The sequence below is a fragment of the Oncorhynchus masou genome, chromosome 28 (genome assembly GCF_036934945.1).
Source record: "Oncorhynchus masou masou isolate Uvic2021 chromosome 28, UVic_Omas_1.1, whole genome shotgun sequence".
NCBI classification, from domain to species: Eukaryota; Metazoa; Chordata; class Actinopteri; order Salmoniformes; family Salmonidae; genus Oncorhynchus; species Oncorhynchus masou.
In genome coordinates this window covers 23,041,940-23,104,569 of record NC_088239.1, presented here as the reverse complement: position 1 = coordinate 23,104,569, position 62,630 = coordinate 23,041,940, and the positions used below count along the sequence as shown (strand labels likewise).

Here is a 62,630-nt window from a genome sequence, read left to right as displayed (position 1 = left end):
AAGGCCTGAATTATGTTCAAATTTACAGTAGTTTACAGTAGTGTCTTTATCCTTGCCCTGGGGTCCCAAAGGGGTGCAGTTTTTATTTTTTTTATTTTTTTGCCCTAGCACTACACAGCTGATTCAGGTGATCAACTCATCATCAAGCCTTGGTTATTGATTGTAGTGCTAAGGTAAAAACAATAATGTGCACCCATTTGGGTTCCCAGGACCAGGATCAACAACAACACTGCTTTACAGTAGACCACTGTATGTGAAATATACTGAACAAAGACAAATGCAACATGTAACAATTTTAATGATTTTACTGAGTTTTACTGAGTTACAGAAATCAGTCAATTTAAAGAAATTCATTAGGCCCTAATCTTTGGATTTCACAAGACTGGGCAGGGGCATAGCCAGTGGTGGAAAAAGTACCTAATTGTCATACTTGAGTAAAAGTAAAGATACCTTAACAGGAAATGACTCAAGTAAAAGTGAAAGTCATCCACTTACTTGAATTTAAATATACTTGAGTATCAAAAGTAAATGTAATTTCAAAAATATACTTAAGTATCAAAAGTAGAAATCATTTCAAAGTCCTTATGTATGGCAAACCAGACGGCACAATTTTTCTTGTTTTTTAATTTACGGATAGTCAGGGGCACACTCCAACACTCAAATCAGAGGCAGTAGGGATGTTCTCCTAATAAGTGTGTGAATTTGAAAATGTTCCTGTCCTGTTAAGAATGAAAAATGTAACGACTGCTTTTGGATTGTAGTGGAGTAAAAGTTATTGTCAAAAATTATTGTCAAAAATATAAATACCCTTAACAATAGATACCCTAAAAAAACTACTTCAGTAGTACTTTAAAGTATTTTTTTCACAAGTTCTTTACACTTGCTGTACATTCCTGCAATCAGCATGCTCAATTGCATGCTCCCTCAAAACTTGAGACAATTGTGGCATTGTGTTGTGTGACAAAACTGTACATTTTAGAGTGGCCTTTTATTTATTTTTATTTAACCTTTATTTAACCAGGTAGGCTAGTTCTCATTTGCAACTGTGACCTGGCCACGATAAAGCATAGCAATTCAACACAACACAGAGTTACACATGGAATAAACAAAACCTAGTCAATAATACAGTAGAACAAAAGAGAACAAAAAGTCTATATACAGTGAGTGCAAATGAGGTAAGATAAGGGAGTTAAGGCAATAAATAGGCCATAGTGGCGAAGTAATTACAATATAGCAATTAATCACTGGAATGGTAGATGTGCAGAAGATGAATGTGCAAGTAGAGATACTGGGGTGCAAAGGAGCAAGATAAATAAAGTATGGGGATGAGGTAGGTAGGTGGGCTGTTTACAGATGGGCTATGTGCAGTGATCTGTGAGCTGCTCTGGTGCTTAAAGCTAGTGAGGGAGATATGAGTCTCCAGCTTCAGAGATTTTTGTAGATTGTTCTAGTCATTGGCAGCAGAGAACTGGAAGGAAAGACGACCAAAGGTAGGGGTAGCCAGGTGGAAGGCATGGCCGGCCGTAGAGAAATGCTTATTGAAATTCTCAATTATAGTGTATTTATCGGTGGTGACAGTGTGTCCTAGCCTCAGAGCAGAGGGAAGCTGGGAGGAGGTGCTCTTATTCTCCATGGACTTTACAGTGTCCCAGAACTTTTTTGAGTTAGTACTACAGGATGCAAATTACTGTTTGAAAAATCTAGCCATAGTTTTCCTAACTGCCTGTGTATAATTTGTTCCTAACTTCCCTGAAAAGTTGCATATCACAGGGGCTATTTGATGCTAGAACGCCACAGGATGTTTTTGTGCTGGTCAAGGGCAGACAGGTCTGGAGTGAACCAAGGACTATATCTATTCCTAGTTCTAAATTTTTTGAACGGAGCATGCTTATTTAAGATGGTGAGGAAGGCACTTTTAAAGAATAGCCAGGCATCATCTACTGACGGGATGAGGTCAATGTCATTCTAGGATACCCCGGCCAGGTCAATTAGAAAGGCCTGCTAGCAGAAGTGTTTTAAGGAGCATTTGACAGTGATGAGTGGAGGCCGTTTGACCGCTGACCCATAACGGATGCAGGCAATGAGGCAGTGATTGCTGAGATCTTGATTGAAAACAGCAGAGGTGTATTGGAGGGTGAGTTAGTTAGGATGACATCTATGAGGGTGCCCGTGTTTATGGATTTGGAAGTTGTACCTGGTAGGTTCATTGATAATTTGCGTGAGATTAAGGGCATCAAGCTTGGATTGTAGGATGGCCGGGGTGTTAAGCATGTCCCAGTTTAGGTCACCTAGTAGCACGAGCTCAGAAGATAGATGGGGGGCAATCAATTCACATATGGTATCGAGGGCACAGCTGGGGGCAGAGGGAGGTCTATAGCAAGCGGCAACAGTGAGAGACTTGTTTCTGGAAAGGTGAATTTTTAGAAGTAGAAGCTCGAATTGTTTGGGTACAGACTTGGATAGTAATACAGAACTCTGCAGGCTATCTTTGCAGTAGATTGCAACACCGCCCCCTTTGGCAGTTCTATCTTGACGGAAAATGCTATAGTTAGCAATGGAGATTTCAAGGTTTTTGGTGGTTTTCCTAAGCCAGGATTCAGACACGACTAAGACATCCGGGTTGGCAGAGTGTGCTAAAGCAGTGAGTAAAACAAACTTAGGGAGGAGGCTTCTAATGTTAATAACATGCATGAAACCAAGGCTTTTACGGTTACAGAAGTCAACAAATGAGAGCACCTGGGGCCTGGATTAACCTCTACATCACCAGAAGAACAGAGGAGAAGTAGGATAATGGTACGGCTAAATGCTATACGAACTGGCCGTCTAGCACGTTCGGAATAGAGAGTAAAAGGATGCAGGTTTCTGGGCACGATAGCATAGATTCAAGGCATAGTCTACAGACAAAGGTAAGATAGGATGTGAGTACATTGGAGGTAAACCTAGGCATTGAGTAATGATGAGAGGGATATAGTCTCTAGAGACGTTTAAACCAGGTGATGTCATCGCATATGTAGGAGGTGGAACAACATGGTTGGTTAAGGCATATTGAGCAGGGCTAGAGGCTCTACAGTGAAATAAGACAGTAATCACTAACCAGGACAGTAATGGACGAGGCATATTAATATTAGAGAGAGGCATGCATAGCCAAGTGAACATATTGTCCCCAGCACAAGTGGCACCTGTGTTATGATCATGCTGTTTAATCAGATTCTTGATATGCCACACCTGTCATGTGGATGGATTATCTTGACAAAAGAGAAATTTCACTAACAGGTATGAAAACAAATTTGTGCACAGAATTTGAGAGAAACAAGCTTTTTGTGTGTATGGAACATTTCTGGGATCATTTATTTCAGCTCATGAAACATGGTATTGTGTTGTGTTTATATTTTTGTTCAGTATACAGTCGTATACTTTGCACAAAAAAGGGCTTCAGAGGCAAGGATATTGCTGCCAGTAAGATTGCACCTAAGTCAACCATTTATCAGATCATCCAGAACTTCAAGGAGAGCGGTTCAATTGTTGTGAAGAAGGCTTCAGGGCGCCCAAGAATGTCCAACAAACGCCAGGACCGTCTCCTAAAGTTGATTCAGCTGCGGGATCGGGGCACCACCAGTATAGAGCTTGCTCAGGAATGGCAGCAGGCAGTTGTGAGTGCATCTTCACGCACAGTGAGGCAAAGACTTTTGGAGGATGGCCTGGTGTCAAGAAGGGCAGCAAAGAAGCCACTTCTCTCCAGGAAAAACATCAGGGACAGACTGATATTCTGCAAAAGGTACAGGGATTGGACTGCTGAGGACTGGGCTAAAGTCATTTTCTCTGATGAATCCCCTATCTGAATGTTTTGGGCATCTGGAAAAAAAGCTTGTCCAGAGAAGACAAGTTGAGCGCTACCATCAGTCCTGTGTCATGCCAACAGTAAAGCATCCTGAGACCATTCATGTGTGGGGTTGCGTCTCAGCCAAGGGAGTGGGCTCACTCACAATTTTGCCAAAGAACACAGCCATGAATAAAGAACGGTACCAACACATCCTCTGAGAGCAACTTCTCCCAACCATCCAGGAACAGTTTGGTGACAAACAATGCCTTTTCCAGCATGATGCAGCACCTTGCCATAAGGCAAAGTGATAACAAAGTGGCTCTGGGAACAAAACATTGATATGTTGGGTCCATGGCAAGGAAACTCCCCAGACCTTAATCCCATTGAGAACTTGTGGTCAATCCTCAAGAGGCGGGTGGACAAGCAAAAACACACAAATTCTGACAAACTCCAAGCATTGATTATACAAGAATGTGCTGCCATCAGTCAGGATGTGGCCCAGAAGTTAATTGATAGCACGCCAGGGCGGATTGCAGAGGTCTTGAAAAAGAAGGGTCAACACTGCAAATATTGACTCTTTGCATCAACTTCATGTAATTGTCAATGAAAGCCGTTGACACTTATGAAATGCTTGTAATTATACTTCAGTATTCCATAGTAACATCTGAAAAAAATATCTAAAGACACCGAAGCAGCAAACTTTGTGGAAATTAATATCTGTGTCATTCTCAAAATGTTTGGCCACGACTGTATGTCAGATTAATCATATATCCTTGATAATCCCTGTATACATGAACAGGGCTACCGAGTGGCGCAGTGGTCTAAGGCACTGCATCTCAGTGCCAGAGGCGTCACATGGGACCAACACTTCACATGTTGCGTTTCAGCCTGGTTCGAATCCAGGCTATATCACATCTGGCTGTGATTGGGAGTCCCATAGGGCGGCGCACAATTGATCCAGGTTTGGCCGTCATTGTAAATAATAATTTGTTCTTAACTGACTTGCCTAGTTAAATACATTAAAAAAAATACATGATACAAATAAAAAGAATGGAATGGTATTTTGACATGACATTTTAACCATCCACATAGCTTTTGTAGCTGGTGTTTTTCAAAACAGCTTGAAGCCTTGCATTATGTTGAGCAGTAATCGAAGGCAAGCAACAGGGGGCAACATTTGATCAGGGTTCATCATCCATCCCTTTTGGTAGTCCTAAAGGTTAAAATGCTGAAATGTGTGATGTATAAGCATTATGCAGCTATGGCATGTATCTAGGCTATTACTGTAATGAAGTGAAATGAATGTAGCTCTTCCACTTTATATGAACACTATAGAAAAAAATAAAAGCTGTTATTTGAAATCCTTTGCATACGATACAGCAACATTTACAGTATTTTCAATTGTACTAATATAGTCTCACTGATAATGGATCCAGTGACATTTACTTTGGTTTGTTTATTGATAAAATGAGCTGGTTAAGTATGTCCTTTCAACTGACATTTAAAGAGGTTAGACAACCAACAAAACCCAAATCCACAAAGATATGTGCAGCATAACATTTAACTTAATCAAATTAGAAGAAAACGTTTGGGTGGCCGAAATGCTTTTGAGATGTTGTTTTTAGAATCTCAAAAATGACGCCATTAGAAGACACAGCATTTATGCAAATGGAACATTCTCCAGCCACTAGAAACATTTAAATATTACACTACAATTACTACGACACCTCCCACCCACTGACAAATGCCAAACTCATCCAGTGACCTCTGACAGATCATTTTGTCTTCATCACCTTCCACATAGTCAAAGTCTGAGTCTGAAGGGTTAAACATTTCTTGTCGTTGTTTTGAACGAAAATAGTTAATTTAGGGGGCTGAATGTAGGGTGGAGTCTATGGTATTTCAACAGCATGGCTCTGGATCTATGGATTTGGTCTGCTTCAAACACTGTAATGGGTATCTATTTGGTAAAGCGTAACCTACATTAAAACTCAAAAAAAATAATTCATGCACAGTGTAGTTGGTAGATTTTAAGGGTCAACTTGATGCCACTTTCTCTCATGAAGGTTTTCAGTCACTAATGAGCGTTTTTGAGACACATTTAGGTTGAAACTGTGCAGGGGACAAATATTTTACCTACTGTTACATTTTCCATTCACATTTGGGCTAGTAAAGGTAAATGTGTGCTTGTTCTGTATCCAACCATTTACGTAACAACAAAGAACTATCTACAGTTAGACAAGTTAAAATAGGCTACTACTGAATATAGGAGCCTACACAGACATTTTCAATCAAAGATGTCATAAAGTGAGGTTATAAGTGTGAGTGTATCTTTCAACCAACAAATCACCAATGAAGATCTGTGTGTGTGTGTGTGTGTGTGTGTCAGTCTCTCTGCCTGTGTGTCGGTCTAATGAATGAATTTAAAGGTTATCCCACTCATTTCACAAAGTCTGCAGTCGGGAGTGACAGCAGCAACATGTGGAGCGTTCCATGAGACGTCACAGGCTCCCCGCGTATAAAGACCTGCGAGTGCGACACTTGTGGACCAATGGCGAAGTCTCCCTCTAGTGACGATACAGAGAATTTGTACAATAAATCATTTTGTCTTAAGTTTGTCTCTGGGGAGGGACAGTTTTTACTGTACAAGTCTCCTGGAATTGAAAAGGTAAGCTTTTCTTTTCAGATCTTTTTCATACTGAAATTATTAATGGCTATTCCAAAAACGACTTTGATTACTTAACATTATAGTTAATTACTAATAAAGTAATGAACTATTGTCTTGATTGATTATTATTTGTAATTGAATTGAAGTATTGATACTTTGAAACTTAACACTACTTAGACATAGACAGTGCAGATAACAGTGAATTGTCAATGGCTTGGAACCCCATTTCAGCTAATCAGATTGCAGATTCCTAGGAACCCATTTTACAGATCTCTATTTGCGTTTTCAGACATTATAACTGATGCAAAGATAGGCTACATGCTTTTGAGGAATGTGGTGATGGGAATGTAGCCTGATATCCCACAGGCACGTTTTCATTTGGTTTAATGTCTTTTCTGATGCAAGGTTCATGCGGCCTACAATGTATCATCTGATTCAGGTGACGGGTTGAATTGCAATGGTAGTCTACTACAACAGTAGCCTATCTGAGTAGCTGATGACTGGAGCTACTTTTCTTTACATTGTTCCTATTCTGGAGCAAGTATTGTCAGTGCATGGGCTACATTTAATGGGGAAGCCACAAAGTATGTAATCCCCTGTTGGGTGCAGGAAATTATAGGCTATGTACTGTAACAACAGCCTATTCTTGACTTTTAGTTAGCCTGATACTGACTTGCTTGCTACTCAGTATTACATCATGGCTTGCCTCAAGGAGATTGGTGGCTCCGCACTGAAAGGGTAACATATGCTTGCCCAGTGGCAATGGCAATGATGAACTGTCCTCATATCGGGGCAAAGGGGAGACACCTGAGACAGTTAAAGAAAATAAAAGTCACATTTGGTGGTGTATTGGTTTATTGCTTATCACGTACAGTACTTTGGCCTTCATGGTGATCTCTCGTGGACAGATTCTGTAGCTGACCAAATTCTGTGAGATTTTACTTCTGGGTTAACCATGATTATCCTCATGGTAATGATATTAAGTTGTCCTTAAAGTGGGCCTTTCAGAATAAGCATGTCTTGTACCCCCAGAATCTGTATTCTGCAACTGTTGGTGAGGCAGAAAATAAACATTGCAAATTCAACTGTCGCTGAGCAGAAAAGGGCAGACATGCTGCAAATATAAATGCCATATATCTGATTATGCCTGTGTGGCCTTGCATCCAAACACTGGTTTTGATAAGACGCACATTACACATTGCTAAGGAGAATATACAGTAGTATGCCTTCCTCCAACCATGGCCAATGTGTGTTGCAACTGAAATGATTACATATCTGAAATCTGAAGAAGGCTGTTCTGTAAACTGAAGAAGCCACATTTTCTGGCAGTGTAGGGACTAAATATGACGTTAGGAGTCGAGTGGATACAGATGGACAAATATAGCACCTAAAACGCAAGATATTCCTGCATGATATTTCAGGGACCAAATGAACATGGATATGTTCTTCAAAAGCTGACAACAACCTACCTATTTATTTAACCTTTATTTAATGAGGCAAGTGAGTTAAGAATAAATTCTTGTTTACAAAGACAGCCTACCCCGGCCAAACCCTCCCCTAACCCGGACGATGCTGGGCCAATTGTGCGCCGCCATATGGAATTCCCGATCACGGCCATTTGTGATACAGCCCGGGATCGAACGCTGGTCTATGGTGATGCCTCTAGCACGGTGATGCAGTGCCTTAGACCACTGCGCCAGTCAAGGAACCCCTTCATGAAGTGTATTGTCATTCCTAGTGAATTCACTCAACAACAATGAACAGTGCATCACAAGAATATATATGAAGTCATGGGGAAAATCGGTTTGAATTATAAACACGGCAAACTCGGTTTATCAGTATTTTTAATGTAGGTCCTCCATGTAGCCCATTGTACTGTGCCAAGTCCCTGAGGAATTGCAGCAATCTGCAATCATTTTAGTAGGACTAAAAGCCAGCTCTCCCCTAGAACTCCCTTGTTCAATTGACAATGGGTTTTGATGCATCAATTCCCAGAGATCTCTTTATGCACTCAGTCACTCTCTCTCTCTCTCCCTCACACACACACACACACACACACACACACACACACACACACACACACACACACACACACACACATCATTAATGTAGTTCATTACATCCTTGATAGATTCAATTAGCATTTTTGTATTCACAATGGTGCCTCAGTGCGGTTTAGCTACCTTCATGTTTATTCATCCACATTGAGATGAGTGGAAGGAGAACGCTGAATAAAGACATACTGTACCTGTTAATAAGATGATGTAATTGATTGTAATGGGAGTGGTTGCACTGACCGCACCAGTGATTCCCAAATGTTCCGCGAGGCTCCAAGCAATTCAGGTTCGAGGCTTGCCGCTATGCCATGCGTGTGTAAATCATCTGTGTAATGACTGATGTGTTTCACTAGGAGTGGCCCATGGGGAATTTATAGCTGCTGATGTTGTTGTGCCCGCCTGGATGGACGCAGCAAGGAAAGAAAAAGAGTGCTCTAATGCTTCGGCCTGTCTTAGAGGGACGCTTTTTATGCATAGCTCATAAGGCATTATAAACACACGTTTAATGTATTATGAAAAGGGCGTTCATAGGAAATGTTCCAGTTAGTTCTCATTGAATGGTGAGCATGTCAATGGGAGTATCTCAGCTTCTTCTTCTCATTTCCTCTCCATGTTATGGGTGCCTACAAGGAATGCAATTTGACCAGTTCAGTTCTTTCACATCAGTGTAAATGGAGAGAAGAAGACAAGAAGAGCTATTGAGTTTGACTGGTTACAACATCACTCAAACTGAACATTATTTCTTAAACCATAATGGAGGCCAATCCATAACTGTGAACATCTTGAGGTCATCTTGCCACATTCAACCAATGTTATGGAGCCTGAACAGAATGCATCTTTTTTCACAACAGACGAATGCTGAGATGTTAACGCGTTTACCCTTGACCTGTCTAGCTCACTTTTACTGATCGCTTTTGGCACAAAATGTGTAAGCTCAGAGGAAACAGGAAACCTCAGTCGATGGACAGATTCTTTCATTTTCATGTGTGATGAGGAATTTCCACAAGCTATGGAAGGGAACTTGTGGATTTGGTACATAAGAAAACACACAGATGGCCTTCGGTTGAAAAGTACCATTATGCCACAACCGTTACACATCTGGAGGAAAATCTCAGGGTTCCCCACTATTTAGCCAGCCAAATACCCAACACCCTCACACTCAATGGAGAAACATATCAGCTGCTCCCACCATTGAAACCGGATGGTTATTTGGATCTTATTACATCATGCAATGCAAGCAAACAGACACATGTGGCTGTGGAGAGAGAGAGGTGGCATGGCAGTATGTCATGTATACTGTGCCAGTGAAGTGAGGATGGATCAACAGCGAGTGTGCATAATCCCTAGCATTGTTCATTGTCCTTGCAAAACAGGACTAATGTGGAAAGTTTTATAATCAAGTGTAAAGATTAGGATGTCAGTTAGAAGATATTGGGTTAAGACAGGAGACACATCTACAAAGCAAATTTGCGATCAGAATTTTAACACCCACAGTGTTAAATGTAACACTTTCTTTGAAATTATAGGTGACCATCTCAAATAGGGGGGTCGTTTTAACACTGTAGGGTGTAAAGCCTTATCTGCATATTTCCCAGGGTACATTTCGAGTGAACTTACGAGTTACCCACCCATGACTGTGTTTGTTAGTTACAGAGACATGGTTGTTGCATTCATTAATGTTCATTACTGAAGCCTTCCACAAGCTACAGCCCAAGTCAATGTTTTTGAGTATAAAGTAAACCATTCATGACCTTACATCATACATTTCATAAGGCCCTTAGTTATACCCCCTGCAGGTCACTATGCTGGTATTCCTATTGGAATCCAGCCATAGGGAAGATTTTCAACAATTAGGGAAGGGAAAGGGGGATACCTAGTCATGCATTCAACTGAAATGTGTCTTCTGTATTTAACCCAACCCCTCTGAATCAGAGAGGTGCCTTAATCGACAGCATCGGCACCTGGGGAAAAGTGGGTTAATTGCCTTGCTCAGGGGCAGAATGACAGATTTTTAGTTTGTTAGCTCGGGGTTTGATCCAGCAACCTTTCGGTTATGATTATTATAATGCGGCAGCAGTCAGCCTGGCGGGTAGGAGCATTGGGCCAGTAATTAACGCTCCTAACTGCCGCCGCATTATAATCATTTGAACTTTTATCAGCCACAATTTAAATTCAGAATGAGTGCTATGGTGATGAACTTGTCATAAAAGACTACCTAAACCATCTAAATTGGAACAACCATTTCAGTAATGGGAGCAATAATTCCAAACACTTATATTGTATTAGATTGCATTGCAAAGCTGTCATCAGGGCAAAGGGTGGCTACTTTGAAGTATCTAAAATATAAACTATGTTTTGATTTGTTGAAAACTTGTTTGGTTACTACATGATTCTATATGTGTTACTTCATAGTTGTGATGTCTTCACTATTATTCTACAATGTAGAAAATAGTTAAAATAAAGAAAAATCCTCGAATTAGTTGGTGTGTCCAAACTTTTGACTGGTACTGTATATTAAAGCAAACTTTTCTCAAAATAAACCTACAACAAAACATGCTGCGAAATATGATAGAGGCCCCTCACAGGTCTTTTTCACTCTCAAGAGGATTAACATAAATTAACTCAACACAGTTGAGTAACAACAACACCATGCGGTGTCGATTCCACTGTGAAACACTTCATTTTTTTCACTGCAGGTGGCGTCAATTTAAATCCCACTGGTGTTAACACCACTATAATCGACACTCGGGTAGACATAACACTCACAACCTTTTTTACCTCAACCCAACAGCCACAAATTTGTTGTGTAGGACATAAAGCCAGGGAAATGATTAAATGTTCTTGGTGATGGATGTAACGTCGCTTCTCAGTGATTCATTCATAAACGAGCCACAATGTGTATATATATATTTTTGGTTTTGTTTTAATGCCTGATTCACAGTTCTGGTGCTCTGTTTACCACTGATGGATGATTTTCAGGTTTAGTGGAACCATCACTGTAGTGAGATGGAGGGAAACGCTGCACACAGATGATTTACGAGGGAATTGATTTCCCATGTCCCTAGGAATGTCCTGAGTGCCCTCTCCTAGGACCTGCAGTTACAGCCAGGCTGTAACATTTTACTACCTGTACTACCATTTTACAAGACCGCTTGGAGAAGTAGTGAATGGAGGCCAGCATTGGACACATTTGTCTCTTTTCTCTCTCTTAACCCCTGTGTCTGATACTTGAACTCAGGCCACTCCTTTACCTCAAAAGAACTTACCGTCTTGACAGCCTGAGAGTTACATATCCCTGTGACTCAGAACCCCCATGTTAACAAACATGTTATTCACTTGGTCTCAAGGCTGTTTGATGAAATTCATGGCTCTCTATCCATGACTTGAAGCAGAACAACTCGATGCTTGTTTGATCAGACTTAAAAAAAGAAAAGAATGTCTATTGACATTCAAATGACATGGTAGTGGAGAAGGATTTGAAGTGGAGGGAGGAAGCAGTCTGGCCACGACTGACATCCGCCGCATAGAGAGATGTGTGTCTGTGTGCCGTCCCACCCCTGTCTTCAGCCTGCCTGCCAACACACTGCAGCATGCCATGTTTATTTTCGTGTTGTGTTCTCTAACGTTCTGCCTACATTGTTATTTACTTTGGCTGAGGCCTGTGGTCGGTGGGGCAATGTTTCTAAGCTAAATGAAAGTGGGCTGGCCCCCACAAAAAAACAGACCACACGTCTTATGGCATAATGCAAAATGTCTCCCTTACCAAGATATTTTTTAAGGGGTGGGGGAAGAAAAAAAACAGCTTTTAGGGGGAGAGGGAGAGAGGTTCTTGTTTTCAGCCCATGGACGTACAAGTACAGTTTCCTGACATATGCTGTTTTATTCATGCCCTTTTTATGTACATTATTTAGAGTTTGCCTGGTTGCTCATCTGACGCATCTGTCCCATTTACATTGCATGAAACAAAACAGAGCTGATTAGCATAACATTCTCTCTTGTAAAAAGAGACAGCAGACTCTCGGAAGAACAGGCATATGAATGAGTGGGTGTACCACAGGCCCGTTCTAAACAGGAATGGTGTTAGGCATTTCAGTGACAGTTCAATTAAATTCACAGTACGTGGTGAATGCTGTTTTGTATTTTGATAGCGTATAGAGGGTTTTTACATGTGATTACATTTGGAAAATGTGACATTCAGGTCTGAAATGAGAGTTGACATGAAATCTCAGAACAGCTTACTTCAACATCTGCACATATCAAACTGCTGTTTGTTCTTGACGTTTTATATCTCCTTGACATTCTCTGATCCGAAATCCAATCTGTTGATTTACATACTGTAAATTATAAACATGCATTTTTCAACTGTGAAAGTATTAATTTCAGACTGTGAAGACTGGACCGGGACACCTCTTAAAGAACAATGGCATGGACATTAAGGTCACTGACTATGCTGCTGTTTCTGGCATATCTACAGGCAATAGAGGAGGAGGATATCAGAGCTGGTATGTACAGTGTATCTACATTTGGTATGGTATATCTAATCTGTTCTGTAGAAAACATGCAGGTTAAACCTTGCATCTCAAAATACGAACAGGGCCGGTCCTGGACGTTCTGCCGCCCCCCCATAGGTTTGGCCTTGGGCCAATTTATTTTCTCAGCTAAAAGTTGGAGGAACAGAACATAATAGCAGACCAATTAATAGGCATATGCTACGAATAAACACCACTTTTTAACACACCTGGTTAGTAGGCTATATAATCAGTTCAATGTCAATAACATAGTCTAATATTTTCAATCTGATTACGCTGATAAAATCAGCAATGCCCTGGACGTTCTGCGCCGTAGGCGAGACAAAAATAATGACATCGTAGACATGCCTGGGTTTAAACAAACACGTTTTCTTTTCAGAAAGAGAAAGCTTAATTAGTAGGGACACAATAGCAAAGTCAAGTGTTTTCATCTCCTTGAATATTATAGGCTGCAGCTCAGCTTGAGATTGTCATAGAGAGGAATCAATATATCATCATATGCATTGGAGTTGAGTCTTTCCCAAGCATTTTAGAGCTTGTTTCTACCATAAGGCATCACCGAGTTAAGCATTGTTATTGAACGCTTGATATAATCTGGATACATTTATGTATTTATTTCAAAATATAAAGCAAACAATATATATCCTTTTTGCCCTCTCTTTTTGCCCTCTCTTTAACTGCTTCAATTTGAGCCCCGGTAGTCAAACACACCACGCCCTTCCCAGACACAAAGGTATTTAATCAGTGCACGCGACAGTATTGGAGTAGTTGGCTATACCGACATATATGGATAGGATAATTGTGTCTGTCAAACAGGTAGGTTTACCACTTATTTATTGGAAGATGAAGAAATAAGCTCCAATTATCTTTAACCCCTGCATCGTAGAGTTACAATGTTGCTATCACTATGCAACCTACTACCTATAGTAGGAAAACACGTTTCTTGTATATAACACCTGTTATCACACATAGCACGGCTCCATAATTGTTACAATTAAAATAAAAATATCACTTTTATATAACACATTTAACATATATTTTAATATTTCTGTAGGACTGTAAAACAGAGTAAGATCATTTGAACTTTGGAAACAACTGCTTTCATAAATGCAGGGCGGGCCTCGTTTCACTGGAGCAGTGTAAAATAAGCTTTATGTCAATGACCCAGCCTTAACAAATGTAGTTTATTTACATATTGAATTTGATTGTCCGACATCAGTTTCAACAATTTATTTATTTTGTCTCCACCTAGTGGCTTCTATCATCTGCTGTGGTGCTGCATTGCAGTCAGCGATGTTTTCTCTCGGTAGCTGTCTATGGTCCTGAAATCAAACCATCTGAGTTTGCTTGGACACCAGCTTTGTAACGTTCTTCGTTTGTCGAAAGAGAGTCGGACCGAAATGCAGCGTGTTGGTTACTCATGTTTTTTAATGAAACAAATGACGAATACATGAAAATAACTGAGACAAATACAAAACAACAAAACGGAACGTGAAACCTAATTACAGCCTATCTGGTGAAACTACACAGAGACAGGAACAATCACCCACGAAATATACAGTGAAACCCAGGCTACCTAAATACGGTTCCCTATCAGATACAACAAGAATCACCTGACTCAGCCAAACTTAAACTAAACACACCCCTAATCAACCACAATCCCAATGCCTACAAAAACCCCAATACGACAACACAATAACATAAACCCATGTCACACCCTGGCCTGACCAACTAATTAACTAAAACACAAAATACTAAGACCAAGGCGTGACAGAACCCCCCCTAAGGTGCGGACTCCCGGACGCACCTCAAAACCATAGGGAGGGTCCGGGTGGGCGTCTGTCCATGGTGGCGGTTCCGGCTCGGGACGTGGACCCCACTCCATAAATGTCATAGTTCCTCCCCTTCGCGTCCTGGGATAATCCACCCTCGCCGCCGACCATGGCCTAATAGTCCTCACCCAGAACCCCACTGAACTGAGGAGTAGCTCGTGACTGAGGGGCAGCTCGGGACTGAGGGGCAGCTCGGGACTGAGGGGCAGCTCGGGACTGAGGGGCAGCTCGGGACTGAAGCAGCTCGGGACTGAGGGGAAGCTCGGGACTGAGGGGAAGCTTGGGACTGAGGGGCAGCTCGGGACTGAGGGGCAGCCCAGCACTGAGAGGAAGCCCAGCCAGGCAGTTGAATCCGGCAGATCCTGGCTGGCTGGCAGTTCTGGCAGATCCTGGCTGACTGGCGGATCTGGAAGAGTCTGGTTGACTAGCAGATCTGGAAGAGTCTGGTTGACTAGCAGATCTGGAAGAGTCTGGTTGACTGGCAGATCTGGAAGATTCTGGTTGACTGGCAGATCTGAAAGAGTCTGGTTGACTGGCAGATCTGGAAGAGTCTGGCTGACTGGCAGATCTGGAAGAGTCTGACTGACTGGCAGATCTGGAAGAGTCTGGCTGACTGGCGGATCTGGAAGAGTCTGGCTGACTGGCAGATCTGGAAGAGTCTGGCTGACTGGCGGATCTGGAAGAGTCTGGCTGACTGGCGGATCTGGAAGAGTCTGGCTGACTGGCAGATCTGGAAGAGTCTGGCTGACTGGCAGATCTGGAAGAGTCTGGCTGACTGGCAGATCTGGAAGAGTCTGGTTGACTGGCAGATCTGGAAGAGTCTGGCTGACTGGCGGATCCTGGCAGACTGACGGCTCTGGCTGCCTCATGCTGACTGACGGCTCTGGCTGCTCCATGCTGATTGACAGCTCTGGCGGCTTCTTGCAGACTGACAGCTCTGACTGTTCCATGCAGGCTAACAGCTTTGGCAGCTCCTTTCCGACTGGCAGCTCCTTTCCGACTGGCAGCTCCTTGCAGACTGGCAGCTCTGGCTGCTCCAAGCAGACTGACAGCTCTGGCTGCTCCATGCAGACTGACAGCTCTAGCTGCTCCATGCAGACTGGCAGCTCTAGCTGCTCCATGCAGACTGGCAGCTCCTTGCAGACTGGCAGCTCCTTGCAGACTGGCAGCTCCATGCAGACTGGCAACTCCATGCAGACTGGCAGCTCTGGCTGCTCCATGCAGACTGGCAGCTCTAGCTGCTCCATGCAGACTGGCAGCTCTAGCTGCTCCATGCAGACTGGCAGCTCTGGCTGCTCCATGCAGATTGACAGCTTTGGCGGCTTCTTGCAGACTGACAGCTCTGACTGCTCCAAGCAGACTGACAGCTCTGGCTGCTCCATGCAGACTGGCAGCTCTAGCTGCTCCATGCAGACTGGCATCTCTGGCTGCTCCATGCAGACTGGCAGCTCAGGCTGCTCCAAACAGGCAGGAGGCTCCGGCAGCGCTGTAGAGGAGGAAGGCTCTAGAAGCGCTGAACAGGCGGGAGGCTCCGACAGCGCAGGAGAGGAGAAAGGCTCCGACAGCGCAGGAGAGGCGAGGCGCACTGTAGGCCTGATGCGTGGTGCTGGCACTGGTGGTATTGGGCCGAGGAAACGCACAGGAAGCCTGGTGCGGGGAGCTGCTACCGGAGGGCTGGGGTGTGGAGGTGGTACTGGATAGACCGGACCGTGCAGGCGCACTGGAGCTCTTGAGCACCGAGCCTGCCCAACCTTACCCGGTTGAATACTCTCGGTCGCCCTGCCAGTGCGGCGAGGTGGAATAGCCCGCACTGGGCTATGTAGGTGAACCGGAGACACCGAGCGCAAGGCTGGTGCCATGTAAGCCGGCCCAAGGAGACGCACTGGTGACCAGATGCGTAGAGCCGGCTTCATGGCATTTGGCTCGACGCTCAATCTAGCCCGGCCGATACGCTGAGCTGAAATATACCGCACCGGGCTATGCACCCGCACTGGGGACACCGTACGCACCACTGCATAACACGGTGCCTGCCCGGTCTCTCTAGCCCCCCGGTAAGCACAGGGAGTTTGCGCAGGTCTCCTACCTGGCGTAGCCATACTCCCTGTAAGCTTCCCCCCAAGAAATTTTTGGGGCTGATTCCCGGGCTTCCATCCACGTCGCCTTGCTGCCTCCTCATACCAGCGCCTCTCCGCTTTATCCGCCTCTAGTTCCTCCTTGGGGCGGCGATATTCACCAGGCTGAGCCCAGGGTCCTTTTCCGTCCAGTTCCCACTGAAGCTGCTTCTGTTGCCTCTTCTGTGGCTCCTGCCTGTTAACACGCTGCTCGGTCCGTGTGTGGTGGGTGATTCTGTAACGGCGTTCTTCGTTTGTCGAAAGAGAGTCGGACCGAAATGCAGCGTGTTGATTACTCATGTTTTTTAATGAAACAAATGACGAATACATGAAAATAACTGAGGCAAATACAAAACAACAAAACGGAACGTGAAACCTAATTACAGCCTATCTGGTGAAACTACACAGAGACAGGAACAATCACCCACGAAATATACAGTGAAACCCAGGCTACCTAAATACGGTTCCCTATCAGATACAACAAGAATCACCTGACTCTGATTGAGAACCGCTTCAGGCAGCCAAACCTAAACTAAACACACCCCTAATCAACCACAATCCCAATGCCTACAAAAACCCCAATATGACAACACAATAACATAAACCCATGTCACACCCTGGCCTGACCAACTAATTAACTAAAACACAAAATACTAAGACCAAGGCGTGACAAGCTTGATCTCCAGCTCCTTCCATCTCTGGAAGCTATCTAGGTGGTCATGCGACTTCTCATGCGAGCTGAGGAGGTGGCACATATTCTTCCAATCCCTTGTTCCATCCCTGACCAGCGCATATTTGCACTCGTGTGCAGCAAAAAGTTTGCAGCAAAACTTGGAATAGGCAAATAGGCTTGGAATAGTCTAACCTTGTTCTCTCCACTATCTCCCTGTTCGCCTTCCTCCTATTGTAGTGGGCCAACAAAAACTCTTCATTCTCCACATGGCTGATGGACTTTGCTGCACGCTGATACATTTCACCAGCGAATTTCTTTGGTTAGAGATTGTGCTTCTTTTCTCATTGATTTTTTAAATGTTCACTTCAAATCTCTATAGATTACTTTTAGCTAAAATGATATCCACTAGTAGTAGCTAGCTAATGTTAACAGGCTAGGTTAGGCCACTGCCTTAATCACTAATAGTTTTCGTTACACACAAACATAAAAAAATACAATAATCTAATTGGCAGAGTCATTTTTATTAATGTTTCACAATTGGATACTCCCATATAAACACACACATCACCAGAGCTACCAAGGATAGTGGTAGTGAACTTCGGGAGAAGCGGGAATGGGGTGGGGGCGGGAACTGCAGCAACACTATGAGCTGGTGGCTGGGGTGCCGCGGCCGGTGTAGTAGCCGAGGGCAGCAGCCAATTGTCAAAATGCCGCTCCAAATTCAAGTCCCGCCTTCGACGGCGGCCTAATCTTGCCTAATGGGAGGGCTAGCCCTGATTACGAAGGACATGTTTGGAGCTAAATATGGAAAGTTTTGACATTGTACATGATCATATCTTATTTTTGAGGTGTGTGTGTGGATGTGTGTGTGTGCATGTACATTAATGTATCTATGACTGTGTGTGTGTGTACACCTGTGACCACCCCTCCTAGGCTGCAGCACGGCGGTGAATGACCTAGTCTACATCATAGATGGCTCGTGGAGCGTGGGCCACAGTGACTTCAAAAAGGCCAAGAGCTGGCTCGTCAACATCACCAGCGGCTTCGACATCAGCTCCCACTACTCACAGGTCAGAACGAATATGTGTAACACTGCACCTTAAGTTGCGGTACAGTGTTACCGTAATATGTCACCGAAAGTGACATATGACAGCATAGTTGACATATAACTACAATGGTTAAATTGAACTTTTTTGACATATTCAAATAAGACTATGTTGAACTAGGTGGCCGTGGTGCAGTACAGCGACACCCCTCGTCTGGAGATCCCCTTGGGGAAGCACCACGGTGGCCCGGACCTCATCCAGGCCATCGAGGGCATCAGCTATCTGGGCGGGAACACTCAGACGGGCCGAGCCATCAAGTTCGCCGTAGATCATGTGTTCCCGTCCTCGCAGCGCACCAGCACCGTCAAGAACCGCATTGCGGTGGTGGTGACGGACGGAAAGTCCCAGGATGATGTGGTGGATGCTAGCGTGGAGGCACGGGCGCAAGGCGTCATTGTGTTCGCCGTGGGAGTGGGCACCGAGATCACCACCTCAGAGCTGATGTCCATCGCCAACAAGCCGGGGGGGACCTACGTGTTGTATGCCGAGGACTACGCCAACATAGACCGAATCCGAGACTCCATGGAGCAGAGACTGTGTGAGGGTGAGTGAGTGTAAGGTAGGAGGTGTCCTGCTACCTGGAGGTGTGCTAGGATAGAGTTCCCCAAACAGTGGGTTTAGGACTCGAGGGTGAGTTGCCGCTATTCCTTTTCCTTGATTTCGTTCATTTTCTTTCACCTGGACTTCTTTCACTTTTTGGTTGCAAGAGTACAGAAAGCATTAATTGGGTCACATCTCGTGCGGGGCCCCGGCTACTATGCCTATTTAAGAGACTGGAGGTTTGCCCTGAAAGCAGGCTGCACACCACTCACGCTTTGTGAAGTGGGAAGCCGCAGGCACTGGAGCCAAACCAGGGACATGTGGCGCCGTAAAGAAAGGGCATTAGAAAATATGGTGGCAGGATAACAGATGTGATACGCTCGCTGTTGCCAACCACACTGCAGCTGGAGGCATTGTTTGACCATAAACTGCACAGAAATTTGTCAACAACGTTTACGAAGCCATAGGAGCCCGTTCACTACTTACAAAGAGAAGCTAGTCAAAATGGGTTAATTATAATGTTTGGCATGCATGTTCAAATACAATCTAGATTGTATCTACGGTAGATATGCCACAACACACTGAGACATATGTGATGTCATTTCCTGTCCAAAGAGTCTGTGTGTCCTACGCGTATCCCAGTGGCCTCCAGGGATGAGAAGGGCTTTGAGTTGATGCTGGGCATGAATATCCACCAGAAGACCAAAAAGATCCAAGGCTCTCTGGTGTCTGAGACAGCCTTCTCCTTGACCACCTCAACAGACATCACAGAGAACACAAGGTGGGTCTCCCCTTCAGCCTCCACATCAACCATGGTCCTCAATTCCTTTGCTTAGCTATTTTGAACTCATACTTATCTCATATTATTGTTACGATCAATAATGACAAACCTCCTGGCATTGACAACTTAGATGGAAAGCTACTGAGGATGGTCGATGACTCTATAGCAACTCCTATATGCCATATCTTTAATCTGAACCTAGAGCAAAGTGTTTGTCCTCAGGCCTGGTGGGAAGCCAAAGTCATTCCGCTGCCCAAGAATGGTAAAGTGGCCTTTACTGGTTCTATCAGAGCGACCTATCAGCTAGCTGCCAGCTCTTAGAAAACTGTTGGAAAAAATGGTGTTTGACCAGATACAATGCTATTTCTCTGTCACAAATTAACAACAGACTTTCAGCATGCTTATAGAGAAGGGCACTCAACATGGACTCCACTGACACAAATGACAGATGAGTGGTTAAAAAATGGCATAATAAGAAGATTGTGGGAGCTGTATTGTTAGACTTCAGTACAGCTTTTAATATTATTGACCATAATTATCATGGCTTTTCAACCATAACACATACATAGATTCAAAGCTATCTATCTAATAGAACTCTTTAATGGAAGCTTTTTTAATGTTAAACATGTGAAGTATGGTGTATCCCAGGGCAGCTCTCTTGGCCCTCCACTCTTTTCTATTTTTACCAATGACCTACCACTGGCATTAAACAAAGCCTGTGAGTCCATGTATGCTGATGATTCAACCCTATACCTGTCAGCAACCACAGCTAGTGAAACTAGCTTTCAAAACTAAACAATGAGTTGCAGTCAGTTTTAGAATGGGAGGCCAATAATAAACTGTTCCTGAACTCTAAAACTAAGAGCATTGTATTTGGTACAAATAATTCCCTAAATTCTAGACCTCAGCTGAATCCGGTAATGAATGGTGTGGCTGTTGAGCAAGTTGAGAAGACTAAATTACTTGGTGTTACCTTAGATTGTAAACTGTATTGGTCAAAACATATTGATTCAATGGTTGTAAAGATGGGGAGGTCTGTCCGTGGTAAAGAGATGCTCTACTTTTTGACACCACACTCCACAAAGTAAGTCCTGAGGCTCTAGATTCATCTTACCTTGATTATTGTCCAGTTATATGGTCAAGTGCTGCAAAGAAAGACCTTAATTAAGCTGCAGCTGGCCCAGAATAGAGTGGCACGTCTTGCTCTTCTTTGTAATCAGAGGGCTAATATCAATCATATGCATGCGAGTGTCTCATGGCTATGCGTTAAGGAAAGACTGACTGCATTGATTCTTGTTTTTATAAGAAACATCTTGGAAATTCCAAATTGTTTGCATAGTCAACTTACACACGGCACTGACACACACACTTACCCCACCAGACATGCCACCAAGGGTATTTTCCCCAGGTCATGAACAAATGTAAGGAAACGTACAGTATTATACAGAGCCATGAATGCATAGAACTCCCTTACATCTCATATAGCACAAATGAACCGTAAACCTGCTTTCAATAAACAAATAAAGCAACACCTTACGACACAACGCCTCTCCCACATGTGACCTACTTGTTGTGCATATGTACTGACATGTATGTGTAACAAACACACACACTCCATGTTAATGTCAATTGTAAAGTATTTTGTTTATAATGTATTTTTCATAATTTAGGACCCCAGTAAGACTAGCTGTTGCCATTGGCTAATGAGGATCGGAATAAAATCAAAAAATATAATATTATTATTATTATTATTATTATCATCAACTCAGTTACGGGGCATTGTTATTTCTGCTAAAGACGTGACAAGACAAGCTTGAATTCGAAATCTGACTAACGTCTACACCTGGGTAAGTCACATGGACTACCTTCAGCTACAGACACTAGAAGCCTGGGTGAGTCACTTGGACTACCTTCAGTCACAGACACTGGAAGCCTGGGTGAGTCACTTGGACTACCTTCAGCCACAGACACTAGAAGCCTGGGTGAGTCACTTGAACTACCTTCAGCCACAGACACTAGAAGCCTGGGTGAGTTTTTGAAAACATCCAGATGATTTTCCATCCAGTGGCACTTCAAACCTCTTTGACACATGTTTGTGGTGGTAAAAAGTGCACAACATCATCGGCAATAGTGGAATATTCTAAATCCTTTCTTGGCAGCCTGAAGGAAAACAGTGGAAAATGAACTGACCAGGAAAATCTCTGAATCCATAGTTTTTCCTAGACTGGTCACTTGATAATAACACATTTTGTACTAGTCATACTTTGCAGGCTTATGATTTCCCCTAATTTTTCAAAGGTTACTTACAAGTCACCATACAGATGTTGACAAGAACTGTTGGGGTGGCAGGGTAGCATAGTGGTTAGAGCTGTTGGACTAGTAACCGGAAGGTTGCAAGTTCAAACCCCCGAGCTGACAAGGTACAAATCTGTCATTCTGCCCCTGAACAGGCAATTAACCTACTGTTCCTTGGCCGTCATTGAAAATAAGAATTTGTTCTTAACTGACTTGCCTTAATAAATAAATATTTGTTATTTGACTATTTTCTCAGGGAGATCTTCCCCGAGGGTCTGCCTCCATCCTATGTGTTTGTGGCCACGGTCCGCCTCAAGGGTTCAGCCAAACAGGACAAGTTTGACCTGTTGAGGATCCTTTCTAAAGATGGCGTCACCCAGGCAGCAGTGACACTGAACGGAGCGGACAAGTCTGTCACTTTCACGACCACCAGCACCACCAATGAGGAGCAGCTAGTCACCTTTAATGTGCAGGGAATTGGGGTTGGTATCTTTGTGTACTTGTGTACATTTTTGTATACATGTATACATATTTGCACATGAACAACGTAGACCTCTGCTACTGTCATAGCCAGAATGGAACATGTTTTTTTAAAGAGTGTACTGTATACCACACACAGGAGGTTGGTGACACCTTAATTGGAGGGAACGGGCTCGTGGTAATGACAGCGGAATGGTATCAAACACATGCCATTCCATTTTCTCCGTTCCAGCCATTATTATGGACCGCTCTCCTCTCAGTAGTCTCCACTGATACCACAGTATACTGAAAACACTATATCAGACTTTTCAAAGCCAGGACTTTTTCCTGGTCAGGTGACATTATCAGGAAAACACACCGGATCCTAACTGTGATCTTGCACAGAGGTGATGGTAGGCATGCGTTCTGCTGGCGTCGGAATGTAGTCTGTCAATGATCATGAATATGACCCTCCTATTTCTGATACTTTTAATGGACTGAATTGCAGTTTAGACTCCAACGCGTTCTCCACTCAGAACAACATGCAAATTTAATTCATGTGGATGCCATGTCTAAAGACCACGGAACATTTGATTTTTCTGTTTTCCTTTTGGCAGCTTTGTGTTCAAAGAGGGCGTGCCACGGAAAAGCGGGATAGTGCCATAAGTACCTCCATGGCACTGCTCACAACTCTGATTGGCAGCATTGACAACCTGTCTAGAAGCTTGGGTGCCACAAGTACTCCCACTCCTAGATGTAGCTATTATAACTAAGAGTACACTTTAACATTTACACTGGCAATGTGGACACATATGTTCAGTTTCATGGCCACTAGTGAGAAACGTGATTTAGGCCCACAATTTGTGGTATGGATGCAACCGCAAGTGAATTAGAGCCCTATGGTATTATGGACGTCACATCCATGTCCCTATCGTTCTGATTGACCCTTTTGTGCCACCATCCATTACAGAGTTTCTTTGATGAAGGCTGGCACCAGCTGAAGCTGCTCGTGAGGCCCCGGCAAGTAACCGGTTTCCTGGACGATGAGGAGATCCAGGAAGTGGCGCTACTGGAGCCGGTGGAGCCAATCTACATCAACGGCAAGACGCAGGTCGCCAAGAAGTTTGGGGCGGAGACCACAGTCCCTGTGAGTAGAAGGAACAGTGTTTGTTCTACGGCAAATTGGCAAGGGATGTGACTATAGGCTTACTACTGCTCCAGTATAATTACTTAGGTTGGCACTGTATATTTACTGGGGCCTTACGTGGGACGTGCACGGCTCTCACAATGCATTTGACGAAAGCATTTAGCAGATGTGGTTTTCTATGTTGGACTAAAGTGAAATAGGACCATTGCATTTGGATGAACAATGGGTGAAATTGTTGTGTAGTCTCTTTCATAATTTCAGTGTTGCCTGACTTGTTTTCCTTTCTTTTTTTAACTGCCTTTTTTAGGTGGAGATACAGAAACTGCGCCTTTATTGTGACCCTCATCAAAGCGAGAGAGAGACAGCCTGTGAAATCTACTCTGTGGTGAGGCACACATTACAATGTGGGGAAAATCTGTTCATTTCCCCAACTACTCTCAACTCCTTACTTATTTCATGTTATTATGACCGACGGAGAAAATGTAATAGCATCTCGACAAAGAAGTTGTAAAGTGCAGTTTGAAGTGCAATTTACATAAACTGGGAATAAGGGTATAGTGATATATATTTTTCTCTCTTTTTTCTTTCACAGGATGATGAGAGGGTGAGTGAGGACTTGTTGTCTCTGCTCTTTTTAACCATTTAGTGTCTGCATTAGAGTGTCACACTTCAGTGTGTATCTGTCCCAGTGTCCCCTGGATCGTGAGCCCACAGTGGAGGAAGTGGAGTGTGACTGTGCTAATGGCAGCCCAGGACCACCTGGCCCTCCTGGACCTATGGTACAGTACAGCATCACCCGCTCCGGGGGTTACGCTCTCCCACACACATACAATATACCAAGACACACACTCTCTGCCCCTCTCTCCATCTCATTCTGTCTGTCTGCTTCCTGGGCTTCGTTGTAAAAGAAAATGACATCTGATAGATTGGTTAGTCTCCTCCCCTCAGGTAGCTTTTGACACCAGAGCTTAAAACGTTTCAGTTATCAGCGACAGGCACTGCAACTGCATCCTGTGTGATTTATTACATTGGGTCCATTCTAGAAGTGTGTCGGCAGGAATCACTGTCGATCATTAATCATTAGACGGGCCATCCGTTATTACTGCAGTATTTATTTGGACAATCTTTCATTCAAGTTAGAAAAGAAAGGGAGAAATCACTCCAACAATGTTTTTTTCTGATCCTCCTGAGTATATCCCACTTGCGTAGCATGATCAATCACGCATTCACATTTGTTGTGGAGCCCGTAAAGTTTTTAATGCCATTGTGACTGGCTGTACAGGGTCTTCGAGGCGAGATAGGAAGAGCAGGACCACCAGGCCCTGACGGTAAGCCTGTGAGTACACATCAACGTCTCATATCTTCTTTATATTGCCTGAAAACAACAGTACCCATCTCCCATCACACCTACCTCCCACAGATGTTGGGAGAAGTTTTGGGGGAGTTTTTGACCTATCATTTGACATAACGGAACAGAGAATCACAGATAGCCTTCCCACTTAGGCAACACATGGACTACATTATACTGACCCTGTGATTGCTTGTTTTCCTTCATGCCTGCCTTTTGTTTTGTCTAGGGAACCCAGGGTGAGCCTGGTGGGTCTGGAGAACCTGGGTTTCCTGGCGAGACGGTGAGCATTTCTTGACTGTCTAAAACTGCTAACTATAACACTTGTAACACTCAGGAATAATGTATTATTAAATATGAATAGTACTGTTTTTTTAATCAAACCGTTATGGTTGTTATGCTAACAGTTAGCATATCCATTCAGTTTAATGTGGTCTGTGCAGGAATCAAACCCACCACAATAGTAGCCAGTATTACCAACACCATTGCAGCAACCACTGTTCTGAAAGCTCTGAGGAAAGCCCAGAGACCAACACCTAAAATATGATGCTAGGAAGAGCAGCGTGCGACTGTCTCTTTTATTAGCAACCGCTGCAGTGCCATTAATATATGTTTAATAGCATGATACATCTATTAAATCCGAGAGACATACAATAGAAGTGTTTGTTTCTTATTTATTCCTGACCCACACAGGGTGAATTGGGCCAACTAGGACCCAGCGGGGCTCCAGGTCTGACAGGTGGCAAAGTAAGCTCCTCCTCCTCTGTGTAGATGTGCATGTTTTGGATTTATATATTAGGGTTTGAGTTTTGCATAACACTCTAACATGCTCCAACTTTGTGTCCATGAAGGGCGAGAGAGGGGATCCAGGACTGCCGGGGAAACCGGGCCCGCCAGGACCAAAGGTGAGACTTCCAACCCAACTTTCACCCACTGTGCCAGGGGACGAGAGGAGCCAACCGGCCCACACCACCACCACAGCCCTGTCTGAACCACAACAATGGTGCTCTGTATACCAGTCTTGTTCTGTCTGTTCTGGACTAGTGTTTTAAGAGGGTTTAAACAGATGGTCAGGTTCAATGGAAACAACACAGTCTAACTGCGTTGAAGTGCAGGCCCTTTGAGACCAGATGGGGAGGAAATGGAGGGATTTATTTTCACATGTAGCATATCAAAACCTTCAGAAAATGGGCAGAGCAAAAAAAGTCAACACTGTAATACACTACAGATGCCAAGAGTAGTTAGATTTTTCATCAATGCCTCACTGTGCATTGTTAAATATTGTCATTTGTATTCAAGGGTCCTGCCACCTCACAATTAAACCTGGGCTCTGTTGGAATTCCAGGGAAAAAGGTAAGGGAGGAAGAGTTTGGGCCTGGGTCTCCAGACCTTTTCATAACAATAGATCTATAATATTTCATGAACCGAAACTTTGCCTGTAACAACATGTCTTCTCCATTGTCCATATAGGGACTTCCGGGTGAGAGGGGACAAACCGGACCTCCGGGTGAGATTGGACCAATGGTACATTCTGGTTTTGACTCTTTGTTTATCTATGATCATCATCTGACCAATATGGTCGTTTGTCATAATCTTTGGCAGTCTGTCAGTTTCGGGAACCTGGCTTCTTAGTTAGATCTTGTTTAAAGCTCCCATGTCTAGATAGCTGCTGATAAAATTGTATGTGTTGCCTGCTCCTACACCCTAGACGATTACAATGATTCTTATTTAAGTCCTTCACAAAAAAATGCAAACCTTCAACTCAATCCCCATTACTAACAGGTGAGGGCTTCCAGTGTACGTCTCATCTCATAAGATGCTCAAACTGACAGAACTAATAACTACCATGCACTGCATGAATAAATAAAATAAATTGTATTGGTCACATACACATGTTTAGCAGATGTTATTGCGGGTGTAGGAAAATGCTTGTGTTTTCAGCTCCAACAGTGCAGTAATATCTAACAAGTAATAACTAACAATTTCACAATACACACACATCTAAAGTAAAAGGAATGGAATGGAATAAGGAATATATCAATATTTGGATGAGCAATGTCGGAGCAGCATAGACTGAAATAGAATAGAATAGAAAGCAGTATATACATATGAGATGAGTAATGCAAAATATATAAACATTGTTAAAGTGATTAGTGTTCCATTATTAAAGTGGCCAGTGATTTCAAGTCTATGTATATAGGGCAGCAGCCTCTAAGGTGCTAGTGATGGCTATTTAACATTCTGATGGCCTTGAGATAGAAGCTGATTTTCAGTCTCTCGGTCTCAGCTTTGATGCACCTGTACTGACCTCGCCTTCTGGATGATAGCGGGGTGAACAGGCAGTGGCTCGGGTAGTTGTTGTCCTTGATGATCTTTTTAGCCTTCCTGTGACATCCGGTGCTGTAGGTGTCCTGTAGGGCAAGGAGCTTGCCCCCGATGATGCATTGGGCAGACCGCACAACCCTATGGAGAGCCCTGCAGTTGTGGGCGGTGCAGTTGCTGTACCAGGCGGTGATACAGGCTAACAGGATGCTCTCAATTGTGCATCTGTAAAGGTTTGAGGCTTTTAGGTGCCTATGCAAAATTTCTACAGCCTCCTGTGGTTGACGAGGCGCTGTTGCACCTTCTTCACCACACTGTCTGTGTGGGAGGACCATTACAGTTTGTCAGTGATATGTACACCGAGGAACTTGAAGCTTTCCACCTTCTCCACTGCGGTCCCATCGATGTGGATAGTGGGGTGCTCCCTCTGCTGTGTCCTGAAGTCTACGATCAGCTCCTTTGTTTTGTTGACGTTGGATGAGAGGTTATTTTTCTGGCACCACACTCCCAGGGCCCTCATCTCCTCCCTGTAGGCTGTCTAGTCTTTGTTGGTAATCAAGCCTACTACTGTTGTGTTGTCTGCAAACGTGTTGATTGAGTTGGAGGCGTGTGTGGCCACACAGTCATGGATGAACAGGGTGTTCAGGAGGGGGCTGAGTGCGTACCCTTGTGGGGCCCCTGTATTGAGGATCAGCGAAGTGAATATGTCTGTAAACATAGTATGAGTATGCTCTGAAGACGTGGATAGGGATGCCGTCTCATCCGGCAGCCTTGCGAGGGTTAACGCGGTTAAATGTCTTACATCGCCACGGAGAATGAGAGCCCACAGTCTTTGGTAGCTGGTCGGTTTCGCTGTGTTATCCTCAAAGCGGGAGAAAAAGGTGTTTAGCTTACCTGGAAGCAAGACATCGGTGTCCGTGACGTGGCTGGTTTTTCCTTTGTAGTCCGTGATTGTCTGTAGACTCTGCCACATATGTCTTGTGTCTGAGCTGTTGAATTGCGACTCCACTTTGTCTCTATACTGATGTTTTGCCTGTTTGATTGCCTTGTTTTCAGCCAAATTTCCAGTCACCTTCCCATGGTTAAATGCGGTTTTGCGCGAATGCTGCCATCTATCCAAGGTTTCTGGTTTGGGTAGGTTTAAGGGGGCTAGTAAACTGTCATCCAAATTTCAGTGACTGCATAACCCACAGCAGGTCTTTGACTCTGAAACCGTTTTGATTCCCATGCTAGCCGTTCTTACCTTCACAGTGGAGACACCACAGTTATTTTGTAATTCTCTCAGATATGGGAGAAAGTGTAGGTTACAGCAGAGTGGGTTTGCTGCTTCCTCAGTCCTCTCTGTATGTCTATACACCAGACAGCCTGTTTGAAGTGGGAGTGGAGGGGCTAATTTCTGTAATTGTGTTTGATTTGGGACGTGAAGAGGGGGAATTTGGTATTGACCTGTTCTGCTCCGTTTCTTCTTTTATTTTCCTTACAGGGGGGACCAGGAGTGCAGGGCAAAGATGGAGTGATTGGGCCGGTGGGACCAAAGGTGATTCCTATCCTCTACTTCCTGCTCCATTAACAATGGGCGGATCTGAACTTGATTTTTGTTTATAGAGGCATAGGCAGTATGAAAGGAAGCAAGACTCATTCTGTTTCTCGTTAGTTAACAGTGTAGTTCCTGTGTCATTACATGAAACATACTATCCAAGCAACTACATTCACTACATGGTGGTTTTTCTATGATGTACTGTGTGAAAATATGAGGTACAGTAGAATCATATAGGATAATGTGCTCTGCACCAGATGCCAAGTGAATCATATTCTAATGCCTTCTTTGGCCTTAGATGGATGGCTGGGAATGCTGCTACTTTGATTGAAATTCAATCGCATCAAGCCTCTCTTGGCATCATTTGATTCAATTAAGCGAAGGACACAGGATTGACCACATCTGAAGTACGTCAAGTTGTGAAATAAGTTAAATACAACACTGTGAACTTGCAAACAAGAAAGCATGAAGGCTCGCTGTGGAGATTCACTTTCGACCATTCTAGGAAAGGAAGTTATGTGCATGTTATACCAATTGAATTCCAGCCACAAAGCAATTTGGCAGTTTTCCTGTTATTATAATGCAATTGCGACCCAAGAAACACTGTAATTCCAACAGGCCCATCGGTCTGTGTGTGGGTTGAGCACTGCCTCAGTAATAACAAAAGGTTGTGTTCACACTTTGAGTTTCTAATGTGAACCACATGTCGGGTGCTACTGCACAGTTCCATTGACACAAAACAGAATTGCAGTCCGGTCATATTGTTAAACATGTACTATTAGACCCAAATGAGGCCTTTTATCAGAACTAAAGGACCAAAACACAGTGGTTAAAAACCCATGTCAGGGATGTGTTTCATCCTGAAAAGCACCTTGAAAAGTGAGTGAGGGATTTGTAACCAACAAGCTAGAAGCCTGTGGTTGCTCTGGTCCTGGGACCAAGCTGGAAGCCTGTGATTGCCCTGGTCCTGGGAACAAGCTAGAAGCCTGTGATTGCCCTGGTCCTGGGAACAAGCTAGAAGCCTGTGATTGCCCTGGTCCTGGAACCAAGCTAGAAGCCTGTGATTGCCCTGGTCCTGGAACCAAGCTAGAAGCCTGTGATTGCCCTGGTCCTGGGAACAAGCAAGAAGCCTGTGATTGCCCTGGTCCTGGAACCAAGCTAGAAGCCTGTGATTGCCCTGGTCCTGGGACCAAGCTAGAAGCCTGTGATTGCCCTGGTCCTGGGACCAAGCTAGAAGCCTGTGATTGCCCTGGTCCTGGGACCAAGCTAGAAGCCTGTGATTTCCCTGGTCCTGGGACCAAGCTAGAAGCCTGTGATTGCCCTGGTCCTGGGACCAAGCTAGAAGCCTGTGATTGCCCTGGTCCTGGGACCAAGCTAGAAGCCTGTGATTGCCCTGGTCCTGGGACCAAGCTAGAAGCCTGTGATTGCCCTGGTCCTGGGACCAAGCAAGAAGCATGTGATTGCCCTGGTCCTGGAACCAAGCTAGAAGCCTGTGATTGCCCTGGTCCTGGGACCAAGCTAGAAGCCTGTGATTGCCCTGGTCCTGGGACCAAGCTAGAAGCCTGTGATTGCCCTGGTCCTGGGACCAAGCTAGAAGCCTGTGATTGCCCTGGTCCTGGGACCAAGCTAGAAGCCTGTGATTGCCCTGGTCCTGGGACCAAGCTAGAAGCCTGTGATTGCCCTGGTCCTGGGACCAAGCTAGAAGCCTGTGATTGCCCTGGTCCTGGGACCAAGCTAGAAGCCTGTGATTGCCCTGGTCCTGGGACCAAGCAAGAAGCATGTGATTGCCCTGGTCCTGGAACCAAGCTAGAAGCCTGTGATTGCCCTGGTCCTGGGACCAAGCTAGAAGCCTGTGATTGCCCTGGTCCTGGAACCAAGCTAGAAGCCTGTGATTTCGCTGGTCCTGGGACCAAGCTAGAAGCCTGTGATTGCCCTGGTCCTGGGACCAAGCTAGAAGCCTGTGATTGCCCTGGTCCTGGGACCAAGCTAGAAGCCTGTGATTTCGCTGGTCCTGGGACCAAGCTAGAAGCCTGTGATTGCCCTGGTCCTGGGACCAAGCTAGAAGCCTGTGATTTCGCTGGTCCTGGGACCAAGCTAGAAGCCTGTGATTGCCCTGGTCCTGGGACCAAGCTAGAAGCCTGTGATTTCACTGGTCCTGGGACCAAGCTAGAAGCCTGTGATTTCGCTGGTCCTGGGACCAAGCGAACGTTCACTAGTGGCATTTTCTCAGATACTGCAAGAAAAATAAATAAAGTGCATTTCCCTTGATACTGTTGCAGGGAACATTGCACAGCCTAATGGTTTACAGGAATCAATCCATCTGTATATACAGACGGACAGAAAGGGCTATTCTCATACAGTTGACTCCAACATGGAAATTCAAATCTGTTTATTGGATTAGTGACTCCTAACAAAGATTGTGTTTGGATGGAAAAGTCAGAAAGAGTGTTTTCCCCTCTACCTTTCAGCCCATTGTATTGGTTGGTAAAATGAATGAATCACAAGGTAGTGCAGACTCAGTGAGACAAATCTAAGTAATGTTATTTGTGGTACCGGATCTTATACAGTTTGCTTTTCTAATGAAAGAGAGAGACATTGTTGAACTGGGTTGTACAGATTTATTAATTCACTTGTTGTACAGATTCATTCACTTCAACCCATCTGGACACAATCAGTGCACAATCTTGACTTGCAGTAAGTCATCACATTGAAATGATGATTTAGTGATCCTGGAAGTCAGTGTAATTATGTATAACTGTGTGTGTGATTTTTTTTTTTTTTGTGACACATGTTGGAGAACTATTGTAACAAAACAATGGCGTGATTCAATCATTTAGTGTTTCTTTTCACTGAGATCCACTGGTGAATTTGAAACACTGATGGTGCATATAGAATAGTGTGTGTGTGTGTGTGTGTGTGCACGTGCGTGTCTTTCCAGTCTCAGGCAGTTTGAATGAGACATGCACTCACCCCCATTGACAGTTCAGGTGGCTTGGGTCCTGGGTCCTGTCATGGGGGTGTTTCACATTACTGGCAGAGGGCCACCCCCCCCACTCAGCACCCAGTCCATGCCAAGCTATAGGCCTGTACCTGTACTGTACTCACAAACTCCTGTTAACAACATGTCTAGCTGCTGCATTGTAACACACTGCATGCCTGTGAGGTCATGAATTACCATTAGCCTGGCTTTTACCCAAACACCTGCTTGCTCACTGACAGAGAGCATGCACACCTTCTAAATTAATGTATAAAGTCAATATCCATGTGTATATCAAGTATAAATGCAACCATTATTAGACTTTTATTTGTGAGTTTATGTTTTTAACAATCTCCATGGGTTAGTTTTCATTTTACTATTAGCCCAAATCTATCTTTTCTGCTGACACTAGGAATTTAACTGAAGTTATACCCAATACTGAAATTGTACTACAATTATACCCACAGGAGGGAAGTGAAATCAATCACCACAAACATCTCATGAATGGGATATGTCCACGGGTCTGCTTGGGTTGCGTTGTGTGTTATGTTTCATGGCGGCTGGCTCGTTCTCAAGGTTTTTGCAGGACAAGGTGAAATATTTTCACTCCAACCATTTTTCCAGTGGACTCACAAACCTAGCAAAATATTTGCTCTGGGAGCACACATTAGGAGTGTGTTTGCTGTGTGTTACACTGTGTTGTGTTTGGGTAAAAACAAGGCCATTTTCTTCTCTGCAGTCGAAATATACCAAGGTGGGTGAGTTAGCAACACGGTATCCTGGGGCAGGGTGTGTATTGATTTTGGTTATGGTGTGATTATCACTGAGCTAACTGACAGAAGAGACACTGACAGGGCCAGGTGAGATCCCGGGACACTGGTTCCACAGCCTTGGAGCATCACACAAGCAAACTTGACTGGGCAACCTGTTGTTATGCCTAATTCCATAACATCTAGATGGCAGGCAATTGTTGTAGGGTACCTAGGCGTTGGTGAAGGATGTTAGTCTTCACCCGGTAGCAAAACTTAACCTATGCCAATGTGACGACTTGGTATTGAAAGCAGGTGGTCTTTGTGCTTTAACATCGTGTTAACCCTATCTACCTACCTACCCTAACTCCCATCTGGGAGTTAAAACAAGCCCTCAGGCAAGGTTACTAATTGGACAATCATGGTACACTGAACTACCTCCGCGCCTCCAACATACCTCAGGAGGAAAACGGTAGAAGACATTCAAGACATTGGCTTGGTTTTTACTATCTTCTCCTTTTTATTGGAGATTTCCGCTAGAACAATGTTTACAGAGGGCACCTCTAGACCTAGCTTCAGCAGTATATCTTCCCCTTATCGACCAGGATGGCAGATTTACTCCCTCTTTTGTCCCATCCCTTCTCAGGTCAGGGTCTCAAACAGTTTAGCCTGCTCTATGGAAGTGCCATAGCCTTGGTACCAGTATGTTTAGCTAACATTCCACTCCTTGTATGCCGTGTCACAGAGGCAAAATGGACCCCACAAATCCGATGGGGCACAGCTATAGGCCAACTTCATAAAATTGCTAGTTGGCTAGTAGTATTACAGAGAAATAACAACAAAAAATGACTGTACCCAGACTAAATGTGCCCTGCATCTCTCATCTTTAAATTATGACAGTTGGCAGACCCAAAATATCTTAGGGCCTGAAACAAAAGCGCAAAATAAATTCTATGTATTATCATTATCATTTAGTAGAAGAAGTTTCTCTGTCTAGTTTACTGGTTTAGAAGCCTCCAGGAAAGTTGGTCTGAGATTTAAAAATTATACAATAACAGAAGTGTTTAAATATAATGCAAATATAAAACAAAAATATGTCATTAAGTAGATACCTTTAGCTCGGGGTAAAGGTGGGTTTTTACCCAAATCTTTAATCCATGAGCACTGGACCATCAGGAGGGGGATGACCTCTTACCAGGACACCAGTTACCTGACCTAATACTCACAGTGCCTTATGTATCTCTCCATCTCGTCACGACATCTCTCTCCCTTCTTTATCTTCTTCCATCTCTTTCAAAATCCCTGAGAAAGATGACCCATGCATGACTATTGAGATTAGAGGACAGTAAAATATCACAATGCCACATGAGCTAGTAAAACAGATTCCGGGCCAAATCCTTCGCCCCATTTCTTTCATCCAACGCACACATCATTAGGTTATGTGATTAGCTGTTGTGACGTGGCCTGTCAGTTTCATTGGTGAGGTTTTTGCCCTAGGAAAACACATGCACGCATACACGCGCATGCACACATGCACGCACACACACACACACACAATTACACAAGCACATTTTTTAATCTTGACACTATCCACACTTTCACAGACATATAAAACTCAAATGTGTTGTAAATATCGTTGATTTACACAGAGTTGTCCTTTAAACAATACTGAAACCAGGGCTGCCTATTCCAATTAATGTCAATGAGGCCTATACTATAGACTTATACAACTTTACAGAAGTAAAGACCAGGGCAATTCCTCCCACAAAAACATTTTCATAGTTGGGGATAAAATATACGATTACACTATATCCCTGGTCTAATTTCAACAATGTCTTATTGAGGCCCTCATGTTGAAGCCATTGAGCATGTTTTTTGTACTTGTATGCATGCTCAATGCATATATTATTAAAAAGGCAGACTTGAGTATTTCATGAAGGATTGTCTGTCTGTGTGCCCATATTGGATGAATCTGTTTGGGTCCTTCAGGGATACTTCAGGATTTTGGCAATGAATCCCTTTATCTACTTCCCCAGAGTCGGATGAACTTGTTGTTACCATTTTTATGTCTCTGCATGCAGTTGGAAGGAAGTTGCTAACTAGCTTTAGAGAAATTGCTAACTAGTGTTAGTACAATGACTGTAAGTTTATGGTAACTGCTAGCATGCTCGTTAGCATTGGCTCGCAGAACTACAGTACCTCCAACTTCCTTCATACTGGATGCAGAGACATAAAAATGGTATCCATGAGTTCATCTCACTTGGGGGAAGTAGATAAAGGGCTTACATTACCCTAAATCCTGAGGTATCCCTTTAACCAGGGAATGAATCTGTTACGGTCTTTAACCAGGGGATGAATCTGTTAGGATCTTCAACCAGGGGATGTGTAGTGTAGCAGATGGGTAATACATGTGTATATGTCTACTCTCAGCACCACACACACACACAAACACCATCACTGGCTAAAGCCCCAACATGAAGATTCCTTCCCCCGCTGCTTCAGTAGCCCACACGTACAATAACAGGACCCCAGATTTGATCCTTGAATTAAACAAGTTGGCAGAATGTAAGCCAAGCTGTAGCCCACTCTGTTTTAGGCTAAGCCACCCTACAGGACGAGTGCCAATTAGATTAGCACTCGAGGAAGCTCAGTAACTCTACAATGGGATTCTGAGGTCATTCAGGAAAAGGTGCCTCAAATGAAACTCCCTTGTTCATTGTTGATAGCTGAAGGAGGACATTCTATGAGCATTGCTTTGAATGCATTTACAGATGCTTATGTATCTATGAGGTTGTTGTGTGGAACCACAAGCTCTTACTAATACTCTTGGCAGACAATGGAGGGCATTATATCTATAAGTGGATGGCCTATGTATATAGGCTTAGGTGGTTGTCTAACCGAGCTACCTTCAGATGACTGCACTAACTGTACGCCACTCTGGATAAGTGTCTGCTAATTGATTCAAACGTAAATGTTATAGAAAATGTTAGCGCATGATACCTCAACAAAACTGAGGGTGTTAATTACTTTGGCAATATGATACACAGAGTCCCTAAAACAGGCGTGTAATTTGGTAACTCCCTATGTTACTCCTTGGTTGAGATTCCAGTTGCATATCGCAATAAATATCTGCTGAATGTAATTTGGCAATTTAATTATAGGGTATTATCCCTAAGCATGATATGTTTACGTGGTTTTGATGACTTGTTTGTGTTATTGCCATACAATTACATATGGAACATGTGCATTATATATTATTTGTGGTTGTTGCCCTATTCACATAGAAGACTTGTGGAAGAGGTTCTGGAAGAAAGGAAATGCTTTTTTTAAATCAGGAAATGTTTGTCTAACTATTGGCATACATACAGTGCCTTGCGAAAGTATTCGGCCCCCTTGAACTTTGCGACCTTTTGCCACATTTCAGGCTTCAAACATAAAGATATAAAACTGTATTTTTTTGTAAAGAATCAACAACAAGTGGGACACAATCATGAAGTGGAATGACATTTATTGGATATTTCAAACTTTTTTAACAAATCAAAAACTGAAAAATTGGGCGTGCAAAATTATTCAGCCCCTTTACTTTCAGTGCAGCAAACTCTCTCCAGAAGTTCAGTGAGGATCTCTGAATGATCCAATGTTGACCTAAATGACTAATGATGATAAATACAATCCACCTGTGTGTAATCATGTCTCCGTATAAATGCACCTGCACTGTGATAGTCTCAGAGGTCCGTTAAAAGCGCAGAGAGCATCATGAAGAACAAGGAACACACCAGGCAGGTCCGAGATACTGTTGTGAAGAAGTTTAAAGCCGGATTTAGATACAAAAAGATTTCCCAAGCTTTAAACATCCCAAGGACCACTGTGCAAGCGATAATATTGAAATGGAAGGAGTATCAGACCACTGCAAATCTACCAAGACCTGGCTGTCCCTCTAAACTTTCAGCTCATACAAGGAGAAGACTGATCAGAGATGCAGCCAAGAGGCCCATGATCACTCTGGATGAACTGCAGAGATCTACAGCTGAGGTGGGAGACTCTGTCCATAGGACAACAATCAGTCGTATATTGCACAAATCTGGCCTTTATGGAAGAGTGGCAAGAAGAAAGCCATTTCTTAAAGATATCCATAAAAAGTGTTGTTTAAAGTTTGCCACAAGCCACCTGGGAGACACACCAAACATGTGGAAGAAGGTGCTCTGGTCAGATGAAACCAAAATTGAACTTTTTGGCAACAATGCAAAACGTTATGTTTGGCGTAAAAGCAACACAGCTCATCACCCTGTACACACCATACCCACTGTCAAACATGGTGGTGGCAGCATCATGGTTTGGGCCTGCTTTTCTTCAGCAGGGACAGGGAAGATGGTTAAAATTGAATGGAAGATGGATGGAGCAAAATACAGGACCATTCTGGAAGAAAACCTGATGGAGTCTGCAAAAGACCTGAGACTGGGACGGAGATTTGTCTTCCAACAAGACAATGATCCAAAACATAAAGCAAAATCTACAATGGAATGGTTCAAAAATAAATATATCCAGGTGTTAGAATGGCCAAGTCAAAGTCCAGACCTGAATCCAATCGAGAATCTGTGGAAAGAACTGAAAACTGCTGTTCACAAATGCTCTCCATCCAACCTCACTGTGCTCGAGCTGTTTTGCAAGGAGGAATGGGAAAAAATTTCAGTCTCTCGATGTGCAAAACTGATAGAGACATACCCCAAGCGACTTACAGCTGTAATCGCAGCAAAAGGTGGCGCTACAAAGTATTAACTTAAGGGGGCTGAATAATTTTGCACGCCCAATTTTTCAGTTTTTGATTTGTTAAAAAAGTTTGAAATATCCAATAAATGTCATTCCACTTCATGATTGTGTCCCACTTGTTGTTGATTCTTCACAAAAAAATGCAGTTTTATATCTTTATGTTTGAAGCCTGAAATGTGGCAAAAGGTCGCAATGTTCAAGGGGGCCGAATACTTTCGCAAGGCACTGTACACAGCACTTTTCTAAAACGGAATACTCATCTCCCAGTCTTGTTATCCACCTGCTTTTTTCAAAACTCTTTCCCATTCCACAAATGGGCAACTAGCCTCAGTTTCCTGAACCTCTAGCAATTAGGAAAACGTCCTGTAATGTGTGTAGCCGAGTGCTCCGGGGAGTGGTGCTGTCACTCATAGTCCCAGCTTTAGTTGGTTTGTGTTGAGTGAAGTTGTCACACACCTACACTGGGATAGAAAGCCCTTTTTGTGTTGTAGCTCGGCGGTTGAGCGTCGAGACAACACATGCAGTTTCAGCTCTTACGATGCCTGTCCAGTCTCCGTACATACAGGCAACAGTAGGAGGCAGCCATTTTTGAAAAATTGCCCATATAAACCACGTTCCAGGTCCAGTACGTCAAAAAACCCATGAAGAGGCTAGCTAGTTGCTACACAGAGAGCCCTTTCTAATATCTTGTAATGCCACCCTAATATGATTGTGATGCAGCATTTAGCTGCCAAAATCAATGTTTGAGCCCTCATAATTAAAAGACATTGACAAGCAGAAGCCTAATAATGGGAAGCTGGCTTCGTGCCGTAGCCACCACTGAACACACTGCACAGTCAAACAGTGTAGCTGCTTGGGATTATGAAAACAAACAGCATGCTTCATGAGACAGACTTTCTGTAGGAACTTCTGGAATAATACCTTCCATCAATAACTGCGGTGCAAAGCAGTGTTTTACATCAGGGAGCTCAGTGAAAACACAAACACAACTAGCAAATACGAACCGAAATTTCATCCTGATTTATTTGTAAATCAAGGCCCTCTGTGTGGGTTTTATTTTCCGGCTTAGCCATTTAAGTGCCGTGCTGTTTGAAGGGAGAGGAGAATGGGGAGTGTATTCAAGGTTATGACTTCAAAGTTTCTCACCCTTGCTAATGTATGCAACTTTTTAATGAGTACAGTCAATCTGGTTCCCTTCATTACTTTGGAGAGGATACAGAACAAGTCTATGGAGTTTTTGCTGAAGGAAAAAACAACTTCCATTGAAAAGTACATCAGTTACATTTACAGTGCTATATTTAGGCTTACCTTCTTTTGGAACTCACATTCCCATTTCACATTTTCCCATTTCCTGTGACTACTTTATATTTTTCAACCAATTTGGACCTTTCTTTTCTGTTCTCTTGCTTCCAATTAAAATAGACTATATACAGGGTACTACTGTATGTTTGACATATGTGTGTGTAATTTGTGTCACATTGCATTTTTCCCAAGTGGCTGGCGCTTGTTGACAAATTGCTAGTTTGGAATGTTCTCTAATATTTTAGAACTGGTTACGATCAGATAATATTCAGAAAACAACAATAACAAGTAAAATTGGCCCCCCAAGAAGGATACAAAAATGCATACAACAAACCTATTCCAGATGCCCATTGTGCCAAAACAGAAGGTTGTGTTCATTTTCAGTTGTTTCATTTGTAAAACAGGGAGCACAGTAAGCTTAGTTTTTCAGAGCAACTGTATCCTCATTTGAACTGAATGTCAGTAAAACATTAGTTCTTTACAACTCTCAATTCACAAAACCTAGCCACTAGCCATTATTTATGTCCCCGTTTGTAAAGAAAATTCTGGTCGCCAGAGTTTTACATGGGGTCCTCCTTGTCTTTTGAACCAGAAACTCTGCACTTGTCTATTTTCTAACAGTTATAGCATACAAAGATGTATGTCTCTAACCCCGTTTATTGGTACATCAGGGCGTCTTCTTGTTGTAATTACAGGGTTTGGTGGCATGTTTTTATGTGCGCAGCGTGGCAGGACACTTCAAAAGAAAAAAACATAACAGAGGCAAAGCTTATTCACCACTTTCCTCACCCTCACCACCCTACCAGTATTGTTTAAATACATGTTCCATCAGCCAGTATACTTAGTGCAAAGTCATATTCATGAGAGACATTGTATGTCTACAATACTGCTGTAACAGTAACCAACCACCCGGCTATCTCTCTATTTGAGCAAATGATAAATATAGTACCACAAGGACTGCTCTCGCACTTAGATGAGAATAAGGGCTCTTCTCTTTCTTTCCAGGTAAAATAAAGATAACTAAGATAGAAGCATGAGCTGTGGTCAGCCCACCGGTTGTCTGGGACATGCACATGGGATGCTAACTGCCTTTGTACAGTGGAACCATATTGAGACTGGACAAGGGAACAAGAATAGAAGGTCCCCGCCACAACTGCTAACATGTGTAACTTACCAAGAGGTGATTCATGGTTCATGTATTTCAGTCTCACCTTACCACCTACAGTCTAAACCAGATCCACCTCTTGGCTCAGAAATAATAAATAATAAGGAAGGATTACTTATATTATCCTTTATATATATTTGCATAAATAACCCTTGTTTTGTTTTAAAGGTTTTGAGTTTTTACTGAGATAGGACAGTGAAGAGGAGACAGGAAAGGTAGAAGAGTTTACCAGTCAGAAGGGCGTGGGTCCACTCAAAGTAACCGAGGCTGTACATGTGTGCCCAGGTCTGTGGCTTTAAGTGCCGGACAACAGAGGTCACAGGAATACTGATATTATTCTAATGATTGACCTCATCTCCCATTGCTTCATGCAATGCGACTCACTAACTTACATTCCTTTTGAGCTGCTTGTGGGATCCAAATGAATTGGCAACATGTCACATTTTTACGCTGAGGTTTACGTGCTGTAACTATATAAGCATTCTGATTACTAGGTGTGCACGTGAGCTGTATACAAAGGTGCCGAACAATGAAGGCGATCTAACGCTGTTTCAATCTTACTTTCAATCTCTCTCTTCCTTTCTTTCACAGGGAGACAAAGGAGATATTGGAATGTCTGGTGCTGATGGACAACAGGGGGTACCGGTGAGTCAGTCAGCACTTTAGTAGCTGTAGAGTGTGTGTGTGTGTGTGTGTGTGTGTGTGTGTGTGTGTGTGTGTGTGTGTGTGTGTGTGTGTGTGTGTGTGTGTGTGTGTGTGTGTGTGTGTGTGTGTGTGTGTGTGTGTGTGCGCGTGTGCTGCTCTGTAACCTCCTCTCTGCATGAGACCAAAGAGATCGGATAATGCTTACGGATGCACTTCTCTGACTCTCACCAAGTCGAAGTCCCTACATACCTTATTAATTACATTTGCTGGACACGACTTTCATCAATAAGTCAAGAATACATTGTTTTTTCGAAGTTCGTTTTAATCTATTGTAAAGAAATGTGTAATCTGTTGGGCAGAATTTGTAATGCACACATTACCATTGGTGATTCGTAACATTGAATGCACATATGAAGTAGATACTACTGGCTATTCGCAAAGTTGTAGGCACATACAGTAATAGATACAGGTAACTGCCAAAATAAAGGAAACACCAACATAAAGTGTCTTAATAGGGCGTTGAGTCACCACGAGCCAGAACAGCTTCAATGCGCCTTGGCAAGTGACTGGAATTCTATTGGAAGGATGAGTCACCATTCTTCCATGAGAAATTCCATCACTTGGTGTTTTGTTGACGGTGGTGGTCAAACGCTGTTTCAGGCGCCGCTCCAGAATCTCCAATATGTGTTCAATTGGGTTGAGATCTGGTGACTGAGACGGCCATGGTATTTTTTTATACGTGACCAGAAGCATGATGGAATATTAATTGCTTACTCAGGAACCACACTTGTGAGGATGCACCTGCTTTCAATACACTTTGTTACATTATTTTACCGGTATATCCATTGGCTATGTCTCACGTACTGTATAATACACACATGTATTGTCGTTATAACCAATGGCAATGGTGGTTGTCACCCAAACTGAATGTAGCAACAAACGTAGTGCCTCCAAACAAACACATTTCCCATCAACTCAGCAGAAAAACCTATAACCAGCAGCTGCTTTACAAGTGACTTCGTAAAGATCCATGAAAAAAGGACATTAGAACTTAGGCACGCAACCTCATATTGGTGCCACACCAAGCGCTTGGCCACAATGTTTGCTGACCTCAGTGCATGCAATATAGCTCCACCCACCAAATCACAGAGTTCTCCAACTAGTGTACCTCTTGAGAGGAGTTGCCATAACAACAGTGGAATATAACAACCTAACAGGCTTCCCTTTTTGCATGTAATGAGTCTTGTTGATGCTGGGGCTGGATTGCAGCATCAAAATAATCCTGGGGGATATACTGCAGTCTTACCACTGTGGTGTTTATGCTTTCTGAGCACATTTGAATCCTAAGTCAAGTACATCTAATCCTCGCTTACATCATGCATTGGTATCAATAGAGTAGTTGTGTAGATTCAAGTGATGAGCATCATGGATCTCAAGCTCAAATGTGTCCCTTAAAGAGTGAAGCTAATCTCGAATGAGAGAGAATGGCTTTGAACGGTTCTACCAGATGTATTGGGCCACTCAGGGGTTTGGGCCATCTCCAGGCTTGTTTGCCGCACTGGTAATGGCCATTGTGTGTAAATCCACAGTGGTTTTGATGTGGGATCACGGCCATCTGTCTCCATTGAGCTTCATCCTCGTTTGCTGCAAAGAACAGAACCTGGGATTGACTAAACTGAAATGCAGCAATTGATTGGATGAGGTAGCTAATATGAGTGGCATGCATGCATGTTGGGAGATTTGTTAAGCGTGTTGATAATAGTTTTGAGAAATTGCAATTGGATAGCATACAGTTGAAGATTTAGTTTGGCCACGCTAGGGCCGACCCGCCCCTTGGGCAGGATTAGGCGGACCAGATTGACGAGGGCAGCATTTTCCGAGCTAAACTGAACAAGATGTACCTCCAACAACACATAACACCTCACATAATTCTGCACAAAAACAATGGAAACTTCTCTCACCCAGTGGCATTTGGGCTATTTAGGTGATGTAAAGCAGTGGTCACAAGTCAGGGGCGCAAAATGTATCTTGTCCATGCGCTGTTGGAGAGATGCGCTGTGGCACTCCACCAAGACTCAAGTAATGTAACAGAAATCATGTAGCCAGTAGGAGAAAGAGTAGAAACCTATGTGGTTTTCCAGCAGCCTTTTTATTTATTTTACTAGGCAAGTCAGTTAAGAACAAATTCTTATTTTCAATGACGGCCTAGGAACAGTGGGTTAACTGCCTGTTCAGGGGCAGAACGACAGATTTAAACCTTGTCAGATCAGGGATTTGAACTTGCAACCTTTCGGTTACTAGTCCAACGCTCGAACCACTAGGCTACCCCGCCACCCCTACAGACTTGAGACCATATTTATGACAATGTTATGAGACATTGTTGTTTTTACATCCAAATGTGTCTCCGATCAAATGGACTAAATGACTGCCTATCAAATAAAAATGTGCTTCGATTTGAATATGACATGTTAACAAACACCATATTCTAAAAACAGGCCAGGTACAAATAAAATGGACAATATAGACTGAAATTAGGCTACTTGCGACTGCGTTCCGGGAGTTCCCCTCTGTGAGCTGACTTGTCAGGAGTCAGGGATTTCAACTATAGGCCTATTCGTCGACCTTTGACAAGCTGATCATAGCGAAGAAGAAATACCTACTGTGTAAACACATTGATTCTCATTTCAAATAGGCTCAAAATAACTCATTATAAATGTGGATAGCTGATATGCAGATACAAAATGATAAGTCTTAAGCCTTGGTCTGAAATCACCAACTGCCTGTTTTACAAACAGTACAACATAGATTAGCCCAAAGGCCAGCAGATTGTGATATTGAGTCATTTCATCTTACTGTTCAAACACATTGTATGCAGCCAGCAATACACTCGTATTCTCCGTGGACCGGTTCGTACCTAAAACATTCTCCATTCAGGCTGCAAACACATCGATTTCCTCCTTAACTAGATTTTAATGGCGAGAAGGTGTAAAAAAAAAAAAAATGGAGGAAATACATTTTTATGAAACACCATTTTCCACCACCATGCTAGAGTGGCTAATGCCTAGGAATGCTAGTCCTGGATGTTGCTATCGCGTTAAGCCTATCAGGTTGCAGCAGTCGGATGTTTACCACTGGCTAAAAGCAGGGTGCAACATCAGGAATTAGCATTAGCCACTCTAGCATGGTGGTGGAAAATGGTGTTATGTAAAGAAAGTATACATATTTTTCCCTCCTTCTCACCACTAAATCTAGTTAAGGAGGAAATTGATGCCGTTGTAGCCGGAATGGAGAATGTTTTAGGAACAAACCGGTCCATGGGGGATACAAGTGTATTGCCAGCTGCATACAATGTGTTTGGACGGTAAGATTAAATGTCTCAATATCACTATCTGCCAGCCTACACTATTCTAGTTTTTTGGGGATAGGAGGAGGCCTGTACGCTACCCTAAAATGTGAAGTCACACTGCTTCTGAGGTCTCCATTTATTTGGTGCAAACGCTTCTAGCCATAGGCCTACATTCAATAAACCAGGATGAAAGTCTGGTTTGGTCGTCATTGTCGCCCACTTTATAGACTGTACACGCTTAGAGAAAAAGGTGCTATCTAGATCCTAAAATATTTATTTGGCTCTCCCCATAGGAGAACCGTTTTGAGAACCATTTTTGGTTCGAAACTTTTGGGTTTCATGTAGAACCCTTTCACAGACGGTTCTAGATGGAACCCAAAAGGGTTTTTACCTGTAACAGGGTTTTACCTGTAACCAAAAATGGTTATCCTATGGGGACTGCAGAAGAACCCTTTTGGAACCCTTTTTTCTAAGAGTGTACTATGTTCTGCTTGTCTGAATAAATTAGCCTGCTTTTAGCAAGTCCCAAGACTCGCTAAAACATACAGAAGTAGGTCTAGATTGCCATTTTGGAAGGGAGATTGGCAGGGGCCCCATTGCCTTTAAATTCATCAAAGCATACACCCTTGCGTGCTGAGGCACTCTCCGCACCTCGAAAACAAAGTAGTCAGCTCATCCCAATCTTTTCTCACCAAGCTTTCTCTTTGCATGCTAAGGCATTAAAACAAAAACAAATGGAAGCACTTTTTCATCAATGTGGGCCTCTTCTGATCAAATGTGTCATTAATGCCAAACAGCATGCAGCAGTGGGGGATGTCAAAGGGACTGTCGTGTTCCTGTTTCCTCTCTTCTCCCTCTCGTATCCCTCTCTCCTCCTCTCCACCTTTTCCTAAGAGTGTGGGCACTCCAGCAGCCAACCCCTTGATGATCTGGATGCATTCCACTGTGTGTGGAAGTGGTTGTGCTCTAGCAGGTTAATTACAATGGAGACAGAAGACACTAGGAGCAGGGAAAGGTCCAGCAGTGTCAGATGGCGCTTTCTTCCAACGCCATTCATTGGGAATTTTTTTACTGTGCTACGGAAGCAAGTTCTTGTGTTTGTGTGTGTGTGTGCACGCGCACGCAGGTGTGGTGCTGAGAGATTGCAGAGTAATAGAGCCGCTCAATCCAGGACCCGCTTCAAAATAAAACACACCTTCAGTTGGGACGGGGCCATATCTTATCAGTGTTTTCTTAGGGTTGTTTTGGGAAATGTTTGATATAACAGATGCTGGTTTCTTTTCAGAATTATATTGCCCATATTTACCCAGGTATGTTTTGATTAATGCAAACAACGGCTACACCCCTCTGTTTTATTGTGTCGTTCAGAGCTCAGCTTTTTATCTTTCCATGTGGTATAATTGTAAAGTCCTCCAGGGAAAATGGAGAACGCGGTCAGAGCTCAGCTTTTTATCTTTCCATGTGGTATAATTGTAAAGTCCTCCAGGGAAAATGGAGAACGCGGTCAGAGCTCAGCTTTTTATCTTTCCATGTGGTATAATTGTAAAGTCCTCCAGGGAAAATGGAGAACGCGGTCAGAGCTCAGCTTTTTATCTTTCCATGTGGTATAATTGTAAAGTCCTCCAGGGAAAATGGAGAACGCGGTCAGAGCTCAGCTTTTTATCTTTCCATGTGGTATAATTGTAAAGTCCTCCAGGGAAAATGGAGAACGCGGTCAGAGCTCAGCTTTTTATCTTTCCATGTGGTATAATTGTAAAGTCCTCCAGGGAAAATGGAGAACGCGGTCAGAGCTCAGCTTTTTATCTTTCCATGTGGTATAATTGTAAAGTCCTCCAGGGAAAATGGAGAACGCGGTCAGAGCTCAGCTTTTTATTTTCCATGTGGTATTGTAAAGTCCTCCAGGGAAAATGGATATGTATTTTCAGCAGGTCTGTAAAAACAGTATCCCACCCAGACAGCTCCATTGTGTGCTGTAGAACTCTTGATCTAAAGTGGGAACCGGTATATGTATCTGCCTTGTAAATACATTATTACATGAATCTATCAATAAGTCACACCTCAGACACCTCAGACACAGCCACTAAGGTATTCTATTGTTATTCACTTCTAACCTTAGCCCCTCTACATTGGTTATCACTTTTGCCCTATGGCTTTGCAGTACTAAGAACAGAATTTATTTCCAGGGGTGAAAGTAGAATACATTTCTTCCCCGGTACGGGACCTACCAAAAAATGGTATGGGTCTAATCATAGAATTACATAGTGTCACACCTGGTCCCACTTCCCACTCGCAACATACAATGACAACACCTTCCTAATATTGAACCCCCCCCCCCTTTTTCCCATTCGTCGGGACATGGACTCTACAAGCTGTCGATGCGTTCCACAGGGATGATGGCCCATGGTTGGTGGACAATTCTTGATACACATGAGAAACTGAACGTGAAAAACCCAGCAGCATTGCAGTTCTCGACAGAAACCTGTGCGTCTGGCACCTACTACCATACCCCATTCAAAGGAAATGAAATATTTTGTCTTGCCCATTCACTGTCTGAATCCATGTATCAATTGTCTTCAGGCTTTAAAATCCTTCTTTAACCTGCCTTCTCCCCATCATCTACCCGATTGAAGTGGATTAAACAAGTGACATCAATAAAGGATCATAGCTTTCACCTGGTCAGTCTGTCATGAAAAGAGCAGGCTGGAAACACACAGAGTATGCTCTGTAGACTTGTATTTCCACCCTCCAAACAGTGATGAAAGGAAAGAAACATCCGTTACACCACATCACAAAGTGTCATGACAATAGTTTACGATTGTCATTAGGCCAGAATCCACTGCTGTCCGTGTGAGTCTCAGTGTCGGCCACTCATCTCTTCCTTGGCAAACTTTCCGTGTTCTCGTCAAACCACATCGCATTTTGAGCGTAGATTATGAAAAGTGGTGTAATAACCTACCGTTTTTCTTAACATTTTGTTTTAATTGTTTTGATAAGCGCATGTTTTACTGGGCGTACCCCCCCCCCCCCGTACCGGAATGTACCGCCTTACTTTCACCCCTGCTTATTTATTTCAGCAGTATTACAATAGAGTTTAACACCAAATGGCTATTTAAACAGGTGAACATACAGTCTATCACCTCTACTACCTCAGTGGTTAGGTTGATTCCATCTAAGCCAGTGGGTGGTGAGGGCATGTCTTTACAATGGCCCTCTCTGAAATTCTAAGCACGTGGTGTATTGGCACTCTGTTCTCCTCTCCTGTGTGTAATTACTTAGCAAAGTGCATGAAGGCCCCGCTGGCTGTAAATGAGGTGAATACAGCGTATCGGACCCCCAGCGGAAACCAGGGGGAAGAGACGCGGGATCCATTAAACCAATTTAGAATGCAAGGAAAACAATCATCACAGCGCATCTGGGCATGTGTTCCAAAGGTCTCCCAATGCCCTCCACTGTGGCTCATCATGGTCTCATTGGAATGGATGACTGGCATGTACAGTATGCAAGGCAAGCACTCCACACTGCAACAAGTGGTTTGCCATGTCAGATTGTTTTATTCATCCTCTCCGATGTGCCATTCTAGACATGCCTTAATGTCGGTACTGTAACTAGAGGAGGGGGAAATTATGAATTGACTACTAAGTAATTAAACTGGGGCCCGCTTTTCTTGTCACTCACTGTGCCACTGCTGTGTCAGCTGACCTGCTGTGTGTGTCATCTCCAGGGGATCCGGGGGCTTCCTGGAGGGGCGGGGCCAACAGGACCTAAGGTAAGACTTTCCTATTTGCATGTGAGTAAATAAGAAAGTATTTAACGGCAGCCTGGCACTGTCAATCAAATGTATTTATAAAGCCCTTTTTACATCAGCCGATGTCACAAAGTGCTGTATAGAAACCCAGCCTAAAACCCCAAACAGCAAGCAATGCAGATGCAGAAGCACTGTCACTTGTTTGGTAAAGCTAATGTATGGGGCTGGAGAAATGTAAACACTTAAATTCATAGACAGAGCTATGGATGCAATGACAGTCTTTAAGCCACATGTAAGAACAGAATAAAAAATAACGCTGCTACTAATATCCAGTCAATAACTGTAATAATAGGGGATCATAGATAGATTGAAACCTGAGACCATATTAGAGTAAAAAAAGTCCCCGGCCTCAAGTCAATACAAGGAGGATTTCTGAAGTAATTAGATGGACAACCTTGCAGGGGAGGCAGTGCATTCATCTCTTCTCATCCAACAGGGAGAGAGAGGAGCACTTGGGCAGAAGGGATCAACAGGTCCAAAAGGTCCACAGGTGGGTGTCAACATCTGTACAATGACAAGCAATCCTAGTTCAGGTATGGTGGCAGGTAGCCTAGTGGCTAAGAGCGTTGTGCCAGTAGCCGAAAGGTCTCTGCTTCGAATCCCTGAGCCGACTAGGTGCAAAATGTACCCTTGAGCAAAGCACTTCACCCTGTAAGTCGCTCTGGATAAGAGTGTCTGCGAAATGACTCAAATGTAAATGTAGTAATGAACGAGTATGTTTATGACTTTATTTCAATTGCAGTCATTTTCTCCACGGGAGGAATTACAATACACATCACGTACTGTAACATGTCTATTTAATTGTTGCTGAAATGTAATTCTCTCTTAATTAATGATCCATTATGCATTAAGAGAGCTCTGACAGTGTTCCATAAAGGGACTATGATTAGACGAGGTGATTGGGCACCCTCCACTGGTGAGTAAGTAACAGCTTGTCCCTATTCAAGCAGAGCCATCGAGCTGTGCATCATATGGCGTTCCATTGCTGCCCTCTTCTGGTTCAGTGAAGCTGCATAACTACACTTGTTACTAAGTTGGAGCAATCATCTACATTTGAATTGAAGGTTTTCTTCCCTCAAATTTGAATGAATTGTACTGTTTAGTAAAGACATGGTATCTACACTGAGTTGCAGTTCATGGGAGGAAATCAGTCAATTGAAATAAACTCATTAGGTCCTAATCTTTGGATCTCACATGACTGGGAATACAGATATGCATGTTGGTCCCAGATTTTGAAAAAGGTAGGGGTGTGGATCAGAAAACCAGTCAGTATCTGGTGTGACCATAATTTGCCTCATGCAGCGCCACACCTCTCATTCCCATAGAGTTGATCAGGCTGTTGATTGTGGCCTGTGGAATGTTGTCCCACTCCTCTTCAATGGCTGTGTGAAGTTGCTGGATATTGGCAGGAACTGGAACATGCTGTCATACACGCCAATCCAGAGCATCCCAAACATGCTCATTGGGTGACATGTCTGGTGACTATGCAGGCCATGGAAGAACTGACTGTACACAATTTCTGGAAGCTGAAAATGTCACAGATCCTTGCGACATGGGGCCGTGCATTATCCTGCTGAACTATGAGTTGATGGCGGCTGATGAATTGCACACTATCTCTGTGTATTCAAATTGCCATCGATAAAATGCAATTGTGTTCGTTGTCCGTAGCTTATGCCTGCCCATACCGTAACCCCGCTGCCACCATGTGGCACTCTGTTCACAACATTGATATCAGCAAACTGCTCGCCCACACGATGCAGTACACGCTGTCTGCCATCTGCCTGGTACAGTTGAAACCGGGATTCATCTGTGAAGAGGACACTTCTCTAGCGTGCCAGTGGCCATCGAAGGCGAGCATTTGCCCACTGATGTTGGTTACGATTATTGTCCCCAGCACAATGTTCACCTGTGTAATGGTAATGCTGTTTAGTCATCTTCTTGATGTGCCATTGGATTATCTTGGCAAAGGATAAATGCTCACCAACAGGATGTAAACACATTTGTGCACAAAATGTGCGAGAAATAAGCTTTTAGTGTGTATGGAACATTTCTGGGATCTTTTATTTCAGCTCATGAAACATGGGACAAACACTTCACATGTCGTGTTTATATTTTTGTTCAGTGCAGTTTTTAACTTCACATTATTGACCCTCGTACAATTACTCACACACACTTGTGGTCTGGGATATGGTTTTGAACACATTACATTACTGTATATCAGTGATTAACGTGCAAATAGACGGGTTGCAGTGAATAATAACAGTAGTCATCCTAACATGAACAAAGAGGAACAATAGCTAAGTGTATTTGCAGATGAGTAGGGTTAAAGCCACTTTGCACATCCCCTTTTTGTATTTTTTTAAATGAACCAGAATAGGGCATCTGCCATCTAATTCCCTCTCAGTGGTTGGTGACTAAGCTGTCACGCATCCTGTCACACTGCCTGCAGGCCAACTGTCTGTGTTTTTATATGCCCAGGGAATTCAAGGCCCCCAGGGAGACCCTGGAGCCAGTGGACGCGATGGCCCAAAGGTTTGTCCATACCCATTTTAATTAGTGATTATGCTAATGCTGCAGCTTTTCATCCCCAGTGTGTGGGCTCTTCTCTACTCTCCGAATAGCTTATTGATAATACTAGAATTATCTCTCCCAATGTGATATTTCTTTACCAAAGTGCATTTAGGGTGTAAAAGTAATTCTAGTCTTTCATTGTTGAGTACATAGACTATTGTCCTGAATTTCAAATAGCCTTCTGTTTTACAAAGGAAGCTTCATCAGCTCTGTGTTTGTTGGCAATGTGGTGTGTGTGCATGTGTGTTTGTGCGTGTTTGAGTGCGTGCATGTGTTTGTGTGTGTGAATGTGTGCGTGCGAACGTGTGTGTGTGTGTGTCAGTGTTTAATTCATATGTGTCTGTATTCAGGGAAGTGAGGGGGAGCGAGGTTCCGATGGCTCTCCAGGAATGCCAGGCCAAAAGGTGAGAAAGGCACCAGAGACGCACTCCGTGATCGATTAGACTATGGAGAGACAACATACATCCATGGGTCAGTAAAAAGCTGAGGGATGGGGCTAGAGAAAGGCAAGCACTCTCAAATTCATAGACAGAACTATGGATCCAAGGACTGACCAGCCATGATATCAAAATGATCGTTTTAACCATGTCTTGAGGCGGTAGAGTGTGTCTTTACATTTACTTTGTTTACAAACATTGGAGTAAAACGAGCATCTATTTTGGGTTCTGATGGGGTATGACCGTTGAACTAAACTCATGAGGCATTTAGAATGTATATTCTTCAAGAATCAGGTCCATATCAGGTCCATATCATTAAGTTATAAGTACAAAAATGTATGTAGCAACTGCAGATTGACCCGGTAAGCTGACCTTAGCGCTCTGCCTACAGACTACTTCCACCCAGAGCCTGCGCTAAGAAGACTTACCCCAGCTATTTATCATGCTTTTTTCACTCTTTTAGGGCACACCAGGAGAGGCAGGCTTCCTTGGGTCCCCGGGCACTAATGGCCTACCTGGGTTCAAAGGTCCTAAGGTAAGGGCATCAGCATGCACCACCAAAGACTTCAGGTCTCAATGAATCTTTCCTTGATTCCTTGCACCCTCTTTCCTTGCTTCTTTCTCAAAAAGCATTAGACAAGAAGGTCTGAGGGGAGGGGCCTTTGACATTCTCCAATACGGTTGAGAAGGAGACAAGGAGATAGGATGCAAAGAATCACAGAAAGACGAATTGAGATTGAGCCCAAATCTCAGCTAACATAACAGTGTTATTGCCTGTGGGGGGGCCTTTTGGCTTAATGAGGCAGTGTGCGGCTCTAAAGACATGATTTATGAATGATTTATGGTTCTCGGTATCTGGGAGCTTGTTCATTTGCCTGTTTTGCAGTAAGCGCTGATGTCTTTTTGCATAATGCATATTTCATTCCTCTTACGTGTTGTCATTCACAGGCACTGAGAGCTTGTCCTTCAGACTGTATGCAGGCACGCCCAGACGCCTACTCGTTGGTTATTACAGCCATATGTTATACACTGTTTTTCAGGGAGAAACTGGAGAGGCGGGTCCCAGAGGTAGTCAGGTATTGTCATCTTCTCTCTTGTCTGTCTCTGAAACAGGGGGTGGTTCAGTTCATTGTCATTTATTCTTGTCATAGTGACATTTAGTTATTGGGTTGGTGGATGGTTGTTTGCAGTGACCTATAGAGCTCGCCATACACAGCACATAAAATAAGGACAAGTGATTGTCTTATTATCCAAACAATCAAGTTCATACTTAGAACCATGTACTCTACTGTACTTAGAACTTAGATACTGCATTTACAACACTCCTTAGTGGCGCTGTGGTTGGGAGTTCAATCCCCGGCCGAGTCATACCAAAGATAAAAAAATGGTACCCATTGCGTCTCTGCTTGGCACTCAGCAATTAAGGAGATAAAGTAGATTGGGGCTAAGGCTCTGCGATAGACTAGAGTCCTGTCCAGGTTATGTACTACATAAAGCTGCCTTACACTACAGAAACAGGAGATTGGATCCTGCTCCTATGTGCTTAGGTAAGGCTACTTTCTTTACCCTGTAGGCTCCTTAGAACCCTATACTGCACATAGAGTCCTACACTATATTTAGAGCACTGTACTGTACATACTCATATCTCTCCAGGACATTGACAAGAAAATAATGAGTGTTAGTCATGTCTTAATCACGAGGAACAAAGCTTTCCTGCACCGAAGTCAGTCCTCCCTTAAGGACCCTGTGCTGTGACTACAGAGTGTAGTGTCTTTGGCTCTGTGCTTTGATTTGTGCTTCCTATAGCCTTACAATCACAGCAGGGTGACCGTGATAAAGGCAGACTTCAGAGCAGAGTGGTTGGAAGGGAGGGAAGAGAGGGGAGGTAGGGGAAACTCAGGTGATGTGTTTTTTAAAGGTCAATGAGACCCTTGCGTCTCTCCTTGGCTGTGAATACTAATGATGACCTTTTAGTGGTGAGTGCTCTCCTATACCCTCCTATGATGCCTCCCATCTTCCTTCCCTCTCCCATCATCCATCCCCCCAACCCTGTATCTTGTTCCAGGGCGAACGAGGCACCGATGGGGCCCTTGGGAACCCCGGCTTACCAGTGAGTGCAGTTACATGACCAGGGCACTAGGTGGCAGTGGATATCAAATCAACTTGAACTACAAAACGTTTTTATTCCTCGGTCTTCACAGAAGTACCCCCCCCCCCTCCACAGATGGCGCCTCGGCCAATATCAGGCACAGTGGATTTGCCTGTCACTTTTACATAACACTATTTATGGGTAAACAATTTGTAGTCATAACTTTCCCTGTGGCCATTGCACTGGCTGTGACTCGTGTTTGATATACAACGGCATTAGGCCAACAGTATGTCGGTTTATAAAAAATTAAAAAATCTACCTCTGCATCAACTGTAGCAAGTAAGACAGCAGCAAGAAAAAATATTTGTACTTTTATCAGAGCGGACTGAATGAAGAGCTTCTGAAAGAGAGCATTTCTTTGATATTCAAGCAGAACTTTTTTAACAGGCTCTTTCTCTCATTTTCCTCTCCCTTCTCTGCCAGGGTGAAGCTGGACCCAGGGGAGGCAAAGGACAGGTTTGTAGAATTACACTGCTGCATTAGCTATAATCCATTCTGCCTCTTTCTACACCAGAGACCAGATCCTCTCTGAGGAACACTACTGAACACATCATACCATGAAGCCTCCGACATCACACCCGCAGGGTCTAGATAGGTAGACATGACAGTAAACCTACTGTGAAATCCATATCGCATCAGGCCCTTGAACACCAAGTTCAACATTCACATTTTAAAAGATGCATGTCGGCATATTTACACTATGATTTCTTTGAACACCTATTCTGGAACGCTTATTCATTTTCTAGTCTCAAGGCAGATATATTGTAGGCTATAACAGACATTTTAAATGCAATCGAGCTCTCTATGTAAAGGTCCTATATACTGTGTTTAGTTATATACAGTTTGTGACCATATTTCTCCTCACGATCATCAGAAAGGCATCACGGGGGATATCGGTGTCAGAGGCACCGATGGGAAGAAAGGGGGCATGGGACACGTGGGGGCTGCTGGCCCACGGGGATCTCCCGGCGAGGACGGGTTGCCTGGGCAACCGGGAACGCCGGGCTACCCTGGGAAACCTGTGAGTTCTCTTGAATCCTGGCCTGTCTCTAAAAGCACCCTGTCCGTTTCTCCATACCTTCGCCATCCAGACATCAACCTTCTTACCCATTTGGCCTTATCTGTGTCTTACAGGGGAAGCCTCCTTCTGACGACCACATGATGAAGCTCTGCGGCGATGTGTTGCGGAGTAAGTACCTGTCACCACCCGCCCAGTGGTAGCTATACAGTGTCAATAACTAAAGTGCAAATTGAAGTAAGCTGGAAAGCGTGCAGCTCGTTGTTGACTCAGCAGCTTAAGACTGTAGGGACATTGAAATGTAAATTGAGTGTAGGGATCTGACTACGCCTTAGAATCCATGTTCAATATGAATATGTATTGGTTAGAGAAGGAAGGTAAAATGGTAACATACTTACAGCATCATATTACAGTGAATAGCAACATGTTTATCCGGTGCTATTAATATTTTAGCTGCGGTAATACGTGGGCTATTTTTCCAGGTGTACTCAAATAAAGAAGTTTAAATCATGAGACATATGAATGACTGTAAACAATGGTTCCCTTAATACCTTGATTGACTGACTGATTAACTTTGATTTGATTGAACCAAATTCTGCTTGGGCCCTCCCAGATCAGCTCCCCCAGCTGCTGCAGACACTATCCCCTCTCAGCAGATGTGAGCCGTGTGAGACGGTGAAGGGACCTCCGGGACAGCCTGGAGCACCAGGACTCAAAGGTTCCTCAGGAACCCCGGGCTATCCCGGTAGAATCGGCTCACCAGGATATCCAGGAACCCCCGGCATGCAGGGGCCCCAGGGTGTCAAAGGTAACACACCTGTACAGAAACCCCAAAGACTCTACTGAGTGTTTGGTAACGCATTAATCTACAGGTTCGGATAAAGGAATTATGACATGGTAACACATGTGGAAATACAACATTACTCCCCTATAATTCACCTATGAACCACGTACGTTTCCAGAATTATAAAGATAACTACATATATATAATTGGTTATAAAGATTAATAGCTGAACACCATAGCTAGTCTAATTCTTCTATTTCACCTTTATTTAACCAGGTAAGCCAGTTGAGAACAAGTTCTCATTTACAACTGTGACCTGGCCAAGATAAAGCAAAGCAGTGCGACACAAACAACAACACAGAGTTACACATGGAATAAACAAGCGTACAGTCAATAACACAATAGAAAAAAAGTCTATATACAGTGTGTGCAAATGGCGTGAGGAGGTAAGGCAATAAATAGGCCATAGTAGCGAAGTAATTACAATTTAGCAAATGATCACTGGAGCGATAGATGTGCAGATGATGATGTGCAAGTAGAAATACTGGTGTGCAAAAGAGCAAAAAAGTTCATTAAAACAATATGGGGATGAGGTAGGTAGATTGGATGGGCTGTGTACAGCTGCAGAGATTGGTTGGCTGCTCAGATAGCTGATGTTTAAAGTTAGTGAGGGAGATATAAGTCTCCAACTTCAGCGATTTTTGCAATTCGTTCCAGTCATTGGCAGCAGAGACCTGGAAGGAAAGGCGGCCAAAGGAGGTGTTGGCTTTGGGGGTGACCAGTGAGATATACCTGCTGGAGCGCGTGCTATGGGTGGGTGTTGTTATCATGACCAGTGAGCTGAGATAAGGCAGAGCTTTACCTTATCAAGGAGTTATAGATTACCTGGAGCCAGTGGGTCTGGCGACGAATATGTAGAAACTGCCAGCCGACGAGAGCATACAGGTGGCAGTGGTGGGTGGTATATGGGGCTTTGGTGACAAATCGGATGGCACTGTGATACATTGCATCCAGTTTGCTGAGTAGAGTGCTGGAGGCGATTTTGTAAATGACATCGCCGAAGTCGAGGATCGGTAGGATAGTCAGTTTTACGAGGGTATGTTTGGCACCGTGAGTGAAGGTGTCTAGCCAGACACCTAGGTATTTGTAGTTGTCCACATATTCTAAGTCAGAACCGTCCAGAGCAGTGATGCTATTCGGGCGGGCGAGTGCGGGCAGCAATCGGTTGAAAAGCATGCATTCAGTTTTACTAGCATTTAAGAGCAGCCATGGAATGAGTGTTGTATGGCATTGAAGATTGTTTGGAGGTTTGTTAACACAGTGCCCAAAGAAGAGACAGATGTATACAGACATCGTTGATATATACAGAGAGAAGAGTCGGCCCGACAATTGAATTAAATACAATACACTACTGTAAATATATTGCAGTTCAATGTATTTACAGCTTCATAGAAAGTGTTACCCACTTGAAGTAACAGTGGAGTATGCTATGTTAGCAGGTGAGCTAGAGTCATGTTGGTTCATGACAGTATGAAATGATTCATACTGCATTGTCCATACTTCATGTAACACAGTATAATGGTTAGAAATCATCTTTAGGTGACACTGGAACAAGAGGACTCAAAGGCACCAAAGGAGAGGGCCGTCCAGGGTCACCAGGCCCTACTGGACAGTCAGGTAAGCTAACACAATGGCGAATTAACCATTGGGTGCTAACGACATGCTAGCTTTTGCTTAGCCGTACACCCAGGGATTAGCACCTAGGGATTCAGAGATTGAAGAGGCTAAAGTGGCTAATTAGCGGTTAATCATAACTAATTTGCCCCTTCTATCAGCGATTGGAGTCTTCTAAAAAGGTATCCTCCAGAGAGCATAAAATGCTAGCTCGCTTGCTATACTGACACAAATGTTCTTCTAGAGCCTCATATCCCATCACTCCATATGAAACCATCACCATTGATTATTCTGAAACATGAAAACACACTGCTCGTTCTGTGGAGTCATATCCCCTTACAGTATTTCTTCTTAATGATGGGCAGGAGTTCAGGGGCCTCGCGGATCGGATGGCATCGGACGCCCGGGCACTCAGGGGATGCCTGGGAAGTCAGGAAGTCCCGGAATGCCAGGGAAACAAGGGTCATCAGGACTACCAGGAGTGTGTGACATGTCTTCTTGCTACCAGGCCTACAACCTCAGGAATGACCCCTACAGCAAAGGGCCCAACTTCTGAGAGGAAGGGGCCCCTAGAGGGGAGGACGGGCTTCAATGTGGGGGTCAAGATGCAACGTCATACAGTACTTTAAGACAGTGACATAAAATCTTTTCGGCAAAGGGGAGTATTTAGCTGCAGGCTTTTGCTCCAGCCATACACTATAACACACCTGAAAATGGAATAAAGGTCTGCACCCACACTGGCTCTTTGCAGATAAAATTGGACACCAATGCTTAAAAGCCATCTCCTCGTGGACACCCAGACATTTCACATATTTGTTCTCGCCCTGAACTGGCACACCTGATTCCGTTAGTAAAGGGCTTGGTGATAATTGACTAATTGAATCAGGTGTGCCAGTTTAGAGATACAACAAATATGTAAAAATACCTATGGTCCCTGAGGAGAGGGTTGGGAAACCCTGTTTTAAGGCATATGGGAGTCCACTTTGCTGTTCAGTAGAAATATTTGTCCCGATTAACTGAAACTAGGTCTACGTATATTGAGACATATTGTTGGTTTCATATACTGTATGTTTGTAGGTTTCAGGATAAATGATAGAAACCATATGTTTTGGACTTTTAATGGTGATTGCCCAAAGAGAATCATCATAGTCCTTGGTACTGTAACACTACCTCCTTGCTGGACACAAGGCATTACATATAAGTACACCAGTGAAAAATGTTTTGTAAAACCAGGGTATGAAACATATTTAAAAAATGTTATACCATAAGATGTTGTTGTCAAGCCCTCCATATGTAAATATTTTACAGCATGTCAAAATGTAAATATGTTGCGGGCTGAGGTAAACACAGAGTAACTGCTAATTAGTACAATATCAGGCTACCTGGATTCAACCACAGAATGTGCTAATATAGTAAGTGCCTGGTGCATTTTTACAAGACAACATTGTGAGAATTTCGGCTTAAAATGTATCCCAACTACGAAAACTGTACTGTAGATAATATATTAATTCACCTCAGGAACTGCTTCAAATGTGTTTTGCATATCTTTGTTAAAACATGTTCTTTGTTTGATATAGCCAAATGATTCATACTGCATTGTCCATACTTCATGTACATTTTACTTTAAATATCATACTATACTTTATTCAAATACTACAGTATACCTCCTGATGTAACTACAGGGGCTACATGATGTGTTATACCTCCTGATTTAACTACAGGAGCTACATGATGTGCTATACCTCCTTATTTAACTACAGGAGCTACATGATGTGCTATACCTCCTTATTTAACTACAGGGGCTACATGCTGTGCCATGGAAGATGACAGACGCTGACATATGTATGAATGGTTAAGCTGTTTTGGTGTTGTTTTTTCACATTTAAAATATTGTAATATATTTTCAGATGCTTTTATGTATTTTATGATATCCAAGTTTCCATCTTTTACATCAACTGTTATGTGGTTATATGGTTGGACTGTACTGTATATGGGTGATTCTGCATGATTGGTGCAAAAAAAGATCTAAGTATCCAAACTTAGGACATGTATTTACCTCATGATATGTTCTCATACAATCCAAGGCAATAACAAACATACAGTTACATTTAATATAGTACAACGTCATTGTTTATACAGCTAAAAATATTCAGAGGTGGCTGTCTCAAATCTTGACTCCTAAACTTCATGTTTGAAAATAAAGCAAATCATGATTTTTGTAATTCTTGAAACACTTATTTCAATAGAACATCTTGAGTTGTTATATTACTACATTCAAAGATCCTGATTTAATTAGTAGTTTTGTTTATTTTTAAATGTCTTTAAAAAAAGAAATGCTTTGATGTCACTACTGAAACACTCACAATAAAAGACTAGAATGTATTGGTCTTAAGCCAGGGTTTCCCAAACTTGGTCCTGGTGCTCCCCCTGGATGCACATTTTTTTTTTACCCAAGCACTACACATTTGATTCAAATAATCAAAGCCTGATGGTGAGTTGGTTATTTGAATCAGCTGTGTAGTGCTAGAGCAAAAAACGAAAAACTAAACCCCAGGATTGAGTTTGGGACACACTGCCTTAAGCCACAACCCTACAAATATCACCATGTTGTCTGCAAACATTTTGAAGAAAATGAGTTAGCAAGTTGGTAAATCTTCATGTATTTTTTACAAGGTGTCACGACCGAAATATCAATAAATATGTGAAACAAGGGTTTTTATTTTTTTAAACTATTTTCTACATGGTAGAATAATATGGAACACATAAGGAATCATGTAGTAACCAAAAAAGTGTCAAACAAATCAAATTATATTTTAGATTATTCAAAGTAGGAACCCTTTGCCTTGGTATGCAATCTGGTCTCCGCTCAGGTTATGGATGCGTCACTGCAACCTAAAAGGTCCTCAATGATTTCACCATTGCCCTTGATTCTAAGCAATGTTGTGCTGCAATTTTTATTGACTTGGCCAAAGCTTTTGATACGGTAGACCATTCCATTCTTGTGGGCTAAGGAGTGTTGGTGTCTCTGAGGTGTATAAAGTCAGTGTATAAAGTCAGAATATTTGCTGTCTCAGCCACTGCCTGTCACCAAGGGTGTACCCCAAGGCTCGATCCTAGGCTCCACACTCTTCTCAATTGACATCAACAACATAGCTCAGGCAGTAGGAAGCTCTCATCAATTTATATGCAGATAATACAGTCTTATAATACTTAATTGGCTCCTCCCCGGATTTTGTTTCTTAGTGTCCAACAAGCTTTCTCTGCCCTTAATTAACCTTGTTTTGAACACCTCCAAAACATAGACTTGGTTCCCTCTATCGTAATCACTCCTCTTTCACCCCAGCTGCCGAAGTTTGCAGACATAAAGGCCACAGACAAATTCCTTTGTCCTGTTACTATGGAGAACCAGCCTCAGAACATTAAACATGAAATAAAGGGACTTTGGAACAATGGTTTCCGTCAGCCACAATGGAGGTCATGACGATAGATGGAATATGAAAATGTATGTCATTTTTGTTTTGTTATTAATAAATCCTGTTAAGGCTCGGGACAATACTGCCCCCTTTGGATGAATTGCGTGCCCATAGTAAACTGAAAACAAATCTGTCCAAAATTGCTAATATATGCATATAATAATAATTATTGGATAGAAAACACTCTAAAGCTTCTAAAACCGTTTGAATTATGTCTGTAAGTATAGCAGAACTCACAGGGCAGCCAATCTCCCAAACTAGTTTTGGAAACATGAAAGTTGGGCCAACTTTGACGTCATCGCCCCCACCCTACCCAACCAGCTATGGATCTGGAAACACTTTCTATGTCTTCCACTAGATGTCCTCATTTAGTAGAGCGTTTAATTGTGCAAATCCCGTGAGCTTTGACCCTTTGGCAGGCAAAAGAGTGGGTGTCGCGAGAAAATACATGCGAAAATACATTCCTCTGTTCCAGAATGGCGCGAATTGTACACAGTCATTCCTCTGTTCCAGAATGTCTGAGAACAATTACTTTTGTCCGGTTGAATCGCCAATTGTTTTGTACGTTTATAACATCCTAAAGCTTGATTCTGCACTTAGTTTGACCAGTTTAGTCGACATATACTATGTAATTTTGAAGTTTTGATGCGCAACTGTTCGGGACCAGAAGTATTTTTGGATGCATTTCAGCTGAAAATGGTAGCTTTTGCTAATACAAAAACACACGACTTGAAACAAAACAATGTATTGGGTAAGTATGACTCCTTCCACTACATTCTGATCGAAGACCATCAAAGGTAAGGGAATATTTATGTTGTGATTTTGTATTTCTGTTGACTCCAACATAGCGGAGAAATATTGCTTACGTCTGAACGCCGCCTCAGATTATTGAATAGTGAGCGATTTCTTTAACGTTAAAAATACATGTGACAAAGCGATTGCATTAAGAAGCAGTGTATCTTTCTAACTATATGTAGAACATGTATATTTAGTCCAAGTTTATGTCGTGTATTTCTGTTATCTGGCGGAGCTATCTATAATTTCTCCGGACATTTTTGAGGATTTTCTGAACATGGCGTCAATGTAAACTGAGATTTATGGATATAAATGGCATATTATTGAAAAAAACATAAATGTACTGTGTAACATGTCCTATTACTGTCATCTGATGAAGATTTTCAAAAGGTTAGTGAATTATTTTTCTTTTAATCCTGCGTTTGTGATTGCATCTTTTGTTCGACAAAATGGCTGTATATCGTCTGTGTCTTTGTGGTGGTTTGACATAAATATGTGCTATGTTTTCGCCGTAAAACGTTTTAGAAATCTGACTCGCTGGGTAGATGAACAAGGTGTTTATCTTTCATTTGAGCTATTGGACTTGTTAATGTGTGGAGGTTAAATATTTCTAAGAATATTTTTGCATTCTGTGCGCCACCTTTTGAGTTGAGCGGGGGGAGGTGTGGTGCCCTTGGGGAACCTGTACCGTGAACACGTTAAAGGTTAATAGATGACGTTATTACGAAAACATTGTAACGTGAAGAGTTTTCCTCGTAGATGTTTGATGTTTATATATTGTACGGTGTATGAAAATATCCAAATCAAAGAGAATGTTTTGGGGAAGATGAAATGTTAAGTTAGTTGTCTAAAATTGGATTTGAATATTATCTAGACCTTGCCTCATTAACTTGGTACGTCCAGAGAATTGCCCTAAAGGCGGTTACGCCCACTTCTGACCCAAGGGTATAAAACCTGTGAGTATAGAATTTACAGGAGGACTATGTGACCCCAGCTGCAGCAAGGTCTAAAAAGTAAATGAACCCAGAACGCAGCGCAAGTTTTAGGACAAAGAAATTATTTTCTACCCAAGCTACGGATGAGTAGCTGTGTCTAAGCGAGTGAATTCAAGTCGAACCACCTACCCTCCACCTCCCATCGAATCGTGGTATCTAAAGGGTTTCATTCCTATGATGTGAGCTCTGAGCTACAGAGCTGTCTGTCCTCAGAAGACCCCTTCCAGAGCAAACGGTGAGGGAACAGACTCCTCAGCCAAAAGGACACTGACATCGGGAGGACGAGCAGGGACCCATAAGAGCGGCAGTTTGGGGCAAGGCTAGGGTTAGAATGGCATAGCTGACAAATTCACCCAAATGTATATTTCTCCTGTGTACTTTCTTTTTTTCTCTCTCTTTTGAAATCCCCATTGCGGGTAACACAATGTGTTGGCCCATTATACTAAGTTCTAATCAATAGCCTATAATGTGTTTTGTCTATGTGTATCTTTTATCATCATTTTAGGTTTTTATTAAATAAATATTCAACTAAGATTGGTGTGGTACGAATTTATTGGTGAGACCCGGGTCCGTGCAGATTCATGGGCTATACGACGTTCAGAACGAGATTGGTAGAGGCAACTGGTTAATTAGCGGCTGTTGTAAAATCGATATTCTGATATTCTTTGAGTTAATTTGGGAAATAGAAACTCAATCAAATCTAGTTTTCCCATGGTGCCCCAGGTTAATGAGTTAATAATTGCTTGATTCAGT

General features: G+C 43.1%; 1 protein-coding gene across 1 annotated transcript; it reads left to right on the top strand.

Annotated features, from left to right (window-relative positions):
• Positions 1-6,331: 6,331 nt before the first annotated feature.
• Positions 6,332-58,836, top strand: LOC135517367 (collagen alpha-1(XXI) chain-like). Its single transcript, XM_064941597.1, has 31 exons — positions 6,332-6,488; positions 12,929-13,047; positions 18,624-18,760; positions 18,917-19,340; positions 19,952-20,117; positions 22,669-22,894; positions 23,842-24,018; positions 24,326-24,403; positions 24,611-24,622; positions 24,708-24,797; positions 25,301-25,354; positions 25,596-25,649; positions 26,060-26,113; positions 26,218-26,271; positions 26,666-26,719; positions 26,837-26,890; positions 29,172-29,225; positions 40,777-40,830; positions 47,898-47,942; positions 48,418-48,471; positions 50,460-50,513; positions 50,903-50,956; positions 51,453-51,524; positions 52,030-52,065; positions 53,055-53,099; positions 53,562-53,594; positions 54,013-54,159; positions 54,273-54,327; positions 54,770-54,964; positions 56,540-56,617; positions 56,980-58,836. The coding sequence occupies exons 2-31, from the start codon at positions 12,966-12,968 to the stop codon at positions 57,168-57,170; spliced, it is 2,883 nt and encodes a 960-aa protein (XP_064797669.1). The 5' UTR covers positions 6,332-6,488; positions 12,929-12,965; the 3' UTR covers positions 57,171-58,836.
• The last annotated feature ends 3,794 nt before the right edge of the window (positions 58,837-62,630 follow it).

Bases quoted from the DNA above. Each gene is read 5' to 3' on its own strand.
- LOC135517367 (XM_064941597.1), top strand. From the start codon at position 12,966: ATGGCATGGACATTAAGGTCACTGACTATGCTGCTGTTTCTGGCATAT. The intron at 51,525-52,029 runs GTAAGGGCATCA...ACTGTTTTTCAG, and splicing joins CTGGGTTCAAAGGTCCTAAG to GGAGAAACTGGAGAGGCGGG. The intron at 56,618-56,979 runs GTAAGCTAACAC...AATGATGGGCAG, and splicing joins AGGCCCTACTGGACAGTCAG to GAGTTCAGGGGCCTCGCGGA.